Source organism: Nelumbo nucifera, chromosome 5, assembly GCF_055504915.1.
Source record: "Nelumbo nucifera cultivar China Antique chromosome 5, China Antique-T2T, whole genome shotgun sequence".
In the NCBI taxonomy this organism is placed as follows: domain Eukaryota; kingdom Viridiplantae; phylum Streptophyta; class Magnoliopsida; order Proteales; family Nelumbonaceae; genus Nelumbo; species Nelumbo nucifera.
Window position 1 is genome coordinate 59,802,636 of NC_142653.1, and position 70,321 is coordinate 59,872,956.

The window sequence follows — 70,321 nt, forward strand, 5'->3', positions numbered from 1 at the left end:
CAAAAAGCACTAAGGCAAGGGTATTTTTGGCCAACTTTTCAGGAGGATGCGGCCAAACTGGTACGAAAATGTGACAAGTGCCAAAGACACTCCAACATCTTCCATCGACCTGTCACAACACTGTCGGCCCTTAGCAGCCCTTGGCCCTTCGCTAAGTGGGCATGGATCTCCTCGGCCCCTTCCCTCACGCAACAGGAAACAGGAAGTACCTCATCATCTCCATCGATTCCTTCACCAAGTGAGTCGAAGTCGAGCCCTTGGCCACCATCATAGCCCGGGTGATTCAAAGTTCCTTCTGGAAGAACATCATTCACCGCTTCGGCCTTCCCCACATGCTTGTCATGGACAGCGGGAAGCAGTTCAACGACGCGAGGTTTCGAGAATGGTGTGCCTCCCTCGGCATCAAACAACAATACACTTCGGTTGGCTACCCTTAGATGAACAGCCTAGCCGAGGTCACCAACCGAACTATCCTATATGGACCAAAGACTAGACTTGATAGAGCAAAAGGCCTATGGGTTGACGAACTAAGCAGCGTCCTATGGGCATACCAGGCAACAGCTTAGACAGTCACAGGAGATACCCCGTTCAACATAACATATGGCATTGAGGCCATCATTCCATTTGAGATCGACCAGCCAACACTTTGAACCAAGGCGTACAATGAGGCTGAGAACAATGAAGAACTCAAAACGAATTTGGACCTATTGGAAAAAACCCGAAAGCAAGCACAAATAAGGCTTACCAGTAGAGAGTATCCCACTACTACAATTCAAGGGTGAAAGAAAGACACTATCGAGAAGGAGACCTCGTCCTCAAAAAAGTCATGGTGCCCGAGCCCAGCGTAGGCAAACTCGGACCCAATTGGGAAGGTCCCTACAAAATCAAGCAAATTATTAGCCCCGACACCTTTCGGCTTGAACATTTAGATGGAAGACCAGTCCTTCGAACATGGAACTCGAAAAATCTCCGAATGTACTACCAATGATTGTGATGGAGGACGATTTGGCCCGACCTCGTAGCACGAGTACACGTGTGCGTGACCTTGCTCAAACGATGACTCAGCGTGACAGTACAACAGGCGCAACCGCAACTCGGGGGGAAGGTCCCACCGAGTTGCACCCGGCAAATTGACAGAATAGACTACTCGCCGGGACCCGCCTGACCTACACCGCCACCCCAGGGGCCAAGGCACCCCGAGCTACCTCCGAGCTCGGGGCCCCCTGACCTTTTCCAATGCCTGAGCTCCTCCTAGTGGGTCTCGGACCACTCCCAGACAGGAACACATCGATCTGCCTATAGATACCCCGAGGTAAAGACACCTCAGGCCAAACAGCTCGGCTTAGCTTGCCACAGGCAACTCGCCGCTTACGAGATAGCCCGGTACAAAGCAACTCGCGGAAGGGTTGCTCGGCATATCGCAGGAGGATCTCCTGCCCGACCACCGTACCCGACAAATCTGGGAACAACAGCCATATTCCTCGTCAGACAGCGTCGTGTCTGCCACCTTCAGAGGGTGCCTTACACCTGACAGGCACGTACACTGTGGCGATGGACCCGCGCGTGCCACCTCAGCCCTGCCAGTAACGGCTGTGGCAGGCTGACAGTAGCGGTTATACCCGCCCTGTCAGAGGCCAGTGGGCCTGATACAACGGATTTCTGTTATAAGGAGCTAGTATCAAGGAACAGAGGTATCATCTTCTACTCCCGCGCTATCTTCACTCTTAGCTCTCATCTTCTCCTTGCTTCTCTTACAGAATACTAACTTAAGCATCGGAGTGTTCCCGCCAGGCAAGCCCCCGGGGATTCTTCTTCTTCTCTATCTCAGGTACCTTCCAGGAGCCACGTAAGTGTCAGCTAGGAGTGACCGGATCGCGCACCATCATTTGACGCCGTCTGTGGGAAACACTTCTAAAAGCCTTCCTCTAAACCTTCACAGTTCTTTCTTCTCTGAAAACTCAGCACTCATGGCTTCCTCAAGCAACGTTGAACGAAGCATGGAGATGGGTAACTCCAGGGAACAACCCTAGGTCCCCACGGTCTGCATTGGGTAGTTCACCATTCCCCTCTCGGTGGACGGAGTCCCCAACCTGAACATGCCGCAAGCAACGGCGCCTGTGGGTGTTCCCCTGCCTTCCTCGGTCGAAACAACCTTTGTAGAACCAACTGTCGTTCCTCTGACGACCAACCAGAGCCAGCTCGACGATCTGATGCAGTGCATGCGGGCCATGCAAGCCCAAGTGCAGCAGCTCTAGCAACACCAGATTTACCAGCAGCAAGTGCTGCACCACATCTCCCAGTACCACTACCAGTAGCAATCCCCTCAGCTGCCTCAACCTCAACCCCAGCTTTAGCAGCCGCAGCTCCCTCCTTGGCACCCAGCCTCACGGCGAGCTAAGTCTCGTCGTCAGGACGAATGCCCCTCTCGCCAAGGAGAAGCCTCCCAAAACCCTCCTAAGAGCTAGGCCTCCTCTCGCGACAGACAAGAAAGGCCGGCCACCCCGGTCTCACCGCGGGCGGTCAGGTCGGGAGGACCCCAGCTCGCCAGGTCTACATCACCTTGGCAGTCGAAGTTTGAAACCTCACTCCTTGAGAACTGGTTTGAGATCCTGGCTGTAGACTCCAAGTAGGATCCCTCTGTCCGCAGCCATCACCAACGGCCCAAGCTACTTCCTGCACAAACCATTCCTGACAGCATAGAGGTGAGCAGCACAAACGTCGAGCCCGACAAGAAGTAGAGATGCCGCCGCCGAGCTCGCCGATCTGCCACCCGCAACCTGCCCGAGCTCGAAGGCAAAGAAGAGGTAAGCTTGGGCGAGGTCAAGGCTCCCCTCCTTTCAGTTCCCTCCCCCCTGTCTTCCGAACTCCTGGCAGTCCCAATGCCTAAAGACATCAAGCTCCCCCCTCTTGACAAGTATGACGGGTCGTTTGACCCAAATAATCACGTAGATGCCTTCCAGTCGCAGATGCACCTGGCGAGAGCCAGTGAGTCGTGCATGCGCGTGGCCTTCTCCACCACTTTTAGAGGAGTGACCCGTACATGGTACCTAAACCTGGCACCTGGATCGATAAGAAGTTGGATGCAATTCACGCAAGCCTTCACGTCCCACTTCGTCACTAGCAAGCGGTGCCCGCGAACTGAAGAAAGTCTCCTCAACATAGTGCAAAGAGAGGGAGAGTCCATCCGGGGCTATATCAAGCGGTTCAACGATGTGTGCATGCAGATACCGTGCCTGGACCCCGCCATGCGCCTTGTAGCAGCCAAGAAAGGCGTGACGCATAAAGAGTTCAAATGGCACATGGTCGTCAACCAACCGGCGACCATAACCGAATTTCTTAAGGTCACGGACAGGTTTATAGCCACGGAGGAAGAGATCAACCAGAAGGGCGAAGGCGCACGCGAGAAGAGAAAAATGGAAGGAGAGCCTTCTAGCCAAGGGGACAGTCGAAAGAAAAAAGATGCAGCTCGGGGGGCAAAGCCGGGTCAATCGTTCCGAGCTCCTATAGCAGACCGAACTGATTACACCCCACTGAACGCGAAGCGGGCCAAAATCCCGATGGCAATCAAGGACACCCCGTATGTGAAGTGGCCACCCCATTTGAGGGGGAATCCCAATGAAAGAAATAAGAATCTGTACTACAGTTTTCACAGAGATCACGGTCATAGTACCGAAAATTGTAAAAACCTCCACGACGAGATTGAGGAGCTCATCCATCGCGGATATTTAAGGAACTTTGTACAAAATAACAATAATAATAAAAAAACAGGTCGACAAGGGGAGCACGGTAAGGATGCTCCCGAGTCCAGTAGCAGGCCGGCCGAACAGTCACAGAGGCAGCCTCCAAAAGAGAGGTCGGTTCGGGGCACCATCCACATGACAGTGGGAGGCTCGATCGTCGCGGGTTGTACTTTAGCGGCAGCCCGGACGTCGGTTCGTGAAGCTGCTCGGGAAGAACAGAATCCTCCGAAGCGGCCGAAGACAGAAGAGCCAATTTTCTTCATAGAAGATGATGCGCGAGGGGTCCACTACCCTCACGACGACGCGCTTGTGATAAAGCTGAGGATCAATAACTTCGAGGTTAAACGCGTACTCGTTGACTCAGGCAGCTCAACAGATATTCTCTTCAAAGCCGCGTTCGACCAGCTTCAGTTGTAGGGAAGTGACTTGAAGCCTGCAAACACTCCGTTGGTGGGCTTCAACGGGGAAGAAGTCAGGCCCCTTAGGAAAGTGACAGTACCTGTGGAAGTCGGCACATGGCCCTACGTAGTCAGACTCAAACACGACTTCCTGGTAGTCGCGAACCCCTCCACATACAATGCTATAATAGGTCGGCCGATCACCCATGTCCTACGGGCGGTGGTCTCTACTTATCATTTGGCAATGAAGTTCCCTACAGACTTCGATGTGGGAGTAGTGCGGGGTGACCAGCTCGAGTCCCACAAGTGCTATGTCGTCGCCCTAAAGGGAAAGACCAAGGTGGTCGACGACCTCGAACTAGAGCGGCCTACAGAGCAAGGTGAAGAACGAGCTGCACCCACCAAAGAAACAGTCATTGTTCCGACCTCAGCTGCAGGCCCAGCTCAGACGCTTCAGATTGGTGCTTCCGTCCAGGAACCTCTACGATCCGAATTGGTAAGTTTCTTACTTCAAAATTTAGATATTTTTGCATGGTCCGCGGTAGAGATGCCCGGTATAGACCCCGACCTTATAACTCACAAGCTGAATACTAATCCTGTAGTTAGGCCAGTTAGACAGAAGAAATGCAACCTAGCCCCGGAGCGGTGAAAAGCGGTCGACGAGGAGGTCGAGAAGCTCCTCGCAACTGACTTCATAAGAGAAGTCCATTTCCCGAGCTGGATAGCCAACCCCGTTCTGGTAAAGAAGGCTAACGGCAAGTGGCGCATGTGCGTCGACTACACCGACCTAAACCGAGCCTGCCCGAAAGACTGCTTTCCGCTCCCCAGAATTGGCCGTTTGGTGGATGCGACCTCAGGGCACAAGTTGTTGAGTTTCTTAGACGCCTATTCAGGCTATAACCAAATAAAGATGGACCCGGAAGATGAAGGAAAGACTGCCTTCATCACGGAGTTCGGTCTATACTGTTACAAAGTTATGCCCTTCGGGTTGAAAAACGCAAGGGCAACCTTTCAAAGGCTTGTAAACAAGTTGTTTGCGCCACTAATTGGCCGAAAAGTAGAATGCTATGTAGACGACATGGTCGTCAAAACTCAATTTTCACATGAATTAATACAAGACTTGCATTCTGTTTTTGAAATTTTGCGTAAGTTTAATATGAGATTGAACCCAAACAAGTGTGTAATCGGTGTGACCTCGGGTAAATTCGTACATCGTTAACCGGCGCGGCATTGAGGCCAACCTGGACAAGATTAAGGCCATCTTAGACATGAGACCACCCCGGAAGTTGAAGGAGGTTCAGAGGTTGAATGGCCGCATAGCCACCCTGAGCCGCTTCATGTCCAAGTCGGTGGACCGCTGTCTGCCATTCTTTAAGGCTATTAAGAGCAAAGGGTTCGAATGGACCCAAGGCTGCCAGCTCGCGTTTGACGAGCTCAAGAAATATCTCGCTAGTGTGCCGATCTTAACCTGGCCCGAGGAGGGCGATGTTTTAGAACTGTACCTCTCGGCAAGCGACGTAGTGGTCAATTCAGTACTAATAAAGGAAGTAGATCGGGTCCAGCGACCCATCTATTATGTTAGTAAAGTATTGCAGGGAGTAGAGACAAGATATCCGGAGATAGAGGAGCTAGCATACACATTGGTAATTGCAGCTCGGAAGCTCCGCCCGTACTTCCAGGCTCACACTGTTATCGTCCTCACCGACAAACCTCTGAGGCAAGTCTTACTTAAGCCCGAGGTCTCTGGTCGGTTGACGAAGTGAGCCGTTGAGCTCAGCGAGTACGACCTTCAGTACAAGCCGTGAACTGCCATTAAGTCTCAAGCCTTAGCAGATTTCATCGCCGAATGCACATTCAGTTCCGAAATTCCCAGGCCGATTGAGCACGAGGTCCCCAGTTCGGGTGAGCCCGGAGCTCCTAGGCCGGTTCAGTCTGAGCCCCGTGAGGTAGCAGCCAGTGTGGCACCTCTCCTAATTCGGCCAAGCGCGAGCTAGGATGAAGAGCCCTGGATCCTTCACGTAGATGGCTCCTCGAACCAACAGGGCAGCGGAGTCGGAATAGTCCTGTACGGCCCAAGTGGCACGAAACTGGAGTACGCACTACGCTTCGAGTTTGTGGCATCGTTATCTGCAGCGACTAGCCTTAGCCAGAGAAGTAAAGGCCAAGCACATCGTTATCTGCAGCGACTCCCAACTCATGGTCAACCAGGTCACTAGTGAGTACGAAGCTCGCTAGCCAACCATGGTCGCCTACTTAGCCAAAGTCAGAGAGGCCCTGCTCAACTTCTAGTCACACTTCATCGGGCAAATCCCTTGGTCGAAGAACGCTGAGGCCGATGCCCTGTCTAGGTTAGCCAGTACCAGCGACGTCACCATGAGAACCGTGTACATAGAGGACTTGCCTCGGCCTAGCATTCTCGGGGGGGCAGAGGAGGTCGCTCCTGTCGTTCAGGCAGAGCCGAGCTGGATATACCCGCTCACGAGCTTCTTGCTACATGGGACCCTCCCTGCAGATCACAATGCAGCCAGAAGGGTGTAGTGCCAGGCAGCCAAATACGTCATGATAGACGAACGGCTATACCAGAGATCCTACACGCTCCCCTACCTGCATTGCTTGCGACCTACCGAAACCGAGCTCATACTCCACGACACTCATGAGTGGGAGGTAGGGCCCTCGCCCAAAAGGCACTTCGACAGGGGTATTATTGGCCAACAATGAAGGCAGATGCTATTGAGCTCGTTAGAAAATGTGACAAATATCAGAAGCACGCCAATATTTACCACCAACATGTTGCCGACCTCAAGTATCTCACCAGCCTGTGGCCTTTTGCACAATGGGGCATCGATCTACTCGGATCATTCCCGCCAGAAACGGGCGGGTGAAATTTCTTAGTAGTAGCAGTGGATTACTTCACCAAGTGGGTAGAGGCTGAACCCCTTATAACGATCACAACCCGAAACATCCAAAACTTCTTTTGGAAGAACATTGTATGCCGCTTCGGGTTACCTCGGGTACTGATCTCCGACAACGGCAAGCAGTTTGAGGACATCAAATTCCAAGACTGGTGCCAAGACATGGGGATCCGACAAAACTTTACTTCAGTTGCACACCCTCAAGCAAACGGTCAGGCAAAAGTCACAAACAGAGTCATCCTCCGCGGTCTGAAGGCACGGTTAGACCGAGCTAAAGGGTTGTGGGCAAATGAGCTACCCAGTGTCCTATGGGCCTACCGGACCTCGGAGAAGACCGCCACGGGAGAAACCCCCTTCAACCTCACCTACGGCACCGAAGCAGTTATCCCCGCAGAGATTGAAGTACCTACTTTGCGACTGGAAGCATACAATGATCAGACGAATGAAGATGAGTTGCGTACCAACCTCGATCTACTCGACAAAGTAAGGGACCTCGCGTACATCAGGACCGCAGCCTACCAGTAGAGAGTAGCTCGGTACTATAACACTAGGGTCAAGAAGCGGAACCTCCGCGTTGGCGACCTGGTCCTTCGTAAAGTTATGGTACCTGAGCCCGACGCTGGCAAGCTCGGATCCAACTGGGAAGGACCTTATCGAGTGAAACGAGTGCTCGGGGAAGGAACATACGAGCTCGAGACCCTCGAAGGGAAACAAGTACCTCGGGCATGGAATATTGTCAACTTAAGACAATACTATCTATAACAACTGAGTAGGCCACGAGCCACTTCCCGAGCCTAAGGGCTAAAATACCAAGCTAACATGACATTGGCGCAATAAGACCCAGTCGCCTCTACGGCATGGGCAAACTCTAGGAGAACGGATTATAAGTCGCTCCTCCAGCCTAAGGGCTAAAACGCCGAGCTAACGAAAGACCTCGGCACTACACAAGACCTAACCTCCTTAACGGCATAGGCTAAGTACCCTAAATACCCAAGGCATGGGCAGCTCAAGTGTAAACCCTACAGCGCATAGCCCGCCCTGGTGTATCGCAGGTTGAACTCGGTAGGGACAATCGATGTCCACCTAACTTAGATGAAGACAGGTCGGGCACATGCCCTACTATGTCACTCACCTCGGTGTGCCCTATCACATCACCCCTACTAAGTATTAGGAGACAGTTCGGGGTGATGGCAGTTAAGGAACACCCATTTCGGGAATTTAACTCGATAGGTTAACAACTTGGGGTGAGACAATCATCTCAGTAAAAGTAAATTGCATGAATACCTGGCAAAAAATATTTCTTCATTACATAAGCTCCTTTACATAAATTTCATCACCTAAATATGTTCAGTACAAAGGAGAAGGAAGTCGAGCTCGCAGGCCCAGAATACAAGGAGCACCTGACTATTTGGGAGGCTCATCAGCCTTACTCGGGGCTTCTTCAGGGGTCTCCTTGGAAGAATCACTCAGATCAGTAGCGTCAACCTCCTCGTTGCCGCCATCATCTTCAGAGTTTGGGTCATTTGCGGCCTGGCGTGCCATGTCATCCATGATGTTGAAAGAAGTGAAGGCACTTATATCCAGGTTGGGGTAGGCACGCCTTATCCACCACCGACCGAGCTTGAACCCCCTACGGTAGGCCTTTGACATTACATTATCGAACCTCGACGACTTGACGTAGTCGATGATGGACTGAACCTTGGTCTGCTCCAGAGCGTCGTCAAAGATCTCCGTCTTCTCCTTAATATCGGCCTTAAGAGACTCCACCTCGTGCTCCAAGGCCTCCTTGGTTCCCTTGAGGGCCTACATCTCGAGCTACGAAGCCTTCTAGGTCATTTTGAGGCTTTCCACCTCGAGCTTCAGGGCTTCTTGACCAACTCGGAGCCCATTCACCTCGGCCTTCAGCCTGTCTTGTTCACGGGCCAGCTTTTCCCTCTCTAACGCCAAGGCGTCATTCAGGCTCCTCTGAGCAGCGACAACACTCTCCAACTGATGGACCTTGTCCTATGTTGCCTTCAGCTCGGCAAGAGCCACACGAGACGACTCCTCAGCAGCCAAAGCGCGCCTCAGGTGTTTGTTAGATTGGAGAGTTAAGGCGTGCACGGCAGTGTTGGCCCACGGAATACGAACTTACCACCATTATGTGGGTTGCAGCGCGGCCCCCGAGCTGACCTGGGGAGAGTTCGGCCCAACTCACAACCTCTGCATTGATGACGCTCCTCTTGCTTCGGTCGAGGCTGACCTCGGGATCCAAGATGGACTCCTCCTCTCCAGCCCCTGAACTAGACACTGTCGCATCTGCAGCACAATGAGCTGACTCTTCGGTGGCCTCGGTAGCTGCCCCAACAGAACTCGGAGCCTCAGCGGCAGCCCCGGCTGGCTCGTCCACCAACCCCTCCATAGCCTCAGGCTTTTGGGGTGGAAGATCATCCTCCAGGTCTATCACTAGAGGGGCATTGTTGAGCTCGGGCCCAGGGATGGGAGCCCGGGGATGATCGGACTCGGGGGAGGGAGCCCCCGGCGACTCCACACGAGCCTTCTTGGCAGCTTTCTTGGCAGCCCGCTTCTTCCTTTTTTTTCATTTGGTTGAGGAGCCTAGGAGCCGTAATCCTTTCTTCTTCGTCCATGGGACCTGCAACAAAGTTGGCTTCAGTAAACCCGAAGACACCAAGCAGATAAAAGCAAAGCACCTAAAGATAGAAATAGACCTACCCGGGCTCAAACCGGCCAGAACGAACCTCTCTTCGGTGATGTACTCCCGATTATCGAGCTCAGCCTGAGCCCATGAGTGGAAGGTCTCCCACGTCTGCTCATTGAGGGTGATGCTGGTAGCCTGGGTGGCCACCCTCCAGCTAGTGAGGAAGGGCCACCCCGTGCTGGCCCGGACCACAAAATAGTCCCACTTCTAGGCCGGGACCTTGCTCGGGAATTTATGTAGCAGCTTGAAGCCTAGATGAGGAGACAAGTAGTAGACCTGCCCATGCTCAGGGGGAGCGCTAGAGGTGCTCTTCTTTATTAACAATATGGAGCAGAGTATGTCCGCGTCCAAAGAGAACTGCCGTTCGCGATAGAGGGAAATGGTTCCCACCAAATTCCGAATGGAATTGGGGTGAAGCTGATCCAGTGTGATGCTGAAATGCCCCAACACCTCGGGGATAAGGGGGTGAAGAGGGAGACGAAGCCCACCGATGAGCTGTTCCCTGAAAATCACGACCTCATCTGGACCGTGCTCCCAGGGGAAATTGCCGGTGCAAAGGCTGTTGGAGTACTCTGAAGGAAGGTTAAACTGCTGAATGAGGTCTTGGAGCCTCTCCAACGTCAGAGTAGAAGGACCGAACTGGTCCGGCATCCGACCTCGATGGGAGGTGGACGCCAGTTTACCCGAGGTTGCCCGTGCCTCATGAGAAGGCCGGGCAACAATAGGGTGACCATGACCTGAGGTGCCCGCCTCGGGTCCGTCCAAGAAACTGCCCCCACCAGACATAAGGAAGAACGAACTGAGAAGAAAGAAAAGAGAGAAGACTCGGGGACTCACCAAAAAGAAACGAAACCGAGCTGGAAGACCCGAGTTGGAGACCTCAGACGCGAGCTCAAGGTGAAAAACACTTAGCGACGAAGGAAAATGGCCAGGATCCTGCTATTTATAGCCGCGGGGCCCGGTAGCCAACGGTCAAGATTGGATCAATCCAACGGACCTCAAAGAAACCGACTGCGGGACTCTCAAGGTGAATTTGGTTTAGCGCGTTTTTTGGCGTTCGCGCAGCATAAAGCGCATGAGGTCCGTGCGTGAATTGCACGAGACACAGGTTTTTGCCTCCATGCAGACCGAATACCCAACCGGTCCAGCCGCTGAACCGCCTAACATCGCGGCGTGAGAACCAAGCCAAATCCACCCAGCAAACCATGAACTCCTCGCACTGGGGTCCTGTCCCCAGCACGGGGAGTGAGGGGCAATTGATGGAGGACGATTTGGCCCAACCTTGTAGCACGGGTACACGTGTGCGTGACCTTGCTCAAACGATGACTTAGCGTGACAGCACAATAGGCGCAACCGCAACTCGGGGGGAAGGTGCGCAACTCGACGGAATAGACTACTTGTCGGGAGCCGCCTGACCTGTACTGCCACCCCAAGGGCCAAGGCACCCCGATCTACCTCCGAGCTCAGGGCCCCCTGACCTTTCCTAATGCCCGAGCTCCTCCCAGTGGGTCTCGGACCACTCCTAGACAGGAACACACCAATCCGCTTATAGATACCCCGAGATAAAGACACCTCGGGCCAGACAGCTCGGCTTAGCTTGCCACAAGCAGCTTGCCGCTTATGAGATAGCCCGGCATAGAGCAACTCGCGGAAGGGTAGCTCAGCATATCGCAGGAGGATCTCCTGCCCGACCACTGTACCCGACAAATCTGGGAACAACAGCCATATCCCTCGTCAAACAGCATCGTGTCTTCCACCTTCAGAGGGTGCCTTACACCTGACAGGCACGTACACTGTGGTGACGGCCCCGCGCGTGCCACCTTAGCCCCGCCAGTAATGGCTGCGGCAGGCTGACAGTGGCGGTTATACTCGCCCTGTCAAAGGCCAGTGGACCTGATACAACGGATTTCTATTATAAGGAGCTAGTATCAAGGAACGGAGGTATCATCTTCTACTCTCGCGATATCTTCACTCTTAGCTTTCATCTTCTCCTTGCTTCTCCTACAGAATACTAACTTAAGCATCGGAGTGTTTCCGTCGGGCAAGCCCCCGCGGATTCTTCTTCTTCTCCATCTCAGGTACCTTCCAGGAGCCACGTAAGTGCCAGCTAGGAGTGACCGGATCGTGCACCATCAGATTGTAATGCATATTGGCTGAACAATGAATACTAGCGCAAAGTTTATCCTTAGCTCAATTTTTTAGTGTATAAGTTCTTATTCCTAATGTCTAGGACCCCTCGACCGACGTGCGTAGCTTCCTCCAAGGCCTTCACGCTCAGATTGGACTGCAGTCGGGACATATGGTTCGTCGCGAACCAAACGTTTGCCTAGCCTTCGCAATTGAGGCAAGGACAGACAGGAGCCTCAACTGCAAACCACAGCCAGAACATTGGCCTTTAATGAACAAACACAAATAAACCTAAGTACCTCACCAAGAAGTAGCGAGTCAGGTCGGCCGAGGTGTGTATCTGTGGCAATAGTCGGCCACCTCAGCTCCACAACACTTAGCATGACCAAGAAAAGAGGAACGTAACCCTGACCACCTCGGCCTCGCCTAAATCAATACTTAAGGGAATAAAAGCAAGCTAGGAGAGCTACACCTCAGTGGCATGGCTCAACCTCGGCTAACACGTTCTAACTTCCTAAAGCAAGCGACTAAGTAATGAGCCACTTCGGACCACTTTTTGCCTACTTGTGACCTTTCGAAGGGAAAGGGCATAGATCCCTCGATAAAAAATAAATAAAGAAAAAAGAAGCAACAAATAGTGAAACATAAAGGCACAAAGTATGCTTAAAAGTTCCATTTGATATTCAATGTTCGACATTTACAAAAAGTTTCAACCTTAGATGGGGATGCCAAGCCCATTTACAAAAAAGAAAAATAAAAAGGAAGGAACATCGGGAGACCGGCTATGCGTCACCCTTGGTCGGAGGGGCAACAGAGTCCTCGGCGGTGCCTGCGCCAGTAGCATCGGAGGGAACTTTGGTAGAAACCTCGATAGTATACTCGAGAGGAAGGGAGTTGGGAAGCACCTTCAGCTCGTCCACCTGGAAGTCTAGCACCAGGCTAAGCAATGCCTTCTTGGTGTCCTCAATGCCTTCTAAGTAGCCTTCAGACGCATAATCAACCAAGCACTTCTGATATTCTGGAGTCTGCCTCTAGACAAGGACAACGTTTTAATAGTTGGCCACGGATTCCATGGCCCCCGCCTCAACCTTCGTTGCCTGAGCCTCGGCATCTGTTGCCTACCTTTGAGCCTCCAGTGCGACCCCATCAAGCCGAGCACACTCCTCCTTGGACTTCTTCAGTTGTTCCTGGAGTCGAGCTAGCTGAGCTTGCTCAGCCATCAAATCATCCTCTAGCGTCTACCAGAGTTGCTTCTCTTCACCTTGGGCCGAGAGGGTCTCACCTCGACTGCTCTTTGTGGAAGCCACTTGCACTTCAAGTTGCTCGTTTTTCTTCACGAGCTAGTGCACATGATCAAGGAGGAGGCTGACTTGGTCTCCTAGGCCAACGTAGTGTCGGCAGACCTGCAACTGATACACCATCAGCAAAGCAAACGAAAGCCAACAGATAACAAGTCAAAAGTTGAACGGAACTCACCTTGGCCAGGAAGTCCAACCCCTGGTCCCGGATGACGAGGGGATTGGTCTGCATTATCCCGAAGTGATCCCTTGTGGGGATCATCCCTTTGATCAAGGCCCTACCAACCCCCTCAGGATCGATAGAGTCCCCTTCACGAATGTTCCACTTGGGGCGGAACAGGCGTGTGAGGCACTCCCCATCCTCAATTGGCTCCGATGATGAGGGTTGGGGGGGGGATGAAGGCTTGGCGGCAGGCCCCTTGGTAGAAGGCCTCCTTGAAGCAGCAGGAGGATCCCTCCTTTGTTCATCGCCCTCAGCATGACAGTACTTGTGCGCTAGTTTCTTTAACGAAGGTGTAGGCGACACCTCGGGCGGCCTCTTCTTGCCAGCCTCCCTCAGTCGGCTCCCCTCCGACGGCCTCTTTCCTCGATCACCCCCTCCCTCAATGGGGGCCTGTGGCCACGGGGTCACCTCAGTAGGTGTAGACCACCTCTCCATGCGCACGGGTGTCACCTCGTTAGGCCTCTACGGTGTCTGTCCTCCTGATGTCCCCTCAGTGGGACCCTTCTTCCTTGTCAAAGCGCTCTCCAATAGCATCCACTTCACATCCAGTAGAATCTCTACAAGAAAAAACAAGGGATCAGTACCTCGGTGCATAGCGAAAGCTGACGTCTGAAATAGCTGACACATGAACTTCTCCTACCGAGGGGAGCAGAGCTGAGCCCCGTAAAAACCAAAGGGAGCTCAGCCTCCACTAGGGGCTTGGCTTGAAGCATTCTCAACACAAGAAGATGGGTTACCATGATGACTTCATTGTCTCGAAGTGTTGGCTTAGGCTTTTCGGCGTCTAAGTACATCTCCCCTCAGCCTGACTTGAAAGGCCAACCCTCAAGACAGGAGATAAAGAAGAATTTTCTCTTCCAATTATCGACGGCAAGGGATTGTCAATGGGTCGGCCTCTCTGAGGCTGGAAGTAATACATGTTGGCATCGGAGAAGTGCTTCCTCGGCATAAACATGGCTCGGAACATCTTCGACGTTAGGTCCACATCTTGAAGCCGAGCCACCACCAACATGGCGATGGTGGTGCTAAGGGCATTGGGGGCTAAATGGCTAAGGGTAACCCTGTACCATTTTAGTAGCTCGGAGATCAGCAGATGAAGGGGAAACCTAAGGCCGAACTCAAGGAAATGCTAGTAGACATAGATCCCCCCTCCTCCGGCGTCCATGGATGATCACCAATGTTGGGGACCCTTAGTCGGTCAAACCAAGGGATATAATACCTCTTAGCTAGGGATTTAACCTAGTCATAATTTAGGATGCTATCATGCTTTGAGCGTGACAGATGCTCTATGTTCATCCCTTATGCAGCATGCTTGGCCATCATCCTCAGACTGAGCTCAGGCACCGGATCCCCCTCTACCACTAAGGGGGATCCCTCGGCCTTCCTAGGCACCACGGACTTGGCGCTTTCACAGGGAGAGTCCTCACTCCTTTGGCTGTACTCAGCATCCACGGGGGCGACCCTCTCCCTCAGCACCTCGACCACTCGACGCGGGGCTAGGATCTCAGCAACCGATGAGCCACGGCTGGAGCTGGTAGGAGTTGGGGTGTGGTAGGAGCTCGATCCCAAGGATTCTAGGAGTTCATAGCATTTTGGGCTAGAATCAGAGTAAGACATGATAGGGTGTTTACCTATGACGAGGATGAGGATGAGAACGAAGAGTTCTAAAGACAAGAACTAAAGCAAAGGGCTCTTAGGAGCAAAGGCACTCGAAAGCAAATAGTGAGCAAATGCGCAACTAAGGCCCATGTTTAAAGGAAAATGGATGGCCTAGATCACACTTGATCCAATTACTAACCAACAACCGCCTTTGCAACCCCGTCCACTAACCGACACGCGTCACTCGCCTCGAGAAGAAGAAACCGAACAAACTAGTTGGTCTCTTCACCGCAACTCACTAGTCTGCCCTGCCACGCTGACCTAGTGAGTGCACGACTTGGTTCACCCATGTTTCGTCCCCCCTACAATAGTGACACCGCAACCCGTCACGGGTGCAACCCCAACTCACCTATTCGGGGACCCACGACGTGCCCGACCCAAACCTAGTACTAGGATCTACCTCCTCCAGGGCTTGTGGCATCGTAGAACGGAGCTCCCCCCACAAAAATGGCTAAGTACCAGCTCGGGCACCCAAAAGCACCTTCTCCTCAGCACACTCAGCCGAGGTCGAGGCCTCAATGGGCTCACCATCGCACCAGCGTGAAGACAAGGCAGGGGGCAAAACCTTCCCTCGTTCACACGCAATGATAACCTTGAAGCCGAAGTTGAGGCCTCCTAATAGGAGCCTCTACGGCCACCCTCAACGAATAAAGGCAAGCTGACGTCACCGCAAGCCATGACGTGCACAGAAGGCTCATCGACGTCTCCTAGCGCAAACCAACACACTCCCTTTGGCCGAAACTGAGGCCCTCCCAATTCAGACCTCCACCACAGCCTTAGGAGTGGAGGGGCAAATGACGTAGGCGCAGATGGCCCTGTCCACTCGCAGTCGCAGGCTTGCACATGTTGAGCGACGCATGTTGGAGCGGAATTAATCAGTAGACGCACAGAACCCAGCTCGGCGGGTTTTAGGGAGCCAATAGCGCAGGGTCACCTGGTGGCCTCGGATGGCCTCATTCCTCGCATACGGACCTGATCCCCACTATCCGAGCTCACCTAGCACTTGAGATCTTTTGCTCTCCCGTGACATCGTTCGGGGGCTTGCACCTCAGACCTCGTCCATTCCATACCCCGATACTAACTTGACTATCGGAATCTCTGCCTCGGGTCTTCACCTGAGGTTTTGTGGTCCTGAAGTTTGAATTGATAATATACTCAAACGGCTTGCTTTGCCTTTTTTATTTTATTTGGATGGCAAGGAACAATCCAACTTTTAATAACACTCCTGTTTCCATTGAAGGATTCTCTCCTCCATCTCTAAAACTCTGTTGGAATTAACTAAATCTGTTACTCAATATCCTTACAACCAGAATGTGAGTTCTTTACATATAAATGATCCTTTTCTTCCATTGTTCAACCAATTTGAGGTTGTTTTACATTGTGGTGGGGGTATTATTCAGGGGTAGGGAATTTCTTTTGGTGTGCGTATATTTGACTCAAATAAATCCTTTGTCTTGGTTGTAGGAGGGAGGAAGTTTTTGGCTAGAAATCCGATGATAGTTGAACTTTTTGAAATACATCCAGCCAGCTATGGTGGTGGCTAAAAATAAAAGATGGGAAAGGATTCTTATTCTATATGATGCCAAATCTGTTATAGATTTTTGAATAGGGGTTTCCTTTCACTTCCTTGGAAAACATATGCTTGGAGCCTTGGACTGATGGCATTAAAACTCTTTCTACCTCCATCTCTTCTATAAAATTTCATTATGTTTATAAAACTTTTGAATATGGATGCTTGGACTTATGGGTTGGAGCTTTTTTCCAATAGACCTTTCTATTGTCAAATGAAAAAAAGCTCAAAATTTGGGCTTTTGGGCTTCTAAACAGTCAAAAAGCCCGTACAAAAAGATTTGCCAAATGCGACCAAAGTTTTTGTACTGGGACAGCCCTCCCTCTTGTATTGAACATGTTTATTGTTATGGATGTAAATATTCACATTGTTTTTATGAGAATGAAATTTCTCTCGATGTAAAATTCGACTTGTGATAAATTTTATATTGATTTTCATTGGTAATTTACGTTTCATTCAAATGGCTATAAAACTGGACCAAAGTGTAATACTCCTCCAATTCGATATTTACACCGCAAACAAACGCAACCCAAAGGTAATACTCCTCTGGTTCGATATTTACATTGCAAACAAACACAGCCCAAAGGTACGACCCGACCTACAATACAGAGACCGGATCTGCTCCTCACACCGACCTCACACTCACATCCTATCATGGGAACATGTCCTGTACGGAATGATGGTTCAGCCCAGGGTCAGAATTTGTAGGCTCCAAGTACATTTAGGGTAGGTGCCAACTCAGAATTGGTGCCAATTCATAGGCAGGTATGGGTGCATAAAATGTAAGTTTTTAACCTTTTGAATGTTTATAGCTCTCGGTGGAAATAAAAAATCTGCATTGAGCCTGTTTGTACTTCTCCGTAAGTTATTATTGACGGGAGATGTTCCGAATGGACGGTGGATGTGCCTATGAGGCGCCCATGTGTGAGGAGCAGATCCCATTCCCGCGATACATCTCCCAGGAAGCAGTTCGTTTTTTAAGCCGAAAACACATTATGGCTAATTGGCAATGAAACAAACAAAAGAGAGGGGATTAAAAGCAAAAGGAGAAATAAAAAAAGGGAAAACAACTTCCATTGTCTACAAAATTGTAGATTCATAGGGTTGGGTCTCCTTAAAATTGCTTTTCCGTTTTTCTGTTGCCCTCTCAATCAAAGTCAGAGTTGTCTACGCCATTTTTTGAGCTCGTCCTTGCGAGTAGCTTTTGATGAATCAATTTTTTGGGCTAAGTACCTCGTCATTCGGTCTGCTTCCAAGTGGCCGATGACTCAAAGGCCGAAGTGGAGAATTTTGCTGGGTGAGGACCTGGATGCTAAGCTGGGAGTGGACCAGGTGCCGAGCTGACTGGGTAGAGCTGCAGGTTAGGTGCCGAGCTGACTGGTGGCAAGCTGGATTGATTGTTGAGCTTCGTAATTCTTTAGAGACCTGCAAGGAATCAATGTCAGAGGACCTAGGGTGGCTAACCTGGCGAGGTTGCTCCGATGCTAAAGTTAGTACTCTCATAGTAGACTGCGAGCTAAAAATCATGAAGTATGAGATCTAAAATATGCTTACTTGCCCCCCCTATGCCATTGGGGTTGGTGCCTTTATATAGGAATTGTTTGGCTTGGGCTTCACACACCACAGTCAAGATTTCCACGAGGTCATCTAAGTGGTTCGAGATTTCCGGAGGCAACCGCCATGCACGTTGACCACCCTCCGGAACGTGGGCCGACTTTCAAGGATCATGGGAGTATTGGGATATGCATGTCGAATTTGTCGGCGAGCACATCTCGCAGGTCGCCACCTGGACCTCAATCAGGCCGATACGCCATCGAGGGAGGTCGTTCCTCGTCGAGGTCACTTCGGCTAGTGATGAGGTTCCGCATGTCGGTCCTGGACGAGGTGCTTCTAGCCGACCTGAATTGTGGTTGAGGTCGTCAGGTCGGCGCCTATGCCAGGTCGCCAGTTTGGGACACCATCATCTTGACTAAGTTGTTGCCTAAGTGATTCCATGTGTCACCCAATTGTTTTGAGATGCCACCTATCACAATGTCATTGGAGGGCAAAATCCGCCATCATCATCTTTCTCTCACCATTGCGAAATTGAGGGAAGCGTCCCGCTGCATGAAGAGCCATGAACAAAAGAACCGTACGTGTATAAATTCTTAACAGGGTTATGGCATGCATTGTCATTCTTCTGTAGGTAGATGGTATCGAAGAGCTCTGACTGAACATCTCTGTTTTCATGGTGTAAGAGTGGGTGGATGTATATGCAATTTTCAGTTTTCATCGTCTATCTGGTTGAGGAAGAACGAATATCACTCTCAAATCCTTTTAAACCACGACTTTCATCGTTTCTGGACTTCTTGCTGGGGTGTACAAGAGAGGATCTAATCTTCAGGTTTTCTAGTTCAGGTGACGAGTCAGTACCTGGTGGCTCTCTCTCTGCGGAAGAGAGAGTGTATGGCCGAAAAAAGCGCTCTTGACGTGGCGCAATTTAGTTTGGACTCGTTGGGATTTTTGCTGCCCACACCGAAGACTAGGGTTCGAGAAATTTCTTCGTTGTTCTTTTATCGGTTTTCCTTCCACAAAGGTACATATTTTTCCCCATCTGGTTTCCAACAATTTTTTGTCCAAAATTATTATATTAATTTCATTGTTTTCGTTTACTTTAGATTGAATCTTCTGCTGCCGAATCGTAATCCTACAAAATTCGACGAAAATCAGGAGGCAGTGGAGTGAACTGGAATTCAATTTCTAGGGTTTTATTTGTCTGCAGAGATTTTGTTTTCTAGGGTTTTGTTGAGGTTGGATTCATAAAATTTTGCGGTGTTGATGTTATTGTTGTGGTGGTGATGGATGAGGTGAAGCATAAGTCGAGGAGAGAGGATGCGGGAAGGAAGGAGGATACGAAAAGAGGGGATCGGGAAAGGGAGCGGGAAAGAGAAGAGAGGAAGAGTCGGCGGGCGGAGCGTGAGAGGAGTGTTGATGAGAAGTACAAGGAGAGGGATAGAGAGGATAGAGATAGAGACGACAGAGACAGAGAAGAAAGAGAGAGGAAGAGGAAGAGGAAGGAGAGGGAGAAGGTGAAAGACAAAGAAAGGGAGAGAGATAGGGAAGACAGAGAGAGGGATAGGGAGAAAGAGAGAGAGCACAGAGAGAGGGAGAGGGAGAGGGAGAGGGAAAGGGAGAGGGAGAGGGAAAGGGAGAAAGAGAGAGAGCACAGAGAGAGGGAGAGGGAGAGGGAGAGGGAAGAAAGAGAGAGGGAAAGGGATAAAGAGAGAGAGCACAAAGAGAGGGAAAGAGAGGATCGAGAGAGGGATAGGGAGAGGGAGAGGGAGAGGGAGAGGGAGAGAGATAGAGAAAGAGACAGAGCAGACAGAGAGAGAGAAAGGGAGAAAGAGAGAGAACACAAAGAGAGGGAAAGAGAGGATCGAGAGAGGGAGAGGGAGAGAGGTAAAGGGAGGGAGCGAGCAAGACAGAAGAGAGAAAGGGAAGAAAGAGAGCGTGAGAGGGAAGATGGGGAGAGGGAGAGAGAAAGGGAGAAGATCAGGGAGAAGGAGAAACGTCGGGAATTGGATAGGGATGAGGACGGGGAAGCTGATGATTATGACAGGAAGCGGCAGAAGAGAGAGGAGGATTATAATCAGGAAAGAGAATGTGAACAGAGAAAATTGGATGAGGAGATGGACAAACGGAGGAGGAGAGTTCAGGAATGGCAGGAATTGAGGAGGAAGAAGGAAGAATCTGAAAGGGAGAAGCGTGGAGAAGTTACTGGGGATGAAACCAAGTTGGGTAAGAACTGGACACTCGAAGGAGAATCTGATGATGATGAAGCTGTTCCTGCAGAGAAGTTGGATAAGGATATGGACTTGCAGGAGTATGCTAAGCCTGCTGCTGAAGGCAGAGATGATATGGTGGTGGATTCTGGGAATGGAAGTGGAGTGCATACGGCACAAAATGGAGGTGACAGTGTCAGTGGGGAGGAGGAAATTGACCCATTGGATGCTTTCATGAATTCTATGGTATTGCCTGAAGTTGAGAAACTGAACAGTTTTGTGGACACTTCGAAGGTTGAGGATAAAAAATCTGATTCCAAGAAAAAGGACCAGAAAGACAGTACAAGTTATGGGGTTCAACCAAGAAAAGGTATAAATAAATCCATTGGAAGAATAATTCCTGGTGAGGATTCTGATTCAGATTATGGTGACCTTGAAAATGATGAAGCTCCACTAGAAGATGAAGATGATGATGAATTCATGAAAAGGGTGAAGAAGACTAAAGCTGAGAAATTGACGCTAGTTGATCACTCAAAGATCCAGTATCCACCTTTCAGGAAGAATTTCTACATTGAAGTGAAAGAGATTTCAAGGATGACATCTGAGGAGGTAGCTGCTTACAGAAAGCAGCTAGAATTGAAGATACATGGAAAGGATGTGCCCAAACCTGTGAAAACATGGAACCAGACTGGTCTGATGAGTAAAATACTGGATATGATAAAGAAGCTTAACTTTGAAAAGCCTATGACCATCCAAGCTCAGGCATTACCAGTAATTATGAGTGGTAGAGACTGTATTGGAATTGCAAAGACTGGTTCAGGGAAAACGTTGGCTTTTGTTTTACCAATGTTGAGGCATATCAAGGACCAACCACCTGTTGTTCCTGGAGATGGTCCTATTGGGCTTGTAATGGCACCTACAAGGGAGCTTGTCCAGCAAATCCACAGTGATATCAAAAAGTTTGCCAAGGTGGTGGGTGTTAATTGTGTGCCTGTATATGGAGGTTCTGGAGTTGCCCAACAAATAAGTGAATTAAAGCGTGGGTCTGAGATTGTTGTATGCACTCCAGGTAGGATGATAGATATTCTTTGCACCAGTAGTGGAAAGATTACAAATCTCCGTAGAGTTACATATCTGGTTATGGATGAAGCGGATAGAATGTTTGACATGGGTTTTGAACCTCAGATTACTCGCATTGTTCAAAATACTCGGCCAGATCGACAGACAGTACTCTTCTCTGCCACTTTTCCTCGTCAAGTTGAGATGCTGGCACGTAAAGTGTTGAACAAGCCTGTGGAAATACAGGTTGGGGGAAGGAGTGTGGTGAACAAGGACATAACACAGTTGGTTGAGGTGAGACCAGAAAGTGAAAGATTTCTGCGACTCCTAGAACTGCTTGGAGAATGGCACGAGAAGGGAAAGATTTTAGTATTTGTCCACACACAGGATAAATGTGATTCTTTGTTCAAAGACTTGCTAAGACATGGTTATCCTTGCCTCTCTCTTCATGGAGCTAAGGATCAAACAGATCGTGAATCCACCATTTCTGATTTCAAGAGCAATGTCTGCAACCTGTTGATTGCAACAAGTGTTGCAGCAAGGGGTTTAGATGTGAAGGAGCTTGAACTGGTGATTAACTTTGATGTCCCAAACCACTATGAAGATTATGTTCATCGTGTTGGCCGGACTGGTCGAGCAGGCAGGAAGGGCTATGCTATTACATTTATATCAGAGGAGGATGCAAGATATGCTCCAGATCTTGTAAAAGCCTTGGAACTTTCTGAACAATCAGTCCCTGAAGATCTGAAGGCTCTGGCTGATGGGTTCATGGCAAAAGTAAATCAAGGACTTGAACAAGCTCATGGGACTGGTTATGGTGGAAGTGGTTTTAAGTTCAATGAGGAAGAGGATGAAGTGAGAAAAGCTGCAAAGAAAGCACAGGCAAGGGAATATGGTTTTGAGGAAGACAAATCAGATTCAGAGTCTGAAGATGATGGGATACGGAAGGCAGGAGGGGACATCACCCAACAAACTACCCTTGCTCAGGTTGCTGCTTTAGCTGCAGCCTCCAAGGTAAGTATGGCTTCAGTGCCAACCCCTATCACTGCAGCACAATTTCTTCCAAATGGAGGACTACCCGTGCCTCTGCCTGGTGTCCTTGGTTTATCTATACCAGCCACAGCAGCTGTCGTTCCTGGGGCTACACTTCCCATTGTACCCAATGAAGGAGCAGCTCGTGCTGTGGCATTGGCAGCTGCGATGAATTTGCAGCATAACCTTGCAAAGATCCAAGCTGATGTAATGCCTGAACATTATGAAGCAGAGCTTGAGATTAATGATTTCCCCCAGAATGCTCGTTGGAAGGTGACCCATAAGGAAACTTTAGGTCCAATTTCTGAATGGACAGGAGCTGCTATTACAACAAGGGGGCAGTATTATCTACCTGGTAAAATTCCAGGACCTGGTGAGCGCAAGCTCTACCTGTTCATTGAGGGACCTACTGAACAATCAGTGAAAAGAGCAAAAGCAGAATTGAAGCGTGTTTTGGAGGATGTCACAAACCAGACATTGTCAATCCCTGGTTCAGCCCAGCCAGGAAGATACTCAGTTCTTTGAAAACTCGGTTAAGATGTCACTAGTTGGCTGAATGTAACTGCTTTTATGTTCTCTAGCTGTTTAAAAACCATTCTTTGGATCTCTATGTGCAGTCCAGGTTCTATTGTTCTTTGGATGCTTATATTTTGCCCACTAGGATTCACCTTCTCATTGTTTTCCCCATAAAAGCTGTTAGAAAAACTTGTGATATCAAGAAATGGAAGCAAATGGTTTTGTCTTGCAAAGTTTTGTTGTCATTAACTCATTATGAGCTGTCTTACTAGTTAATTTGCACGTGTTGCACTTTTTGATTTTACTTGGGAATCAGCAATAAAATCATATCTGAGATAATAAATGGCATTAGATGTTTGAGTGTAATTTTTATGTTCCAATGATTAAGAATAGATATATTAGGACTTGGGTTTCTAACGTTTAAACTCATACAAAGCCTTCTGAATCTTTGTCTGTACTATGAACCATGGATGCACTGGATCTGTTTGAGGGAAGAGATGGAAGAGGACCTGGTCGAAGAAGAGTGAAGGGTTTTTGGAGGAAATACAGGAAGGTAGTGGAAGTTGAGTCGGATCGTGGCTGCTCTTTTGGAGTTTTTTCCTCTTGGCCAAGATATAGAGGGGTGATGGTCAGAGGAATTTGGTGCCGTCTTTCATTTGCTATTTTCTGGATTATTTGGATGGTTAGAAATCTTCTGGAAGACAAGGACGAAAGCTGGCAATCTGGTGGTGGCCATTTGTAGTTCCTTGTTGCAGATTGGTTTTGTTTATGTTTTTTTCTGAGTTTTCTCATGTCAAGTGAAACGACTCTCTGGAAAAAGAATATGGAAAATTATAATTTGGATAATTGAAGTGACTCCAGATCTCCTGCCCACAAGAATCCTACCCACGTCTACCCATATCATTCTACAACTCAACATTGCGAACATCTCCCTATAAATGGTAACATGTAAATACTGAAGATATTCCCAATGCAAAGCTGGAAAAGGATTCTTATTCTATCTGATGCCAAATCTGTTACAGATTTTTTGAATATGGGTTTCCCTTCTCTTCCGTGGAAAACATATGCTTGGAGCCTTGGACTGATGGCATACCTCCATCTCTTCTATAAAATTCATTATGTTTATAAAATTTTTGAATATGGATCCTTGGACTTATGGGTTGGAGCTTTCTCCCAGACCTTTCTATTGTCAAACGGAAAAAGCTCAAAATTCGGACTTTTGGGCTTCTAAACAGTCAAAAGCCTGCCCAGAAAGATTTGTCAAATGCGACCTAAGTTTTTGTACTGGGACAGCCCTCCCTCTTGTATTGAACATGTTTATTGTTATGGCTGTAAATATTTTGATTTTATGAGAATGAAATTTCTCTCAATGTAAAATTCGACCAGTGAGAAATTTTATATTGATTTTCAATGGTAATTTGCGTTTCATCCAAATGGCTATAAAACTGGAGCAAAGTGTAATTCTCCTCCAATTCAATATTTACATCGCAAACAAACGCAGCCCAAAGGTAATATTCCTCCAATTTGATATTTACACTGCAAACAAATGCAGCCCAAAGGTATGACCCGGCTTATAATACAGAAACCGGATCTGCTCCTCACACTGACCTCGCACCCACATCCTATTATGGGAACATCTCCTGTACGGAATGATGGTTCAGCCTAGGGTCAAAATTTGTAGGATCAAAGTACATTTAGGGTCGATATCAGCTCAGAATTGATGCCAATTCACTGGCATATAAGTTTTTAACCTTTTAAATGTTTATAGCTTTTATTTTCCGTAAGTTATTATTGGCGGAAGATGTTCCGAATGGACGGTAACTTACTATTGACGGGAGATGTTTCGAATGGACGGTGATGTGCCTGTGAAGAGCCAATGTGTGAGGAGCAGATCCCGTTCGCGCGACACAGCTCCAGGAAGTTCGTTTTCTTAAGCCGGAAACACATTATGCTAATTGGCTACGAAACAAACAAAAAAGAGGGGATTAAAAGCGAAAGGAGAAATAAAAAAAAGGAAAACAGCATCCATTATCTACAAAATTGTTGATCTCCTTAAAATTGCTTTTCCATTTTTCTGTTGCCCTCTCAATCAAAGTCAGAGCTGTCTACGCCATTTTTTGAGCTCGTCCTTGCGAGTAGCTTTCTCTCAAGCATTGCCAAATTGAGGGAAGCGTCCCGCTGCATGAAGCCATGAACAAAAGAACCGTAAGTGTATAAATTCTTAACAGGGTTATGGCATGCATTGTCATTCTCCTGTAGGTAGATGGTATCGAAGAGCTCTGACTGAACACCTCTGTTTTCATGGTGTAAGAGTGGGTGGATGTATATGCAATTTTCAGTTTTCATCGTCTATCTGGTTGAGGAAGAACGAATATCACTCTCAAATCCTTTGAAACCACGACTTTCATCGTTTCTGGACTTCTTGCTGGGGTGTACAAGAGAGGATCTAATCTTCAGGTTTTCTAGTTCAGGTGACGAGTCAGTACCTGGTGGCTCTCTCTCTGCGGAAGAGAGAGTGTATCGCCGAAAACAGCGCTCTTGACGTGACGCAATTTAGTTTGGACTCGTTGGGGTTTTTGCCGCCCATAGGTTTCGATAAATTTCTTCGTTGTTCTTTTATCGGTTTTCCTTCCACAAAGGTACGTATTTTTCCCCATCTGGTTTCCAACAATATTTTGTCCAAAATTATTTTATTAATTTCATTGTTTTTGTTTACTTTAGATTGAATCTTCTGCTGCCGAATCGTAATCCTACAAATTTCGACGAAAATCAGGAGGCAGTAGAGTGAACTGGAATTCGATTTCTAGGGTTTTATTTGTCTGCAGAGATTTTGTTTTCTAGGGTTTTGTTGAGGTTGGATTCATAGAATTTTGCGGTGTTGATGTTATTGTTGTGGTGGTGATGGATGAGGTGAAGCATAAGTCGAGGAGAGAGGATGCGGGAAGGAAGGAGGATACGAAAAGAGGGGATCGGGAAAGGGAGCGGGAAAGAGAAGAGAGGAAGAGTCGGCGGGCGGAGCGTGAGAGGAGTGTTGATGAGAAGTACAAGGAGAGGGATAGAGAGGATAGAGATAGAGACAACAGAGGCAGAGAAGAAAGAGAGAGGAAGAGGAAGAGGAAGGAGAGGGAGAAGGTGAAAGACAACGAAAGGGAGAGAGATAGGGAAGACAGAGAGAGGGAAAGGGAGAAAGAGAGAGAGCACAGAGAGAGGGAGAGAGACAGAGAAGACAGAGAGAGGGAAAGGGATAAAGAGAGAGAGCACAAAGAGAGGGAAAGAGAGGATCGAGAGAGGGAGAGAGATAGAGAAAGAGACAGAGCAGACAGAGAGAGAGAACGGGAGAAAGAGAGAGAACACAAAGAGAGGGAAAGAGAGGATCGAGAGAGGGAGAGGGAGAGGGAGAGGGAGAGAGAGAGAGAGAGAGAGAGAGAAAGAGACAGAGTAGACAGAGAGAGGGAGAGGGAGAAAGATAGAGAGCAGAGAGAGAGAGAAAGAGAGGATCAAGAGAGGGAGAGGGAGAGAGGTAAAGGGAGGGAGCGAGCAAGACAGAAGAGAGAAAGGGAAGAAAGAGAGCGTGAGAGGGAAGATGGGGAGAGGGAGAGAGAAAGGGAGAAGGTCAGGGAGAAGGAGAAACGTCATAGGGATGAGGATAGGGAAGCTGATGATTATGACAGGAAGCGGCAGAAGAGAGAGGAGGATTATAATCAGGAAAGAGAACGTGAACAGAGAAAATTGGATGAGGAGATGGACAAACGGAGGAGGAGAGTTCAGGAATGGCAGGAATTGAGGAGGAAGAAGGAAGAATCAGAAAGGGAGAAGCGTGGAGAAGTAACTGGGGATGAAACCAAGTTGGGTAAGAACTGGACACTCGAAGGAGAATCTGATGATGATGAAGCTGTTCCTGCAGAGAAGTTGGATAAGGATATGGACTTGCAGGAGGATGCTAAGCCTGCTGCTGAAGGCAGAGATGATATGGTGGTGGATTCTGGGAATGGAAGTGGAGTGCATGCGGCACAAAATGGAGGTGACAGTGTCAGTGGGGAGGAGGAAATTGACCCATTGGATGCTTTCATGAATTCTATGGTATTGCCTGAAGTTGAGAAACTGAACAGTTTTGTGGACACTTCGAAGGTTGAGGATAAAAAATCTGATTCCAAGAAAAAGGACCAGAAAGATAGTACAAGTAATGGGGTTCAACCAAGAAAAGGTATAAATAAATCCATTGGAAGAATAATTCCTGGTGAGGATTCTGATTCAGATTATGGTGACCTTGAAAATGATGAAGCTCCGCTAGAAGATGAAGATGATGATGAATTCATAAAAAGGGTGAAGAAGACTAAAGCTGAGAAGTTGACGCTAGTTGATCACTCAAAGATCCAGTATCCACCTTTCAGGAAGAATTTCTACATTGAAGTGAAAGAGATTTCAAGGATGACATCTGAGGAGGTAGCTGCTTACAGAAAGCAGCTAGAATTGAAGATACATGGAAAGGATGTGCCCAAGCCTGTGAAAACATGGAACCAGACTGGTCTGATGAGTAAAATACTGGATATGATAAAGAAGCATAACTTTGAAAAGCCTATGACCATCCAAGCTCAGGCATTACCAATAATTATGAGTGGTAGAGACTGCATTGGAATTGCGAAGACTGGTTCAGGGAAAACATTGGCTTTTGTTTTACCAATGTTGAGGCATATCAAGGACCAACCACCTGTTGTTCCTGGAGATGGTCCTATTGGGCTTGTAATGGCACCTACAAGGGAGCTTGTCCAGCAAATCCACAGTGATATCAAAAAGTTTGCCAAGGTGGTGGGTGTTAATTGTGTGCCTGTATATGGAGGTTCTGGAGTTGCCCAACAAATAAGTGAATTAAAGCGTGGGGCTGAGATTGTTGTCTGCACTCCAGGTAGGATGATAGATATTCTTTGCACCAGTAGTGGAAAGATTACAAATCTCCGTAGAGTTACATATCTGGTTATGGATGAAGCGGATAGAATGTTTGACATGGGTTTTGAACCTCAGATTACTCGCATTGTTCAAAATACCCGGCCAGATCGACAGACAGTACTCTTCTCTGCCACTTTTCCTCGTCAAGTTGAGATGCTGGCACGTAAAGTGTTGAACAAGCCTGTGGAAATACAGGTTGGGGGAAGGAGTGTGGTGAACAAGGACATAACACAGTTGGTTGAGGTGAGACCAGAAAGTGAAAGATTTCTGCGACTCCTAGAACTGCTTGGAGAATGGCATGAGAAGGGAAAGATTTTAGTATTTGTCCACACACAGGAAAAATGTGATTCTTTGTTCAAAGACTTGCTAAGACATGGTTATCCTTGCCTCTCTCTTCATGGAGCTAAGGATCAAACAGATCGTGAATCCACCATTTCTGATTTCAAGAGCAATGTCTGCAACCTGTTGATTGCAACAAGTGTTGCAGCAAGGGGTTTAGATGTGAAGGAGCTTGAACTGGTGATTAACTTTGATGTCCCAAACCACTATGAAGATTATGTTCATCGTGTTGGCCGGACTGGTCGAGCAGGCAGGAAGGGCTATGCTATTACATTTATATCAGAGGAGGATGCGAGATATGCTCCAGATCTTGTAAAAGCCTTGGAACTTTCTGAACAATCAGTCCCTGAAGATCTGAAGGCTCTGGCTGATGGGTTCATGGCAAAAGTAAATCAAGGACTTGAACAAGCTCATGGGACTGGTTATGGTGGAAGTGGTTTTAAGTTCAATGAGGAAGAGGATGAAGTGAGAAAAGCTGCAAAGAAAGCACAGGCAAGGGAATATGGTTTTGAGGAAGACAAATCAGATTCAGAGTCTGAAGATGAAGGGATACGGAAGGCAGGAGGGGACATCACCCAACAAACTGCCCTTGCTCAGGTTGCTGCTTTAGCTGCAGCCTCCAAGGTAAGTATGGCTTCAGTGCCAACCCCTATCACTGCAGCACAATTTCTTCCAAATGGAGGACTACCCGTGCCTCTGCCTGGTGTCCTTGGTTTATCTATACCTGCCACAGCAGCTGTCGTTCCTGGGGCTACACTTCCCATTGTACCCATTGAAGGAGCAGCTCGTGCTGTGGCATTGGCAGCTGCGATGAATTTGCAGCATAACCTTGCAAAGATCCAAGCTGATGTAATGCCTGAACATTATGAAGCAGAGCTTGAGATTAATGATTTCCCCCAGAATGCTCGTTGGAAGGTGACCCATAAGGAAACTTTAGGTCCAATTTCTGAATGGACAGGAGCTGCTATTACAACAAGGGGGCAGTATTATCCACCTGGTAAAATTCCAGGACCTGGTGAGCGCAAGCTCTACCTGTTCATTGAGGGACCTACTGAACAATCAGTGAAAAGAGCAAAAGCAGAATTGAAGCGTGTTTTGGAGGATGTCACAAACCAGACATTGTCAATCCCTGGTTCAGTCCAGCCAGGAAGATACTCAGTTCTTTGAAAACTCGGTTAAGATGTCACTAGTTGGCTGAATGTAACTGCTTTTATGTTCTCTAGCTGTTTAAAAACCATTCTTTGGATCTCTATCTGCAGTCCAGATTCTATTGTTCTTTGGATGCTTATATTTTGCCCACTAGGATTCACCTTCTCATTTTTTTCCCCATAAAAGCTGTTAGAAAAACTTGTGATATCAAGAAATGGAAGCAAATGGTTTTGTCTTGCAAAGTTTTGTTGTCATTAACTCATTATGAGCTGTCTTACTAGTTAATTTGCACGTGTTGCTCTTTTTGATTTTACTCTGGGAATCAACAATAAAATCATATCTGAGATAATAAATGGCATTAGATGTTTGAGTGTAATTTGTATGTTCCAATGATTAAGAATAGATATATTAGGACTTGGGTTTCTAACGTTTAAACTCATACAAAGCCTTCTGAATCTTTGTCTGTACTATGAACCATGGATGCACTGGATCTGTTTGAGGGAAGAGATGGAAGAGGACCTGGTCGAAGAAGAGTGAAGGGTTTTTGGAGGAAATAGACAGGAAGGTAGTGGAAGTTGAGTCGGATCGTGGCTGCCCTTTTGGAGTTTTTTCCTCTTGGCCAAGATATGGAGGGGTGATGGTCTGAGGAATTTGGTGCCGTCTTTCATTTGCTATTTTCTGGATTATTTGGATGGTGAGAAATCTTCTGGAAACAAGGATTGAAAGCAGGCAATCTGGTGGTGGCCATTTGTTGTTCTGTTGCAGATTGGTTTTGTTTATCTCTTTTTCTGAGTTTTCTCATGTCAAGTGAAACGACTCTCTGGAAAAAGAATTTGGAAAATTATAATTTGGATAATTGAAGAGACTCCAGATCTCCTGCCCACAAGAATCCTACCCACGCCTACCCATATCATACTACAGCTCAACATTGGGAACATGTCCCTATAAATGGTAACATGTAAATACTGAAGATATCCCCAATGTAAAGCTGTAGTGTTATGTGGGTAGACGTGGGTAAGATTCTTGTGGGCAGGAGAACCATGCTCAATTGAAGATGGGCAGTTTTTGTTCTTGTTGCTGTTGTATGGTGATATCACCCTCCCAGATTGTATCCTTTTTCCTTTTTGTGAAAAAATTCTTTTATTTATCAGAATAAAAGATGCACTGGATCTGTGCAAATAAAAGGTTGTGAAAACTTCAAAAATGAAATGAAACAATTTTTTTTTCTCCTAAGATCTAAAACAAAATTATTAAAGCAATTGAAACACCAAGCAGTTGATTCTATGTAATGGTAGCAAGCAGAGAATCTGTGAACAACAAGAAAATGACATAGCAGCATCCTTTAGCAAGCATGCTTTATTCAAGTTACGTTGTCTATGATTAGCTTGAAATCTTGCATTGATCTGGTCAATGAAATTAAAGTGTTGGCTAACCTCTTTCACAGTCATCAAGTTCACCAAGAAAATGAATGGATCATAATTTAATGCATATCCTCATAGATCCAATGACATCATTTCAAAACAAGTTAATTTGTCTTGAATGGTAATACTAAAATAACAACAAAGCTAATAATCTGTGAACAACAAACACAAATCTCATACATGATGATCAATGCACTGAAGTCCCGTGGATAAAGAAACAGATCATCAGCAAGAACAGAAATCACATTACTGGAGCTACATGTTAACAGACTCTCCCGAGAGCCAATGCAAAAACTTGTTTATGGATCAATAGAGATAGATTGTATAGCTTTAGTAGAACTAAAGAGTAGTCGAGAAGAGAGAGGCTTCAGATGGGAAAGTAGAATTCCAAATTATTTCAAGTTGGAGTGGTAGAATAAACTGAACTAGATTACCCTCATCATTGGTTAAGAATTGTTGAAAAGAAAAAAAAGCGATGTTTTGAGGGGCATCCTCAAGTTTAAGAAGTTAAGCATATAGAGTCAACATATTCTTAGATGGAGAAGTGGAAACTGATATGTCCACATGACCAGAGTCGGTGAGAAGTTTGCCACGTGGCCCATGTTGGAGGGCGAAATGCTAAATTCATTGATGAATTGGCCAAAACACGTGGGCTCCGTAATGGTCGGCTGCTCCGAATGGACCAATCTACCGAGTCAATAACGGTCACGCATTTATAATAAGTTCACTTCCGAGCGGCAGGGAGTTGTTGTGAACATGGTTTTTAAAATCTGACCGGACCGGAAAATTCGGGAATCAGTCAAGTGATGGGTTCTGTTTTGTCCTATAATCGTTATTTCGCAAAAAACTATTGATTTGGTCAGCAATTGCTGATTCGGGTGGTTGAACTTTTCGAACCATTTAATGGTTTTGGCTATTTTTTATTTTTTTTTTAAATTTTTTATTTTTTTGTCAGAATGGGCCGTTCGTTAGATTTGAACGGTCAGACCATTTGACCCAAAGATCAGACTCCTGAACGATTTGTTGTCTGATTCAGTTTTAAAAACCTTGATTGTGGCTGTTGTGGGCGGAGAATGTGGACCAGCCAGGGGAATTATTAAATCTCCACCCAACAGTTCATTCTCTATAAATATAAACTAGCGGAGGGACCCTGCTATGCAGGGGCTGGAATGGAACTATTGTCCCGTTGACCCGGTCTCTGGCCAAAATTTGTTGAATCAGTTAATGACTCATTGATTCGAGTGGTTGAATCGTCGACCCATTGACCCGTTCAATGGTTTTTGTTTGTTTGTTTGTTTTTTTTTTTTTTTTTTTTTTTTTTTTTTTTTTTTTTTTTTTTTTTCAGTGGGAACCATCCAAGCAAGCAGTTCTGTTTTATCCTAATCTCAATCCCCTAGCCAAAAATCGTTGAACCGGTCAACGATTCATTGACCTGGGCAGTTGAACCGTTGACCCGTTCAATGGTTTTTGGTCATTTTTTATTTTTCTTTAATTTTTGTTGTTAGAACAGGCCATTCGTTCGAACTGAACAGTTGAACCGTTGACCCGAAAACTGGTGGCTAGAACAGTTCCGTCTTCAGGTCGTATGAGTTACACACTCGAATGACATAACACATATGGTATTGCTTAATGGACCTTAGACACTCAATTTTTTGCCTTTAATTTTTTTTTGTTAGAACGAGTTGTCCATTTTTTTTTAATTGGGTACTGTCCAGGCAACCAGTTTCGTTTTACCTTAATCCCGGTCCCTGGCCAAAAAATCGTTGAATCAGTCAACAACTCATTGACCCGAGTGGTTGAACTGTTAACCCGTTGACCCATTCAATGGTTTTTGGCCGTTTTTTTATTTTTTAATTTTTGTTGTCAGAACAGGCCATTCGTTCGAACTGGATGGTCGAACCGTCAACTTGAAAATCGATGGCCAAAACGGTTCCATTTTCGGGTTGTATGAGTCACATGCTCGAATGTAATAACACGTATGGTACTACTTAATGGACCTCACACACTCAATTTTATGCCTATAATTTTTGTTGTCAGAATGGGTCGTTCGTTCAAACCGGACAATCGAACCGTTGACCCAAAAATCGGTGGCCATAATGGTTTCGTAATTTTTTGGTGTCAGAACGGGCCATCCGTTCGAACTAAACGGTCGAACCGTCAACTTGAAAACCGATGGCCAAAACGGTTCCATTTTCGGGTTGTATGAGTTGCACGCTCGAATGACATAACACATATGATACTACTTAATGGACCTCACACACTCAATTTTATGCCTATAATTTTTGTTGTCAGAATGGGTTGTTCGTTAAAACCGAACGGTCGAACTGTTGACCCGAAAATCGGTGGCCAGAATGGTTCCGTAATTTTTTGCTTATAATTTTTTGGTGTCAGAACGGGCTGTCCATTTGAACCGAATAGTTGACTCGTCAACCCAAAAACCAATGGCAAGAACGGTTTTGTTTTTTGGTCGTATGAGTCACACACTCGAATGATATAACATGTACGATACTATTTAATGAACCTCCCAAACTCAATTTTTTGCCTATAATTTTTGTTGTCAGAACGATCCGCCCGTTCAAACCGGATGATCGAATCGTTGACTCAAAAACCGGTGGCTAGAATGGTTCTGTGATTTTTTGCTTGTAATTTTTGTTATCAGAACGGGCCATCCGTTTGAATTGGATGATCGAACCATTGGTTGTTAGAATGTTATTAACAACATTTATCAATAATAGTAAGTAATTATACTATTTAATTAAATAATCATTAATGATAGTTTTAATAATATTATTTAGTTACTTTTAATAAAATAGTAAATATTAAATTTATGAATAGGATTTATTAACAATATTCATTAAATTCAATTAACAGTATTTATTAGTAATAGTAATTATAATATTTTATTAAATGATCAATAACAATACTTTTAATAACATTTTTAATATAACAATAATTACTAAATTTGTTAATAACAATATTTATAATTAATTTAAAATAAAATTAAAGTAAATATCTATTTATTAACAATATTTATAATAACAGTAATTATTAATTATAATCACTAATTATATATTTATTAAATTACTGTAATAATTAGCAATTATTGTTTTTATAGCATTAATTACTGTTATTTATAATAGTAATTAATAACTGTTAGAATAATAATAGTAATTTAAATAACAATAATTAATAACAGAAATTACAGTAATTAAAAACAGTAATAATAAGAGTAATTACTGGGGTGCTCTCACGTGGGAATGTCCTCCATTTTCTGCACGGAGAGAGCATCCCAATCCTTTTAATATATACTAGCGAGGGATGCCCGTGGTTAGCACGGGCGAGTAATACCAAGTAAATGGGACAGTGACTATAAGGAAGAATAACAAAAGTTGTGACAGTGGGATACAAATCCTGGTCTTTGCTGGAATGAACCAACATACAAATAAAAGAAATACAAATTTTAAACGTATAACAACAGACCCATCTTACAAAGTCATTAAGCAATTATTTCCCCGAAACACATGTTATTCATCTTGTGAACCAACCAATTCTTTGTGGAACAATGTCTTCAACAATTGAAACTATCCCCAAGGGAACACTTGTCAAATTAGTCCTCCCCAATCCCCATCAGAGGAAAGATGCAGCTTATAACAAAAACCATAATTGAGGAATCTGGTCTGCTACAAGTCCAAACTGCAATGGGTGTTTCAATGCTAACTGTTGCAAAGTGTGTCCGAGATTGCTTTCTCCTGATAATTAAAAATGAGTTCAGCAACAGATTAGGTCAAGGGAAATACATTCATAAGTCATAACATAAGGAAACCTAAAGTAAAATTTTGGGCCAGCACCATTCATTTGAACATTTTGTCAAGACATGTGACACATTATTTGTCTCTAGGATAAGAACCAAAACCAAAAACAGGAAATAAAATCTAGATATGAGAGAAATGCTTCTAAAACCTTTAAAAATTTCATTCATTTGAATAAGCTAATGTAGGGGAATATTTATTATACAAGTCTGAGTAATTATTTGAACATCAAAGCTCTAGCTCTATGGAAGCAGTGAATGTATATGGTGAGAAAAGAAATTAAATGAGTTAATGACTCAACAAACCACACAGAAAATTGAAGTAAGCCTATAATTTTTACCCTCCTATATTGGCCACATGTTTATCTCAGACACATTGGATTCTGACACTTAAACTTTGAGGGAGACTAATACTTATGATGCAGGATGGAAGGAGACAGTACTATAAAGGTGAATTTGGTGGATGAAGTGAAGTTAAGAATCTGAATTATGAAAATAAGAGATTCAAATATGAAATAGTTAAGAGATAAATGAGAAAAATTGCAACTTTAGATGCAAAATGGTAGAAAAGAGATAAATCACACTTTTGACCAGAAGTATCTTGAAAACAATTTATACTATTAATTCTTGTCTAAAAGCCCTACCAAAAAATCTTATATAAAATTTCAATTACAATGAATTTATTTATATGTTGAGTATGGCAAACTCATTGGTAACCCATAAGGATAGCAAAACAAGGACTTAGATCCTTAAAATAACTCTAATAACACTCTACTAATCCTACTACAACTTAAACAGACCAAAAATAATTACAAGGTTGACCCAGAAAATAGAGAAATTCATATCCCATCAGACTGATACATTAGCATATTACTTAACCAATTATGAGGCAACTGTATAAAAATTACAGAAAGCACCCATCAAAAAAACGAAAATGTAGGATTTGAAGCACTGTTTTCTAGTCTGACCTCTGGTTATGCCTGCTTGCCTCTTCCAAAATAGATTTGGAAGGACCGTGTCGAATGTCGTCAAATGGGAGGGAGGCATGATTGTCTCTCTTTGAACCTTACAAATTTTCACATGAGGTTTAATTTTTTTGTTATTTAATTATTAAAAATGATTTTCTATAGCATTACCAATTCTTGGATACTTTCGTTGTAATTGGAAATTAATTTTTCTTGGAAGCTTAATTGATGCATTCTGTTTGATCTTCAAAACATTTCATACATTTATCGATAATAAAAATAGAAAAGGGAATCTAAATTTTGAATGCCAAATGTTGGAGACATAAAGGATAGAAAAGGAAATAAACAAAAAGAGAAGACTGAATAAAAAATGAAGAGCAACCATTTAGTTACACTAGGGCCATTTATAACCATTATTTAGTTTTTTATGAATTGCCAGATTAAAAAAAATACATGGTTTTCAAAATCGGAACGGATTGGACGGTAGACCGGAAAAACCGGGAACCGGTCACCTGATCGGTTCCGTTTTCCCCCAAACCTGCTTTTCCCCTAAAACCGTTAATTTTGGTCAGCAAACCGTTGAACCGGCCAGTTAACCATTCGAATGGTTTTGACTGTTTTTCATTTTTTTATTTATTTTTATTTTTTTGTCAGAATGGGCCGTTCGGGTCAAACTGTTCGAACCGGTAACCGAACCCCTGACCAGTTCGATCACCGATTCGTTTTTAAAAACCACAAAAAGATACAAACAAAACAGTAAATATGATACATGGGGAAAACATATTGCAACTTGCAAGTATCTGCAGAAAATAATATTTTGAGTTCATTCTTACAAATACTTAATCCTTAATATTTAGATTAACTAAAGTCTTCTCTTTTCTTTAACATGCAGTGATTTTATTCCCTCATGAAAAAGCATTTACACTTTCCAATTTATGCATTCCAAATCATATACTATCATTCTGAATTGCTCGTGGACCAACAGTCAAGAGTGTATAGTTGTTGTAGCCTAATGCAACACATCATCATCAGAGCTCCTCTTGGACTCAAAAACACTATAGTTCCCTTCCTTCCAAATAATCCAGCTGATTACTAGGGTCAATGATCTATACCTCGTGTATTTCTTGTATTTAGAGCCTATTTGTTTTCCCTTTTGGTTTGAGATCCTCTTTCTTTTTTTTTTCTTTTACCTTTTTCCTCTTATTCATAAAATTTTTGTTGCAGATCAAATGAAAAGAATCAAGCATGCCACATCTAACAAACCAGAATGAATTATTTAATAAATAAAAAAAAGACCATAATAGAGAAGATCACAACGTTTACACAAAGACCAAGAATAATGGGAACTAACCAACAGTATCAAGGACTCTGAAAACCAAATAGAAAATGCATACCTGAGAAGAGGAAAGAAGAAATCAAATGCAAGGCCTAAGCATTATAAAGGTAGGAACTAAAAGAAGAATAATTAAATATATGCTAGCCTAGGGATTTTACGTCTAAGGGAACTAATTCAAAAAGCAAACACACAAAAGAAGAAAAATAACTGATAGAACAATAATGACAACATCCTTCTCTATGATGGTGGGAATCCAACTAAAAAATCATGAGAAATTACACTATTTTCAATAACAAGAGAACTAAAAATCCAATAAACAACATCATGATGCAAATGAGAGTTCAGAAAACCTTAATAACAAAATTAATATGCAGGAGTATATTATTAAAATTTGCTATTCATTTTTTTTTAAATATTAATTCACCATAAGCCAAGAAGCTGGGACCAACATTGGGTAGTTTCCCTTTTTATTCAACAAAATGAATGTGATTTGAATAAAATTGAGTCAAGATTACAAGACCCAGTGGTGAAACATGTATAGAATTTTGTTGAGTATGTGGAAACTATTGCAGTCTCAATTGAGTATTCCAAAAGTAGCATATCCTAACTCCTGTCAATTGAACCAACAAATGGGCATATACAAAAGATGATTCACTCACCTCTTAATTTGGCTACTTTAGACATTTTGTTAATTTGTGAACCTGAGAAAAGAAGAACAAAAATTATAAATATAAAAAAGTGTTCCATAAGCAAAAAGGATAAAAAAATAACTTTGATAAAGAAAAGATAAAATTGCTTGATCAAATATCAATAAGTGTTCCATAATGTGTGATAAGAATAAGAATTATCATATTTTTATTTCTAAATATTTAGTATTTTATACTTAATTTGTACTTAATTGGACTCATTATTCTTGTATTTCGATTTAGGGCACGAAAGAATGCGTCAGAAAGAAAAACAAGGCAAATCGGGTAATTTTTCACAGTTTCGGCGCCGTGTAGTAATCTTGGAATAATTCCCCCATCTGGACTTCGATTGAGATGATTCAAGATGCATTGGAAAGGTAAGGAGAAACTTTATAACTTTCATGTTTTGAGTTTTGATAGATTCAGACTGCATCACAGTCAAAATCAGGTCTGAAGTCTAAGCAAATTCGTAAAAAGCCCAATTCGCAGAAACCCAGTTCATAGAGAAGCCTTGCAGCAGCCCAATTCGTGAAGAAGCCTAATACGAAAACAAGAATAAGGAAACTGCAAAGAGTCCTATCAGATTTAATTTTCTGATGTAATTCTAGAAAGATAAAGGAGATTGAGATTACCAAATAAGAGATAGGATATGATTAGATCTAAAAGGAATTAGGACTTTCTATTTTTGAGAAAGAACTCCAAAAATGAATTGGAAACAACCCCTCCTCCTAAAGCTATATAAAGGGGGGGGGGGAGGACTAGCACCAAGGCATCAATCAATCAATCAATCTCTGGAGCAATCAAGGAGAAATCCTCCAAGAGAGCTTCGGCCTTCAAGAAGGCAGTCGGCAACACAGGAGGAGAAAGGAGGAACGCGGCGGCAAGGAGAAGAAGTTCATCGATCTCAACCTCAAGGAGCGACATCATGAGTTATTTCTTACACCTTGTTTGTTTAATTTTCTTTATCATGAACTAATCTATTTGTAGCTAGGGTTGTGGAAAGCCTAACCACGACCATGGATTGATTTTTATTTAATTCAGCCAAGCTGTTTTTATTTTCATATTGTCTATGAGTTATTATGCGTAGTGCAATTAGGAGCTTGACCACCTCCTATTGATTTGGTTTATATGAATGAATCGGAAGGGGAATTCATATAAAAGACTAAATAATTCATAGTGTGAATTGAATGGTATATAAAAATACATATACATGATTCATCTGATGACACAGGTTTTTCATAGAACTTAATGCACTTTCTATCTCGAGAACTCTAATCGAGGGATCGAAGGGTTACTTGATAGAAGTAGGTCTGATATATCCTGGGAGGGAATATCAGATAAATTAGGAAAGACTTTAGCTTATGAAAATAATAAATCATCTTGGTTAATTTAATAAATTGATGTTCATTGGGATTGTTAGGTGGACCAATAGTCCTAGCGCTTTCAATTAAATCGTTGCAAGTTCAGTCGTTGATTGCCTTTTTTTTTATTTCTGTTCTTTCTTTTTCTATCTTTAATTTTCAATAGTTCCTATTATTATAATTCGATTGTTCAAATAATTGAGGGAAGCTATAGTTCTAATACTTATTTTGTTAAATCCTCATGGGAACGATATCTTTATACTACTTGATAACTAGTGCACTTGCTAGGGTTATATAATTATAGCTATCAAGTTTTTGGCGCCGTTGCCGGGGATTTAATCCTAAAATAATATTAGAACTTGTTTACCTTGGTTAATTTGGATTTTACTCTTTATTTATTGTGTTCGAATTCTTGCCTTGTTCAGATTAGTTAGTGTATGACACGCACTAAAGGCAAAGAACTAGCAGAATTCGACCCTGAAATAGAGAGAACCCTTCGCAATCTGCAAAGAGCCAACAAAAGCAAAGAAAGAGAGACAATTGAAGAAGGTGAACCAGCAGAAGAAGAGATGGCAGAAGCAAATTGAGCTCTTTTGGACATGCTTGTCCAACAATGGATGAGGCTACTTTTAGCATTTGCAAGCCAACAATCCAAACAAATAATTTCGAGATCAAGTCTGCGATCATTCAAATGATCCAAACGAGTATTCAGTTTAGTGGGTTGTCGAGTGATGATCCTAATGCACATCTTGTTAACTTCCTAGAAATATGCGACACATTCAAAAATAATGAAGTTAGCGATGATGCTATTAGGCTTAGACTCTTTCCATTCTCATTACGTGATAGAGCTAAGGATTGGCTCAACTCACTCCCTGTAGGAAATATCACTACTTAGAATGACCTAGCTAAAAATATTTTGGCTAAGTATTTTCCTCCCTTTAAAAGAACAAAATTGATCAATGATATCACTACTTTTGTTCAACTAGAGAGGGAATCTTTGTATGAGGCATGGGAACGATTTAAAGAGATGCTTAGGAAGTGTCCTCACAATGGAATACCAGTTTGGCGTCAAATACAAACTTTTTATAATGGTATTACTCCATCTAATCGCTCCATTATTGATGCAGCTGTAGGAGGCACGATCATGAGGAAAACTCCAGAGGAAGCCTATGATCTAGTGGAAGAGATGGTATCAAATAGCTACCAATGGAATAATGACCGAGCTGATCGAAGGGGAGTGCATCATCTAGATTCTTTTTCAGCTTTATCTGCTTAGCTTGCTAGTTTGAATAAAAAATTAGACAATCTTAGTGTTGCAACAATAAATATGTCATATTGTAATCCATGTGATCTTTGTGGCCAATTAGGACATATAAATTCTGATTGTCAGGTAGGAAGTCCTTTTGCTTCACATGAAAGTGCTAATTTTGTTTCTCATGGTGGCAGGACAAATTTCAACCCTTATGCGAATACATACAACCTAGGGTGGAGGAGTCATCCGAATTTTTCATGGAATAACAACCAACAATAGCTGCCCCCGCAAAAAAAGAAGGGAAATTTGGAATACCTGATTTCTAAGTTCATTAATACTGCTGAAGCAAAGTTCCAAGATCACGAAAAGAGATTCTTAAATCAAGAGGCATCTATTAAGAACTTAGAAGTCCAAGTGGGGCAGATCGTGAGCATGTTGTCAGAGAGAAGAGTGGGACGATTGCCTAGCAATATAGAAAAGAATCCAAGGGAGCAAATGAATGCCATTGCCTTGAGAAGTGGAAAGACTGTTGGCGAGATTAATGATGATGATCAAAAAGTTGAGGTAGCCGATTCACAAATGGAGATCGAACGGAGTACACCTAAACTCAATTTAGATGCTATTAAGCTTCCTCTCCCCTACCCTAAAAGAGTTTTGAAAGCTAACTTGGATAAACAATTTGAAAAAATTTTAGAGGTGTTTAGGAAAATACATATTAACATCCCTCTTCTTGATGTATTGTCACAGATGCCAAAATATGCCAAATTTTTAAAAGAGGTGATGTCGAATAAAAGGAAATGGGAGAAATGCAAAATTGTGAAATTTAATGAAGAATGTTCAGCATTTCTTCAAAATAAATTGCCGCCAAAGCTCAAGGACCCAGGGAGTTTTTCTATTCCTTGCACCATAGGAGATACTGAGTTTGAGAAAACTTTATGCGATTTAGGTGCCAATATAAATCTAATGCCATATTCTATTTTTGAAAAACTTGGATTGCATGAACTAACACCTACTACTATTACCCTACAATTAGCTGATAGAACCATTAAATATCCTATGGGAATAGTAGAAGATGTTTTATTCAAAGTGAGCAATTTTATTATTCCTGCTGACTTCATTGTGTTGGATATGGAAGAAGATAGGACAATGCCTTTGATTTTAGGGAGACATTTTCTTGCTACTGGTAATGCTTTAATTGATGTGCAAAAAGGTCTACTTATTCTTAAAATCAATGGTGAAGAAGTGGTGTTTAATGTATTTAAAATCATGAAATATCCCAACACAATTGAACATGAAATATATGCAATCGATTGCATTGATGTTTGGGTAGCTGAAATTAACGCATCTAAATTAGATGATCCTTTAGAAAGCTGCATTCTTAATTCTTGTAAAAACATACATGTCCTGGATGAGGAAGTTAAGGAGGTATTGAATTATTTGGAGGCCAGTCAGGAAGGGTGCAAGGCAAGACAAGGAAAATTTTTACCATTGGATTGACCGACCTCTACCAAGCAATTGCGACATTCCATTGAAACACCTCCAACTCACACAAAACTCCTCCCATCTATTGTGTAGGCCCTTATCCCAGATTTAAACCCATCCATGATGGATGAGAGGGGAAAACATCGGAAGTTGCAACTACAAGACCTGGAAGTTTGTTTTTCTTTTTTTTTTCTCTTATTGTTTTTATAGTTAAGTTATTTCCACCTTTTCTTTTTACCTTACATCAGGGACAATGTATACCTTAAGTGTGGGGGAGGGAATTTGATAATTTTTGGGTTAACTCTAGCATGCTTCAATCATCACTTTTTGACATTTCTTTTTGAAATTTTTGCTCCCTAGAAATTTATTTTTGAATGATTTCAAACTATCATGAATTATGTGCTTAGGTTGAATAAACAAGACGGGATGCAAGCATGAATAATTGAATTTTTTTTGGCTACGATAGGTACCTCATTATTTTGAATGATCAATAGGCAAGATTCAATACAAATTTAACCCTTATGTGAGCTTTTGAGCCAATGAGCATTTTGCTCTAATTACTTTTCGCTTAAGTGATTGTCAAACACGGTTTGATTATTCTAGAACTTGCTTTGTTATACATGTTGAGACCACATTAATGAGTTCATGGATTATAATGAAAATGGTAGTGCTCCTGTGAAATTTGGAAAATGATAGTGCAAGTTGTTTTTATTTTCAAAAAAAAAAGTGACTAGTGTGAGATGGAGCATAAAATGTACTTGCACTAAAAGCGAAAGAAAAGGGTGAGATAGAGCATAAAATGCACTCACCCCTAGAACCCCAAACCCCATTTCACCTTTTGATTTTTAATACATTGAACTCATGCTTAGTGGTGGAGATGTGATACATAAGCAAGCTTATGGTAATAACATTCCTTGTTTTGACCTGAGAGTCTAATGATACCTGAGTGCATAGAGCGAAAACAATGAGAGGGTATTTGAATCTTGTTGCATTTTGATTGTTAAAACTATGAGTGCTTATTTTAGTCCTAAAAAGTTCATTTTGTGGAATGCTTGCCTTCCCTTGATTGTTGATTTGACTTGGGTTCAAGAGGAATGGTGATTTGAGATTGTTCTTTGATGAGTTAAAGAGGAGAAAGAAGTGGAAAATGGAAAGATTATTAAGTTTGGATTAAGGTATGCTTGAGGACAAGCATCATGTTAGGAGTTGAGTTTAAAAAACAGTAGGATAGTTTGTTCTTGCTTTATTTTTGCTCGAATTTTGTCTTGCCCGAGGACGGGCAAGGTTTAAGTATGGGGGGATTTGATAAGAATAAGAATTATCATATTTCTATCCCTAAATATTCAGTTTTTTATACTTAATTAGTACTTAATTGGACTCATTATTCTTGTATTTCGATTTAGGGCATGAAAGAATGCATCAGGAAGAAAAACAAGGCAAATCGGGTAATTTTTCATAGTTTTGGCGCCGTGTAGTAATATGGGCATAACTCCCCCATCCAGGCTCCGATTGAGATGATTCAAGATGAATTGGAAAGATAAGGAAAAACTCTACAACTTTCATGTTTTAAATTTTGATAGATTCAGACTACATCACAATCAAAATCGGGCCCGAAGTTTGAGCAAATTCGTAGGAAGCCCAATTCGCAGAAGCCCAGTTCACATAGAAGCCTTGCAGTAGCCCAATTTGTGAAGAAACCCAATACGAATACAAGAATAAGGAAACTGAAAAGAGTCCTATCAGATTTAATTTTCTGATGTGATTCTAGGAAGATAAAGGAGATTGAGATTACCAGATAAGAGATATGATAGGATTAGATCTAAAAGGAATTAGGACTTTCTATTTTTGAGAAAGAACTCCAAAAAGGAGTTGGAAACAACCCCTCCTTCTAAAGCTATATAAAGGGGGGGCGGACTAGCACCAAGACATCAATCAATCAATCAATCTCTGGAGCAATCAAGGAAAAATCCTCCAAGAGAGCTTCAGCCTTCAAGAAGGCAGTCGGCAATGCAGGAGGAGAAAAGGAGGAAGGCGACGGGAAGGAGAAGAAGTTCATCGATCTCAACCTCAAGGGGCGACATCATGAGTTCTTTCTTATACCTTGTTTGTTTAATTTCCTTTATCATGAACTAATCTATTTGTAGCTAGGGCTATGGAAAGCCTAACCATTACCATGGATTGATTTTTATTTAATTCAGCCAAGCTGTTTTTATTTTCATATTGTCTATGAGTTATTATGCGTAATGCAATTAGGAACACCCTTCAGCAGCTCCAAAATCAATCACCAACTTCCAGATCTGAACAGGGATTTGAAAGACCAAACGAAGGAAAGCGAAGAAAACGAAGAAAACACAAATATGAAGCACCAACCTTCAGTCGCTCAACTCCGAAGAAAAATGAAGAAAACACGGATTTGAAACACCAACCTTCAGTCGCCTCAACTCCAACAGCTCAACTTTTGGAACACTGGAAATGAAGGAAATGAGATCTGAAGAAAACGAAGTAGAAACAAGGATATAAAAAATAGAGAAGTAGAAAGAAAATGAAGGAACCCTAAAAGAAAAAAAAAAAGCAGGGATCTGAAAAAACAACGATCTGAAACACCAATTTCAGTTGCTCAACTCTAGAGAGGCAAAAAGAAAAATGAATAGAGAAGGAAAGAGGGGGAAAGGGATCTTCTACAACACCAAACGAAGAGAGAAGGAAAGAGTGAGAGAGAGGTAAACGAAGAGAGCAAGAGAGGGAGAGAGGAATGGGAAGAAAAGAATGACGGAACCCTAAAATTTCGGCAAAAATGAAAAGGGAGAGGCAAAAATGAATAAGGAGAGAGAGGAACCTAAAATTTCTTGGCAAACCCATATGCGTGACAATTTCATACGTGTGTGATAAAAGATTCCATTTACTGAAAAAATAGAATGCCATGAATACACTAAGATAAGATAGGGATTCTCTATGCTCTATTGCTCTCTACTCACCTTGGCACACCTCGTACCTTCAATTACTCCTTTGAATTCCCAGCCTCCCAAGCTCTGCCTCCTATACCTCAATTGACTTGAGCGTTAGAGACTCTGCCCTGGGGAAGAACTCCAAGGCCTCTAACTTGTTCTGTGATTGCAGGTGTACTATTTCTTTGATCTTTTAGTTGCTGAACCGTGTAGCAATGATTGGTGTGTATGTGGGAACAATAGACTAAAGCATCATGGCCTACAACACCAGGAACACTTGCACAAGATCAGCTTCAGTTAGAGCAAGGCCCGTTCGAACAGCCTTTACAACCTTACATCGGGAATATCTTCGTACTCCTATGCTTTATTTCATGGAGAGATATTCCCAATGAAAGGCTATGATGGCTGTTCGGATGGACTACTGAATTCGGTCTCCACCTGCACCTAGAGAGATTCCGACTGATCCTAGCATGCGTCTAGTTCATTGAGGTGTTTGCCACCACCACCTCCCCAATAAGCAATAACTTGAGCAATTCAACTGAATGATGCAAATGGTGCAAGACTTGGCAGCCTAGGTGCAATGTTTGAGGTAGTTGTCTGCCAACCAACCTGCCAATAGCCAATTTAATCATGACCACTCTACCTATTGCTGCCAAATCTGGAGTCGAGAGCAGTTAGGTAGTTTTCGAGGCCAAGAGCCGAGGGTCCTATCTACGAAGAGTGCAAAGACATTAGAGGTTCCATGAGTGTTCCTAGGGGCGAGGACTCCGACGATCAAGTTATTTGATGGCTGAAGGAAAGCCAAGATCACAACAAGAGAATAGAGTAGATAACTCAAATGTGTGTAAGTGTCTACCTTAGACTTTAGTGCCCTTTTATAGTCGGAGTTGCCTGGGAGAGAAGTAATGGGCACTTGGTAACTGTCCTATTAATCTTGGAAATGAATAGGGCTGTTACAAGGATGACAACTGAGCGTTACCCCCTCATAAGTGGTAAGTGCGGCTGAAAACGTAACACCTATAGTAAATGCCTATAGTAATGACTCACAGAAATTACGATAATGCCCTTAACCAAGGTTAAAGTGGCAAAAATACCCTTGAATGGTGCCACGTGTCATCATCTGGTGAAGTGACCGGTTATACCCACATCACTTGCCCTCCACTCTCAAGGTCGAGGCTGATGACAATGCTTAATTATATGTTTAGGGCTCGACCTTGACTGATAAGAGTAGAGAGAAGCTCAAAAATCCTTCAAGTCTCGGCGGTGCTGTTTGGGAGGAATGTGCATCCGATGTCAAGTGGCCGTGACTGGGATGGATATGTGCATCTGCTGTCAAACACCCATGACTAGGACGGGTGCGTGCATTTGCTGTCAGATGGTCGTAACCGGGACGGGCATGTGCATTTGTTGTCAGATGACCTTGACCGAGATGGATGGATGTGCCAATTCAGTGGAGCTTGTGCCGGTGATTATGGAAAAACCAGGACTGGGCTTCATGGAGTCGTTTTGTATTTTGAGGTCGATGCCACATGGTGGCCGTTAGCATGGACGATCGGAGTGGTGTAATGGTGACCGTTGGATGGAGCCGATCTAGGCTGTCCAATTTTCTTTAAAAAGGAGAGGAGAATACAAATACAGAGATATGTCCAATACACGTTGCAAGTGACTGTGAGGGCGGTGTGAATACGGTATTGTGAGGGCTAGCTGAATTTGATCTTGTTTACCACATAACCCGACCCATTGAATTTAAAAGCGTAAATAGCAACCCTTAGGCTATGTTTGGTTTGAGGGAAAAGGTAGGGAAAGGTAAGGAAACCTTTACAACAAGATTTGTAAAGGTTTCCCATCTTTCCCTTCCTTTCCCTACTTTTTCCTTCAAATCAAACATATAGTAAAAAAACAGGTACACCCCTTAATTTTCATTGTGTATTGGATTGAAGCATTTTAGGTTGGCTAGTATTCTTAATCTTGCTGTGTCAATCGGTTAATAAAAAGAAGTTTTATCTCTCTTCCTCCATAGCTCTCACTCCTTCCTCTTTCTTCACTTTCTCGTTTCTATTGGAACAATCAACACTGGAGAAAGAGAAGGCAGGCCAAAGTTGGAAAGGTGTGGGAACGGGTTTGTCCTGAAAAAAGCCGATCTCGGCCAATGCCTTCTTATAAACCTGGGCCTAGCCTTGCATTGGCCTAGACCAAGCTTACGGGCCTTTCAGGCCTAATGAAAACAATTAGTTATTTGAAAAATTTTCAATAAATGAATAATATTATATAATACATGAAGAAAACATTGCACAAGCCCAAATTAGGCTGGACTTGGCTGGTTTATGAGCCTGTTGCACAAAAAAATAAAGGAATAAGGCCACATTTGATTCTAAAAATGGTATAGCTTGACATATCTATCTTTTTATTAGGGCTGTTCACACTAGTGTAAAAACCGATCAAATCGATCCAAATTGATCCAACTCGGACCAATGTGGTTGGTTCTCAAGTAAGTCGGTCGGTTTTGGTTTAAAAATAAGCATAACCCGATTGAACGGTTCAGTTGAGGTTTATAAATATATAAACCGAATCGAACTAAGTACATGTTAATAATACATGTGACCTTAACTCAACCATTCCCATGTTTCAACTCCCATTTCCCGATTTGTAAGAGGTAATTAATTAACGACGGGTGTGAAGGCCTGACCCTTAGGCATAGCCCCTAGGCGTTGTATAAGTGAGAAGTGACTTGACTCCTAGTCTCTAGGCATAATTATTCTCTTTATTAAAAGTCAAAGCTATTAGTTGTTCTCTCTTATATCTCATATTTATTCTTGATGTACTTTTAAAATGATAATAATAATAATAATAATAATAATAATAATAATATATTGTTTTGAGAGAGAGATGTTACTAATTAAATAATAATTAATTATAAAGAAATAGTATTAGGTTTTATAGGGTTGTATAAGCTATACTCTCTACTCATTGTCTAAACTATTAACAAAAGAATAAAATATTTAATTATTTACACTAAAGAAGATGTTTGAAATGTGAACAAATCAATTTCCTTGGGTTGTGGGCCCAAATCAAATCAAGACTAAGGTAAAGAGTTACTAGGTTTGGTATAAATCGATCAAATCCACAAACCGAGACATATTTTAGTCGGTTTCGGTTGATGTAACAGTCAACCCAAGATGCTCAGTTCGATTGGAAAACTTTTATGCAACCGAACCAAACTGACCCATGTACAACCCTACCTTTTATAGATGAAGGCAAGGCCTTCATTACCATTCTTGAGTAATGTAGGACATGAAACAACACCCAGGAGAGGGAAATGGGTGGGTGGGGTTGGGTGTGGGTACCAATCCACCCATATCGACCCACTAACCCACGCCACCCATTTTTATTGGGTGTTAGTGGGTCACAACCCACCTTGACCCTAACCCACCCATATGACTCACTAACCCAATTCAAATATTAAGAAAATATAAATATTATACAAAACAGAACTATAAATATTAATTAAAATTCAAAAAATACAAAAAAAATTATAAACACAAAATTTGACATAAGTTTGCAAAGAAAAAAATAAAATATTGTAGAAAAAACACAAAAGGATAAAAATTGTAGAAAACAAGGAACATGAGAAAATTTTGAAATAAATATTTAAAAAAAAATAGAAATTTCATAAAATACATAATTTGAAAAATTCAAAATAAATATATATTTTAACTAAGAAATTGTAGAAAAACAAAAAAATGATAAAAAACTATGAATTGCATAAAACACATAAAATGATAAAAATTTTCAAAAATTCTATATTTCAACAAAAAATAATAAATTATAGAAAACAATACTGAAAATATAAAAAAGTAAAACATTATATATTTAATCTTAAATCAAAATATATAGAAAATGATAATATATATATACTATAACTAAGCTATGCCATCGTAGATTTGGCCCAATGCAATTGTTTCTAAAGTTACTGACGACAACAACAGGAAGAATAAGAAGAAGAGGGGAGGAGGAGGAAGGGAAGAACAAATTTTAAATTGAGATCTGGTAGTGGCGGCGGCAATGAGAAGAATAATAAAAAAGAGGGGAGGAGGAGGAAGAGGAGAAGGAAATCAGGACCGATGGTATCAATGGATATCGATGGCAACAAGATCAGTGAGTGGTACCAACCGTTGTAGTAATAGCTACCAAAAGTTTCTCAAATTTCTCTTCATCCACAAGGTTCTCTTTAATACTTGAGCCTCAACCTCAAACCCTAAATCTAAATGACGAGAGTTAACTTTGGTCCAATGGGTACCTTCAATCCAACCTCACCCTGATCCTTTTTCCTTGACCCAAATGAGTCACTTGACCCATAATGACCCTTTACTAAGATGGGTGGGTCAAATGGGTTAGGGTTAAAATTACCCCTACACCCAATAGTGAGATTTACCATTTAGTTTTGTCCCAAATCTCGCATTGCTCAAGAATGGCAATGAAGGCCTTGCCTTCATCTATAGAAGATCTTACCATTTAGACGTTTCAGCATAAGTACAAAAGAAACAAATTTAATGGCATAAGTTAATAAGAGACGAGAGAATAGGTGTTATTATCATTATTTATCACTCATTTTGTTTAATATGACAAATGTATAATAAGAGAGAAATGTTCTCAAAATTTTTCTAGAAATTTTTTATAATTTTTGTATTTTATATATTTTAAAATTTTTATTATTTAATTATAACATCATGGGTTGACCCATATGGGTTGGATGTTTAAACTAGTGATCCACCATCCCAATAGAAGAATGGTTTTGTTTCTATTCAATTTCAAATTTTATATTCCATTTTGATCATTAATAAAAATAAACTTTGTTTATTATGATGGATATATGATATTAGAGACATGTCTAAAATTGTACAATTTTTGGTATTTTATTTATTATAAAATATTACTATTCCAATATACATCATGGATTGATTAAACTATTTGACTTAGACAGTTGAACCACTGACCCACCTTCTTGAATTGGGAAACAATTTTGCTTCCTAGCTAGTCGATTTTAATTTTTGTTATTTCCATCATTAATAAATATTCTTCCTTTTCATCATTTTTATTTGTTGTTTAAATATGTAATATTAGAGCATTCTAATTTTTTTATAAATTTTTATCTGTTTTTTAATTTTTCATATTCAACCTTTCATTTTGTATTTTTATTTAATTATTATAGCACGGATTGACTCATCACCGTTTGTGATCTGACTCGTGTATTTTTATCATACTTATTTTTCTTTAATATAACCAATATATAACATTAAGAATGTGCTAAAATTTTACAAATTTTCTTTATTTTTTACATTTTGTATTTTATTTTTTTTAAGTTTTATTGTTTAATTTTGGCATCATGGATTGGCCTATTTGACCCAAAATTGTTGAACTTCTTACACCCACCTAGACAAAAAAAAACAATTTTGTTTCTAGGTTCATTTTAAAATGTAAGTTTCTGTACTATTAAAATTACTATTTGTAAATTTAATTTTTAGAATTTAGTGATAAGAAACAAAAATGCCTTAAATATAGGATTCGATGAGGGAGAATGAGAGTTAATATCTTGAATGTGGAAAGTAAAGAGAGGGAATTAAAATGAACTAAAAATATAATCAAAATATATTTTATGTCCTTACAATAAAGAGGGACTATTTAAAAAATAGGGGTATTTTAGTCAATTTAAAAAATCTAAGACCCAATAGGTATATAGTAGTATAGATATAGATATAGACGGATTGAGTTAGATATGGTAGATCCAGTTTTGATTCATTTATATTTTTACTCTAATTGAATGTTGTTGATCTGCGGAAAAGTCGTATAATGATGGCTCCCGACAGGAGAATTAGATAGGTGGTAAGCTTTTTTCCCCAAAAATATTAGAAAATTCAGATTCAAACCAAGGGTGATTATTTTTAGTTCAGCCTGGAATGGCCCACAAATTTCTTGGCTTGCACCTAGGTTTTGTACCCAGGCCCAGGTACAGAGAATACTGAAGCTGGGTTAGGTCAAAGTTGAGGTCAACCTAAGCCCAGCCCAGGACAAAGGGTAGCTTAGCATTGACTGGTGTTGATCATTTTAAGCCTGGCCCGACCTGAAAATTGTGGGCGGGCCCGGGCCAGCAAATTTCAGGGCTGGGTTTAGTGTTGACAACCTTAATCAGGACGCAAACAAAGGCTCCATTAATCTGACCTAAAGTTGATTCAGCATGGTTGGGCAGGTTTGTCACTTTTAACCCAACATCCTAAGCTCTCCGGATTCAAATTGTACCCTAATTAGGAATGCAAACGGATTGGATCAGATTCAAATTAGGGTATATTCGAAATCGATTTGACACTGTTTACGTCGGATCTGATATGAAATGAAGATCTGACAGGATTTAATTGGATTCGATTTGAATTCAAATACTATCAGTAAATTGGATTTTCGAATCTGATCCAATTCGATTTATTTTCTTTAAAAATTAATAAATTATTAAAAAATAAAATATATTAATATAAATAAAGGAAAAAAGATACAATATTTTTTAATTATTTTCATCATATATATATACATATTTTTTTATAAAAAATAAATAATATAACAAATTTATAAAAAAATATATATGATATATAACAAATACCCGATCCAATGATCCAAACAGGAGTGATCCAAATTCAACAAAATAGAATCAGATCTCGGATCGGATCATGATCCGATCTATTTGCACCCCTAACCCTTTAACACAAAAAATCAAGGGATTCAACTCGTTGTCTTTTAATCAACAGGGACCTCCTCCCTTCACAAAGAGGTCAGTGTCTTAGACGTTAGTAAGTAATAACCGCCATAAAAAAGCAGCCATTAGTTGTCATTGTCCAAATATGGATTGGATTCCAACATTTTAGGTAGATCAGTATTATTGTCGTGTTAATCTCGGTTAATTAAATTGTTAACAAAATTCCAGCATATCATTATGCAAAAATTTAAAACAAAAATGAAAAGAAAAATGTGTGTATGAGGTTGATTGGCTCTGCCTCTCACTCTCGTTTGCATACTAACGCCATCAAGTCATCAACACTCATTAGCCTTGACATAGCCAATTTCATCCCCCAATCATGTTCAAACACATGGCACACCCATTGGTGTCATAGTCATTGCAACTGGTTCAGGGGAGCCGGTTTAGGCCTCCTCCACACCCTAATCTGATCAAACCCCCGATACACCCACTGTAGGGGCGTATCAGAGGGATCCTGAAACGATACGTATAGGCCGATATGAGCCAATACGTGTCGATACTTTGAACCTTGATTGATTGTTTTGATGAACATAAAAGTTAATAAAATCTATTTTATTTCATTAAATAACACAAAAGGTAAGATGACTTAATGGCTTAAAGTAGTGTTAAGAGATTTGGTGCTATCATTAATTGATCTGGGTTCAAACCACACTATTAGCATTAAGGAACATTTTGTAGTAGAAAACATTTGGTCAAGGGGTTTAACAGGTGGGACGGGTCGGGACGGGTTTAACGGGTTTAGGACGAGACGGGTTTGGAATTAGGGATACATAGGCAGGTTTGGGAATGGGTAGGGAAATTTGCACGGGTACCCTACCCGTTGCCATAATGGCAGGCATTACGGCCTTGACCAAGCCTCCCGGTGCATTTATGATATGCGGAACTATTACAGAGAGCTTATCACGTTGCTTTGGGAGAGACATCAACTATAACTATGGATCCTTGACCATAGGTAGCCTTCTTACTCACTACATCACTCCTACTTGCCCTTACTATTCTCTAACATTGGCATCTCGGCTTTCTAAGACCTCGATTAACTTAACCGTCTAAGTCCTTGCCCTTAGGACCACACCTCGTTGTAGAATTTGACAGCATCAATTGGTTCTATTTATGGGAACGAAAATTTAACTATCAATTTGGTAGCATCAGAGGTGTGGATTGAATGATTTGATTCAGATCAAGATATTGGCTTATGACTTCTTAATAAATAAGAAGGCTTAAAATGAAAATTTGCTTGTTTAATGGTTAAATAGAGGAGTTTGGTCGTGAAATTTAACGTATTGGGGTTTTTTGGGTTTCTAAACATAGTGGTGAGGTTTAATTGGTCAAATAAGGATAGAATAATGAAGATACATGGCTGATAAACTCATCAATGAGATTTGCTGAAATAAAATCTTTGTTTGATGGAGGGTTATAAATGAGGGAATTTGTAGATGAAATTCGGTGGGTAATCATTTTTAAATGTCTTGAATTTGATGGAAAAGTTTGATAACTGATTAGAGGCATGGATTGAAAGATTTAGTTTAGATCAAGATTTTGGATTATGATTCGTCAGTTAATGAGAAGACCCAAAGTGAAATCTTGTTTGTTTTGGAGTATATTGGATGAATTTAATAGAATAAGAGAGCGATAATTTGATTAAATGGCCGATGATCTATTTGGTTCTTTCTTACTATTTAAATAGGATACAAGAGATAAGATTTACAAACTTGATTCTTATCTAATCTAGGATAGGATTAGATTGATTCTTATCTATGATAAGACTTATCTTATTAGGATAAGATTTATCTTACAAAGATAAGTAATACAACATTAGAGAGCTTAGGACTCTTGAGTTGGATATGTGCATGGCTCATTCACGTTTGTTGTGCATTATCGCTTACACCCCCCTCAAGCGTAAACGTAGGAGAGATGATGAGCTTGGTGCAAAGTAGTTCAAATTGAGGTTGACCAAGAGGCTTCGTGAGAATGTCTTCTAGTTGGTCATTCGAGAGAATGAATCGTACATTAATGGGCTTGGCTGCTACTTTCTTGCAAATAAAATGAATGCCTAACTCGATGTGCTTAGAATGAGAGTGAAGTATAGGATTAGTAGCAAGGAATTTTGCTCCCATATTGTCACACCATAGCAGAGGAGGCACAGAGAGGGAGAGGTACCTAACTCTTGAAGAAGCATACAAAGCCAAAGAACTTCAACAGCTGTAGAAGCCAAACTTCAATATTCAGATCTAGTGCTAGGCTGAGCCATAGTCGGCTGCTTTTTGGAACTCCAAGAAATTAGATTTGGTCTAAAGGACACACAATAGCCACTTTGAAAGCGACGATCCATGAGACAACTCCCCCAATCAGCATCAGAATAGGCAACAAGAGAGGATGCACGACTTGGTCAAAGAAGTAGACCATAATTAATTGTACCCTTTAGGTATCAGAGTATTCTCTTGGCAGCAACCCAGTGGACAGTAGTGGGAGTTTGCATGAACTAACAAACTTTGTTGACTACAAAGGAGATTTCCATGCAAGTAATAGTCACGTATTGGAGAGCACCCACAATACTACAATAGAGGGTGGGGTCGGTGAGAGGTTCTCCTTTCGAATTCGTGAGCCGAGTGGAAGCAGACATAGGAATGGAGAGATGCTTTGCATCATGAAGCTGAGCGCGATGAAGAAGATCATCAATATACTTGTGTTGAGATAGGTGAAATCTATTCGATGATCTATGAAGTTCAATGCCAAGAAAGTAATGTGTGGGACCCAAATCTCGAAGAGAAAATTGAGAAGCAAGACGCTGACTCAGAGAGCCGATGGCTGTGGAAGAAGATCTGGTGATGATGATATCATTCACATAGACAAGAACCATAATAGTGCCAGAGGTAGAGCGAGAGATAAATAAGGAGACATCGGCTCTGGATTCGAGGAACCCTAAGGATAGAAGAGAATCATGCAGCCTTGTAAACCAGGCACGTGGGGCTTGCTTCAAGCCATATAATGATCGATGGAGATGACAAACATGATTCAGAATCTAGGGTCAACAAACCCAACAGGTTGCTTCATATATATTTCCTCTGAAATATTGCCATGTAAGAAGGCATTGCTCACATCCAACTACCAAACATCCCAATTGAATGAAACTGCAAGAGAAAATTGTGCGAATAGTAGCTTTTTTCACCACAAGACTGAAAGTTTCATCATAATCAAGGCCGGCTTCTTGAGAGTACCCTTTCGCAACAAGACAAGCTATGAAGCATTCAACTAAACCATCATGTTTACGCTTGATTTAAAAAACCCATTTGTTTCTGATAATGTTCTTATTAGGAGGATGTGGAACAAGAGACCAAGTATTATTATGAAGTAAAGCTCGATACTCATTAGTCATAGCAAGGACCCATCAAGGATCCTTGTGAGCCTGAGTATAACATGTTGGTTCTGATTCCAGAAGTGGACTAGCAAGTAGAGCATACCTTGGATTGGGTTTAAAAATTCCATGCCGAGCTCGAGTGATCATGGGATGTAAGGAGGAGGAGGAGGACGATGATATGATTGAGGAAGTTGAATTCGTCCCAAAGTTGGTTGTACATCATACTGAGAGGGAGGCAAAGTTGGGGAAGAAACTTCAACTAGAGGAGCCAATTCATAAGCAACAAGGGGAGAGCCTCAACTGTAAGAAATGGAGAATATGTCGTGGCTGGTGGAGTGATAGTGGAAGTAATAAACAAAAAGCAATCCTCATTAAAAACAACATTGCAAAAGATAAAGATCCTTCCTGTGGGGTGATGTAAGCAAACATACCCCTTGTGAGAATTGGAATACCCAAGAAACACATAGGGAAGAGATCGAGGCTGCAACTTGTGTTTATTATATGGTTGGATATGTGGAAAACATTTACACCCAAAGGCACGGAGCCTGAGGTAGTCAAGTGGGTGGCCAAATAACTTCTTAAACGGAGAGCATGATCCAAGTACCAAAGTAGGGAGTCGATTGATGAGATGGACAGCAGTAAAGAAAGACTCAAACCAATATTTAAGAGGAACTGTAGCATGGGTAATACGTGCAAGACCCATTTCAACAACATGTCGATGTTTGCATTCGGCATGACCATTCTAGGCTTAAGTATTTGGGCATGATATTCACCGATAAATCCCAACATGGTTAAAGTAGCTTTCAATAGTCTTGAATTAGGAACCACCATCACTTTGAAAATATTAAATTTTAACATCAAAGAGTAATTCTACATTGGCTTTAAATTTTAAGAAGACATTGAATGCCTCAGATTTGCAAGTAAGCCAAAATATCCAACAATAACGACTGAAATCATCAATAAAAAGAATGTAATAATAATAACCAGAAGCGGATGTTACAGGAGAGGGTCCCCACAAATCACAATGAATAAATTCTAAAGGAGAGTTACTAATAGCAAGATTCTGAGGGAAGGGGAGTACATGACTTTTAGCTATTGAGCAAGCTGAACAAAAAGATAAATCATCACTAGAGAATATTGATAAGTTATAAGAAGAGATAAGTTGTGGAGTCACTCTAAGAGCGGGGTGACCCAGTCGATGATGCCAAATGTCAGGGCTGGTATAAGTACCCACAAATGTAGTAGGACTAGGAGCCATAGTCAGTAATTTGATGGGAAGATGAAGCTAGTAGAGACCATTCTTATTTGGCCCTTGAAGAAATATCGTCCCGGTGTGTTGATCATTCACAAAGAACTCATGAGGATGAAATTCAAAATAAACATTATTATCGACAAAAAAGCGAGCCACATATAATAGATTGAGGGAAATTTGAGGAACATGAAAAATATCATTTACAACCAAATGATTTGGAAGGTAAAGCAAGTACAGTAGAAGAGCCATAATGAGTAATTGGCAAACCTAAACCACCGCCAATGGAGATGCGATCAAAACCATCATAGTCAGAGTGAATCTGGAGTTTATTCAGATCGTAAGTGAGATGATGTTTTGCACCAAAATAGAAAACCAAATATCTAGGTTCGGCTTATCACGACTTGCTGTAGCAGTATAGGCCAGAGGCTATTGACATTTAGGGTTCTTCAGATTTTCAATGTGTGCAAGAAGTTTCTGATAGTACCTGGCAAGATGATTTCGACCTCCACAAATCTGACAAGGATTATTACTATATTTGGAAGGTTTAGAGGATCCATTACCTGTCTGAGGTAGTTCAAGTTGATTATATTTTGGTTGAGTTTGGAGGCAAGGTTTGCTGAAGGAGAGCTAGCCTATGTAGATGAAGTTACAGAATGAATCAAGCAATTAAAATGAGTTAGAAGCATACCTTGTAAACTGGCAAAGGATATCTCATCATAGTTTGGTCCAAGCCCATCGAGTGTATGATGAATTAATTGTGAATTAGCCAATGGTTCCCCAGTTGCAGCTAGCTTATCATTAAACATTTTGCGCCTTTGGAGAGATAATCAAACATGGAGAGATCATTCTTTCATAATGCTCCAAGTTCATTCCTAAGACCGACGAGACTAGCTATACCTCAAGGGGAGTATAAATTCTCAAGGGTTACCCAAACTTCTCTGCTTGCCTTGCTTCCTATGACCTGGGCTAGCACTACTTCTGTTAGAGAGGCTAATAGCCAGATGAAAATATAACAATCTTGCTTGACCCACTACATATAAGGTTCTGCCATTGAAGTAGAAGATCCCGAGGTGGCTGAATTCACCATAGAATGAGGTGGGCAAGGAGTTGTCCCATCGACATGCCCAAGGAGCTCATGACTCAGAAGAGTGTTCTCAACCGAAATCAATTGAGGAATATGATTTTCCGATGCACCAAAGTTTAGTTGGTTGATAGAGTTGGTCGACGTGGTGGAAGACATGGTGGAGATCTTAAATTGAATGCTTATGGCTCTGATACCATAACATAATAAGAGAGTGATGATTTGATTAAATGGACGATGATCTATTCGGTTCTTTCTTACTATTTAAATAGGATACAAGAGATGAGATTTACAAGCTTGATTCCTATCCAATCTAGGATAGGATTAGATTGATTCCTATCTATGATAAGACTTATCTTATTAGGATAAGAATTATCTTACAAAGATAAGTAATACAACATTAGAGAGCTTAGGACTCTAGAGTTGGATATGTGCATGGCTCATGCACGTTTCTTGTGCATTATTGCTTATAGAATTTGGATTGGTGGGTTATTTTGAGGATTTTGGATTTAACAAGAGGTGCTTGGTTGATTGGGCTATTATTTCTTGTGCGATTTAATCATAGCCATCAAATTGGTATATTTGTCGATTAGATGGTTGAACAAGGAAAATTTGAGTTGACATTTGGTGTACGATTGAGCTGAGAAGTAGGGTGGATGGTTTAGATATGAAAAGGAATTTGTTAAATCTTGGTTGTCTCATTTTATTCATTCAAGGCTGTCGAGGTGGAATCTTATCATTTTTTAGGTTAATCGTTGTAGAATTGAGTTGGGAATTGGAGGGTTGATTGTATCTTAATGTCCTTGAGGCAATGAACATGTTGGATTTGATTTTGTTGATTTAAGGTTTTAACATTGTGCGGATTAGGACCATTAGAGGGGAGATTGCTATGATGAACAATGAATCTTGGAAGTTTGGTTATAAAATTCAACACGTAATTGTGGGGTTTCATGTGAAAGGGGACTTTTGTGTTTTGAAAAGTCTCAGGTTGGTCTGATTTTTTTGTGTGTTTGGGGTCTGAAAAGATTCTATAAATAGGTGATGTGAAGGAATTGGGTAAAAGAATGGGTGCTGACAACTATTCGAGCAAAAATCAAAGAAGTCAAAGAGGACAGGGTTGATGCCTCTTTTAATCACCACAACTCAACCAATAGGATGGAAGCCTTCATAAACAAGATCATTATGGATCATCTTCCACCTGATTTCAAGGCTCCTACCTTGGAGACTTATGATGGAACCCCAAACCTAGAGGATCACATAGAAAGTTTCTATGCGATCATGCTTCTCTACGAATTCTTTGACACTCCGATGTGTCAAGCCTTCCAAGATACATTTCAAGGGTGCAACCAAAAGATGGTTGTCAGGTCTCCCTCCATGGTCCATCACTTCATGGGCCCAATTTGTAGACCACTTCATGTCCCAGTTTACAAGTAGTTGACACTACTAGAAGACCTCAACAATGCTTATGGCCATAAAGTAGAAACCTGAATCACTTTGGAATTACATATAGTGATTCAACACCGAGGCACTCAAAGTTAAGGATCTTGATGTGGTTATAGCTGTAGTGGTTGCCACCAATGGCCTTATGTCATCGGCCTTTAGTTTTTCGCTTGATAAAGTAGAAACCTGAATCACTTTGGAATTACATATAGTGCTTCAACACCGAGGCACTCAAAGTTAAGGATCTTGATGTGGTTGTAGCTGTAGTGGTTGCCACCAATGGCCTTATGTCATCGGCCTTTAATTTTTCACTTGATAAGAAGCCACCTTAGAATGTGGTTAAGTTCCTGATGAAAGATGAGCCAAGCAGGCCCCACCATCGTATGACAACATACACTCCTTTGAACGTTAATCGAAGATACATCCTCATATAGGTCAGGAAGCAAGAATTCATGTGGTGACTTTCCAAGTTGAAGAAAAAAACCCCAATGGGAGAATCAAGACAAGTATTGCAAGTACCACCACAGTGTTGACCATGACATGAACAGACATCACAAAATAAGGAACAAGCTTAAGACCCTCATTAGGAAAGGGTATCTGAAGGACTTCATTTTGAAAGATCAACCATCTAGGTCAGCCTCAAAATTAGCCAACCCCTAGCCAAAAGACTCCTAGCTAAGGTCATTAATGTTATTTCTAAAGACACAACATCATGCAAAGAAATATATTCTGCTAGAAAGGCCTGCACTTGAAAACTCTAGATTGGGTACAAGCCTTAGAAAGAAAAACCAGAGGAGGTTATCACCTTTTCTGAGGTGATTTACAAAGGGCCATCACCCCCATGATGATGCATTAGTGGTCACTCTCCTTTGCTGACATCTTGTTCTACGAGGTCTCTGAGAAGATAAAGTTATCCTCAGATCGACTTAATCCGATTAACATTCCCTTAGTCAATTTCTCTAGGGTAATCACTAATCCAAAAGACAAGATCACTTTACCTCTCACAGTGGGAACAAAGCCCCAACACACCATTCTAATGATCGAGTTCCTTGTTGTTGAGGTCAATTTTCCATATAATGCCAACATTGGTCGGTCGGTGTTGCATGCTTTGAAGGTGGCAGTATCCTCATACCACCAAGTAATGCTATGGAGTAGCATAGAAAGGAAAGACCAAGGAAGTCTTTCTTATCAAAGGGATCGATGTCAAAGATGAACCAACTAGCCAAGGCTAACCTGTAGAAGACCTTGTGGTTATCCCCTTAGTACAAATTGGGTCCCTTCTCTTAGAGGATATGCGCTCCAAATTGGTAAGCTTCCTCAAAGCCAACACTAATGCATTTCCTTGGTATTCCACTTACATGCCCAGAATTGATCTCTCGGTCATGACTCACAGGCTTAAAGTGGATTTAAGCTATAAGCCGGTTTGACAAAAGAAGGAAAACTTTGCATTAGACTGATGGGAAGTGATCAGAGATGAGGTGGACAAACTACTTAAGGCTGAATTCATCAGAGAGGTACACTACCCTAAGTGGTTAAATAATGTAGTTATGGTAAGGAAGGTGAATGGGAAATGGTGAATCTACATTGATTTCACAAACCTCAACAAAACTTGCCTTAAAGACAACTTTTCCTTGACAAGAATTGATTGCCTCGTTGATGCCACCTCAAGGCATGAACTCTTCAGTTTCACGGATGCCTTCTCTGACTACAATCAGATCAGGATGCACCCAGACGATGAGGAGAAAACAAACTTTAATATCGAGTATGGCACTTACTATTACAAGGTGATGTCATTGGGGTTGAAGAATGTTGAAGCCACCTACTAGAGGTTGGTCAATAAGATAAGATCGGATGAAGCTAAGCCCTACTAAGTATGCCTTTGGGGCGAGCTCGAGAAAGTTCTATGACTTTATTTGTGATACAACAAGGCATTGAAGCTAACCCTAAGAAGATCTAAGCCATCCTCGGCGTGGAACCTTTGAGGTAGACTACATTTGCACTTGCGACCTCAGGCTGAAAGGTAAGGCCTTACTTCAAAGCCCAAACTATAGTCATCTTGACCAACCAACTCTTGAGGTAGATACTACAAAAGCCTAAAACCTCAGGTTGGCTAACAAAGTAGGCTATAGAGCATCTTGGAGGGTTTTGCATTTCATACCAGTTGAGGCCTACTACCAAAGCACAAGGACTGCCAAATTTCCTAGTTGAGTGCACTTTCAATAACAACAATGCTTTGGCTTATGAAGGCCTCTGACCCACATGAACTTTGCATGTAGGCAAATCCTCCAACACAAAGGGAAGTGGAACCAGACTCATCCTTATAAGTCCAAACCATACTATACTGGAATATGCACTTTAATTTGGCTTTCCAACCCAAAACAATGAATTTGATTATGAAGCCTTCTTAACTGGTCTATTTCTAGCTAAGGAGTTGGGAGTGGAGTAAAGGCTTTCAATAACTCGTAGTTAGTGGTGAACTAGGTGAACGAAGAGTACGGGGCTAGAGTACCTACCATGTCCATACTTGATTTAAGTCTGAGAACACATTGCGCAGTTCCATCTCTTCACCTTGTAGCAAGTGCTACGTTTAGAGAATTTTCCAGTTAATGCCTTGGTAAAACTATCCATCTTGACAAGGTTAGACCTTGGTATGACAGTACACATTGAAGAGCTGGCTAGGCATAGTATTAAAGACAAGCCAATCTACCCAACTCAATAAGAACCAATTGGGTGGACCCTATCTTAGCATATTTACGCTATAACCACTTGCTAGAGTAAGGAAATAAGGCATGGAAGATTGTGCCAGACTAAAGAAATGAGGCATGAAAGATTATGCACAAGTCTGTTCGGTACAAACTACTGGAAGATAAACTTTATAGGAGATCCTTTACACTGCCATACCTAAGATGCCTATAAACCGACAAAGGGAATTATTTCCTTAGAGAAATACATGAAGGCCTTTGTAGAAATCATTTGGGGGCTAGGACCTTGGCATATAAGGCTCTCAAACAAGGCTAATTTTTGGCCCATCATGAGGGAAGATGTGGTCTAGTTAGTCTAGAAGTGTGCTCGATGCCAAATACACTCCAATATACAATATTAGCCCGACACATCCCTCATCTCCATTAGTAGTATATGGCCCTTAATGGACATCCCCAGGCCTTTTCCTTGCATCAGGCTAGAGGAAGTTCTTGATTGTGGTAGTAAATTACTTAACCAAATGGATGGAAGTTGAGCCATTAGCAATGATAATGACCAAGAACATCCAAAGCTTCTTTTGGGAGATTATCATTTGTCACTTTAGCCTCCCATGTAATCTCATCACAAATAGCGATCGACAATTCAACGATTCCAAGTTTATGGACTTCTACACAAATCTCAGAGTGAAGCAACAGGTCACTTCAGTCAGGTACCCACAAACCAATGGTTATGCCAAAGTGACAAACAATACCACACTTTACATGACTTAAAGATCAGACTTGAGAGAGCCAAAGGCCTATGGGTTGAAGAATTTTCCCAATGTGTTATGGGCCTACAGAACTATACCTTAAACTGTGACTAGAGGTACACCCCTCAACCATGCCTTTGGTACTAAAGTAGTCATCCCAACAGAGATTGGCCAGGTAACTCTTTGAACTAATGTCTAGGACGAGGCCAATAATAGTGAAGAACTCAGAGAGAATCTAGATTTACTGGAAGGCATCTAAGGATAGGCCCAAATCAGAGTAGCAGCAACCTTTAAATAGAGAGTGGCATGGTACTATAACTCCTAAGCATAGTTTTCAAGGCGTCAAGGCAAGGCTAGGCGGCAGGCAAATATACCCTGATTCTAAAGGTTATTGATACATAGGATAGGTCACTTTGCCAAAAACAAATGGCCCTTTACACAATGGAACATTGTTGCATGGGAACCTTCTCCCTTCACATGTATCCTCTTTCCCTCTTCTTTCCTCACCTTGCCCCTCTTCCAATCCTACCCTTCGCAAAAATCTCTATGCTTCTTTTTGGTCTTTGTTGTTGCATAGTTTCCTACCTCATATCAAAGAGGGGCAGCTATTAGCACCCAATTTTTGCTCGGTCTACTATCTAAACCCCCAACTCACCCTTGAACACTGATCAAACCATTCTGACCCTACCGAAACCCAAAGAATCCAATGAACCCAAATCTCAACCCCCAAATCCCTAAAATCCATTGTTGAACCCACCTAATACCCTAAATTCCCAAATTTTCAAAATACACCTTGTACCAAATTCCTAAAATGCCCCTTCATGCCAAATTACCAAAATACACCTCATGCCAAATACCTAAAACTACCCTTAGACCAAACTCCCAAAATATTCTCCATTTGAAATTACCAAAATACCCTCTTCTTCCAAATTACCAAAATACCCCTTCTTCTAATTATCTAAAGCTCACCCAAACCAAATGACCAAAATACCCTTCATTCCCTAAATCCCTAGAATACCCTTTAACCAAAATTACCAAATTACCTAAATACCCCTCTAAACCTATCCCTTCAAACCCTAGGTTACCAAATTACCTTTTAATATCTGATTTACCAAGTTGCCCTTTTATCCCAAACTACCCATTCTCTGAAGCCTTAAATTACAAAATTACCCCTTTTGATCCAAATTTTCAAATCAATCCTATTCGTCTAAATCCCAACCTTCCCAAACCCCCCATTTATTTTAAGAGTTGGCAAAAACCACCCTTCCCTCCTTTTATAAATAGGGGGCTCCATTCCCAAGAGAAGCAATGGGTGGAGAAAGGAAGGGCCTGAATTGAACAAGTGAGGAGGGTCTTAGAGAGTCTTTTGTTCTTTTCAAAGAGAGGGGGCAAAGAGAAGGATTCAACGAAGAAGGAAAGAGAGAGTGAAGAGAGAAATGAAAGAGACCGAGAGGGAGTAGAGGTTTTTAGATAGAATTGTTTTGGTAAGAGGAGGGTGGTCAGCCATGATAGGAAGAAGGGAGAATACAGAGAAGGAGAGAACAATTATGAAAGAGGGGGATTAGGAGAGCTCTCAGGTAGGTGAAAGGAGTTCTACTAGCAGTGAATATAGAGAAAGCGTGAAAAAAGCTCTTTGAAGAGGAAAGAGAGAAAGGTGAACTGAAGCTCGAAATTGAGGAAGACCCTACTTGATTAGTTTTGTCCCCTATAATCTTGTCAAGCTCCAAAAAAGGGTTCCTCTGATTGAACGATTCAACAGGGGAAAGAACCCTCTTCTTCTGCATTCTTTCTTTCCATCGGTGGTTCTATCCTCACTATCTTTTAGTTCAAAGCCAAGTTAAACTCTACTATTCAAAAGGGAGTTTCCAAGAAGGTTCTACCCATTCTATTCTAGTGGTAATCCATCACTCATCCTTCGCCATATTCGTTAGTAATATCTCACTACCACTTGATCCAATCTGCAACATGAGGTAAACTTCTTACCTCATATACATATATTTTCTACCTCTTGATTTATGATAGAGTAAGTTGCAGGTTCGAGTTCTTAGTTCTACTAAAGGTTTATTTTTGTTTCTAGCTATCCGTAATAAGATCCCTTTGCCTTTTCTTTTTTCTTAGAAAGTTCTCATTCTACTTGTCTTTGTTCTTTCATCATTTGTTTTGTTCATATGGATTCAGGAGTATGTATGTTTTTCCTTTGTTTGAAGGGAGTGATAATTACATTTTCTCAATCCCTCTAGTTAGGTGGCCGAGTCGGAAGGTGGGGGTCCTGAAAGAAAAGGGCTGGGGATGAATTTCCCTACCTTTTTTCTCATGTCCCTACATCCAAAAGGGGTTTGGCCTAGAGGAGGAGAGAGATGACTTCATATTCACGCTACAACTTCAAGCCAGTGCATGCAGATTTTCAACTTTCCTAGTTTTGTGTTGTTAAAAAAAAATATGAAAGGGATTTGGCATTCACACGTTGATCAGAGAGAGGGGTTTCTAACCCCTTCCCTCTCTCCCTCTCAACTTACCCAGACTAGCCTTGTCTTGGCCGAATGGTGTGGAGTCACTGTTAATCCCAAATGTTCCATGAAATTTAAATTTGGGAGGCCCATCACTCCCAGTTTTGTATTTTTGATGTGTGGTGACTCCATTTGATTGGCCATAATCTAACCTATTGGGTATTTTCCCGACATTCACACTTAGCTTCAACTTTGGACCTAGCTACAACATTTTCTTATTACTTCTCCATTCCATTTGACTAGGTTTTCCCCTACAAAGGACCAATATCACTAGTGGACTTTTCATCATCAATTAATCTCGTGCAGTTAGCATTTTTATACACCTTAACCTTCAAATATTGCCCATGCATCTGAAACAACAAACCAACCCCTGGAAACTTCTTGATATACTTAAGGATTCTATTAGTTGCCTCCAAGTGAGTGGTCATTGGGGCATGCATGTGCTGGCTATGAACACCTACAACATAAGCAATGTTTGGTCGGCCATGGAAAGATATAAGATCCTTCCCACAAGTCTTTGGAATTGTTTCACATCTTTAATTCTCTCTTCATGGCAATCATCTAATCTGTGATTTGGATCAATGGAAGAGTCACCTAGGTTCACCCCTAGCTTCCTTGAATCTTGTAATAGATCTAGGATGTACTTCCTTTAAGAAATGAAGATCCCCTTTTGTGAGCGGGCAATTTCAATTCTAAGAAAATACTATAAGGGATCTAGATCTTTCACCTTAAATTGAGTGGCTAAGAACACTTTCAACTTTTGAATTTTAGCTTTCCAATCACAGTGATTGTTATGTTATCAACATATACTATTAATGTTGCAATTTTACCTTCCCCTCTTTTAATAAATAATATGTGATCAAGTTGGCGCTGATTATAGCTTATATGTTGCATGACTAAATGAAACTTGCTAAACCAAGCCTTTGGTGATTGTTTTAGGTCATAGAAGGACTTCCTCAACCCACATACATTTTGCTTATTTCCTTGAGTAGAAAACTAGGGGGTTGCACCTTGTACACCTCTTCTTTAAGATCACTGTTCAAGAAGGCATTTTTGATATCCAATTGATGAAGATTCCAATCAAGGTTAGTGACCATAGAAAAGAGCACTCTAATAGAATTCATCTCATCTGCCAGGGCAAATGTCATTGCACAATCCACTCCATACACATGAGTAAACCCTTTTTTCACTAATCAGGCCTTATACCTTTTCACAATGCCATTAGCCCTGTGATTCATCGTAAACACCCACATACATCTTGCCAACTCCTTATCTTTAGGAAGATCCACTAGTTCCCATGTATAATTTTTATGTAAAACATTAATCTCTTCTTTCATTTCATTTGTACATTTAGGAACTAAGAAAGCCTTTGCCACATTCTTAGGGATAGGAATACTATCAATGGAAGAGAGGAAAGCAAAGAAATATGGTGAGATATTCTCATAGGAAACAAAATGGGAAATGGGATGCTTAGTGGTGCAAGTCATAACTCCCTTTCTTTATGCAATAGAGATGTCAAGGTCATTATGATGATGTTGGTAGTATAATTTCAAAATGCTCCATGACTCTTGAACTTGGGAGGCCCTTGAGATGATGAAGGAAAGAACGGGAGGAGGATCAGAAAGAGAAGGAATCTAAACCTAAACCTATTTCTCCTTAACCATACTCTCCCCTGAGGAGAAATAGGTAAAAGAGGTTACTCTCAAAGGACACATCCATATAGATATGATACTTCTTAAAAATAGAACTAAAACATCGATAACCCTTTTGAGAAGAAGGATACCCTAGGAAAAATAGGGAATAGTATGGGAATCAAGTTTTACAATGAATAGGAGACAAGTCTTGAACAAAGCAATGATAACCAAACACACATATAAGAATAGAGAATAAGGGAGCTTTGGGAAATTAGATATGAAACACATAAAATAGGATCCATCCAAAAATGTTTTGGAACCTTTATATGTAATAGTATCCCATTGGAAACTTCAAGGAGATAGTGGTATTTTTCTTTTAAAACACCATTCTATTGGGGTGTTTTGGAACAAATACTATGGTGAAGGGATCTATATGAAGCAAGAAACGTGAGGACACTATGAAAATACTCTTTGGCATTGACGGATTGAAATATTTGGATTTCAATTTAAAATTAGGTGAATATCATGCATCAAAAAACTTCTACAATTTTTGGCATTTCATCTTTGGATTGCATTGGATACACACATGTATATTTGGAGTAGTCATCAATAAGCATAATAGGTGTAATAAAGTACTTGTAACCAGTCTCAGAAGGTAAAGCAATGGGGCCGCAAACATTAGAATAAACAACATGAAAAGGAAATTTAGATTTATTATTTCTTGAAGAAAAATGACTTCTACAATGTTTACTCAACTAAAAAGTTTGGCATGTAAATTCAAAAACTGACACTAATTTAAACAACTTTAAAAGCAAAATTTTCAACAACTAAAAAGATAAGTAACCAAGATGATTATTCCATAAATAAGCCTGACTCTTACTAGACTGGCTCTTTAACTTTCTAACCACAAGACTAGTTTTATTCTCCAACATGTAGAGACCATCCACCATACTACCTCTACCAATCATCTTCCCTGAGGCCAAATCCTATATTACACACACACAAAAAAAAGGTTATTGAACAGTTTGATGAATTGGTAATACTAGGGGTGAGCATTCAATTGCTACTAAAGCAATTGAATCCCCCTCAAAACTATTCATTAGATTTCTCATACTCTCCTCTAATTGTATTATGGCATATACTTTTTGGATTGAAGGGAGATCTTTACTTCCTAGGATTTGCACCCTAATAGACTCATACACAGGGTATAGACCTAAAAGACTTATAAGCCTTAGCATCCTCAACACACTTCTAGTTCACACTCTGAGAATGGCCTAACTCCTTTTAGATTGAGATCAAGTCCGAATAGTGCATTAAATGACTTCTCTTCCCTATTTACAAGTAGAAGACTCTTCTTGCAACTAATAAATCTTTGCATAATGCCTTTATTCAGAATAGATAGACTTGGTGTGTTCCCAAATTTTAAACGTTGTTCCAGACCAAATAAAGTTTCTTCTACTTTAGGCTGCATAAACACTAAAAGCCATGTCGTCACCATGTTGTTTTCCTGGTTCCATTTGTCATACTCAACTCTCTTCGACTCAGGTTGCTTAAAATTTACATTGATAATACTCTATCTTTCCCCTTGTAATGATATAAAGTGTGATCCCCTTCGATCACTCTAGGTAATTAAGCCCATCTAGGGGAATGACAATCATAGGGAAGTTTGATCCCCCCACTCATCCCATTTTGAATTGAGGAGACACTAGAGGTAACTAAGTCCTCAAAAGTGATAGTAACTACTTCAAGTCACACCTAATCAGCCACAAAGACAAGGATGCACTACAATCTAACACAAAAAAATATTAGTTTTCCTAGTCCACACGAAATATAATCCAACACCAAAGAAGGTTAATTTCTCGACTTCACACAAGTACTATGGCTGGAAATGAATACATACCATCAAAAATCTGTGGAACAATCACCAAAGTTTTACTTCACTACTATTACAACAAGTATAGGTCATCCTCGACCTATAAACATACCATAAGGATCACACGATCCACAAGAAATGAGTTGAAATAGGTCCTGAAATCTTCACATCAATCACACAGACCTGTTACAAGGGCTTTTTCTTAGTACGCAACCAAGAGAGAAGGAAAAACTGGTATAAAACCCCCCCTCAAATCAATCCAGTGGTCTCCCTGACTTCTCCAAGAGAAACACAACAAAAAAAAAAGATAAAAAACCTTGATTGATCTTGGTTTCAAGCCTAATAGACCTAATCGGATACCATATTAAACTAAAAAATAGTAAAAAAGTAAGAAAGTTGGAGGTGCAAACATTAATGTTTATATGAGGATGACCAATAATAATAAAAAAATAAGGTAAAATACAAAAGTGCCCCTGCAACACTCAGAAGTACACCAATGACAGTTTTAACAGCCTAAAACTTCAAAGACAGTAGAAGCCTTTCAAGTTTCAGCCTATCCCAAACTTCTAATACTATCTTAATTTTGAACTAACCTACTAAATAAAAAAAAAAGAATGGTTTTCACTTGGTTTAACATTTTTAATCACATTCTATTAGCATGATTTCTCTCTTCACACAAATACAATGATTAAAGATAACCTTTTTGAATTAGAAACGATATAGAAATAAAAGAGAGGCGGAAGGTCTTTAGGCAGGTCATAATAGGGGGTCAAGAAGAATTCTCGTTTTTCTTGGATTTTCTTTTTTTATTCTTTTTCTAAGTGAACCAAATACTTGATTACACACTGCACAATGGGAATGTTAGTTGTCTAGAGGATGAAGTGGTCCTCCTAGCATTGCTCTTTTTATTCTTTTTCTATGATGTTTAGTGATTTAGGCTCAGTTTGGAAAGAGTACAAATACATACAAAATATATACAAGGTTTTTCACTCTACATATTTGTATTTGTATTCCTTCGAAACTGAGCCTTAGCCTTAGTTTGGGAAGAATGCAAATACAAGGTTTTGCACTATACATATTTGTATTTGCACTCTTCCCAAACCTTAATAGTTTTAAACCCATCAAAAAAATATATTTTAGGAGTACTTTGTGTTTGGGTCTTATTTTCTATTTTAGAGTTATCCTTTCATGAATAGAACAACACTTTCTTGCCAATTAGGAATTGTGAGGCCTTGTCATTAACATCAAAATATTCACCTTTTTAAAGCATAGTAAGTACTCTCCCATTTCTTTAGCATAAGGATGCTAAAATTGTAACAACAAATGTGAGCAAAGACTTTGTAAAGTTAGCAAGTGTAGAAGGTTAACTATCAGATGGACAATCTGGTTTTTCTTTGACAGTCATCCATATAGCTAAAAGGAATTGAACATTTATCCATAGAATCATTTTGGTTTCCATCTTGATAAATTTTTTTAACATAAAATAGGAAAAATATTGACCTAGTGAAGCTATAGTTACACATACAAGCACCTTTTGTTGGTTATGGTGGAATTTCCTTGTTAGCTAGATTGTTACTTGGCCCTTTGCAAGTTTCCATTTAATGTGGGTATGTGTTCAGTCCTGAGTTGAAAGCTAATGTACTAAAGGTGTCCTTCCCCACCATTTTATGCAGATGAGCTTGGCAATAATGAGGTATTTAGGGAAGACTTGTGATTCAATGTATCACATCCTTTAAATGATTGTCACTTAACCATCAAATTTTATTATGAAATTTCATGGTCTTCTAAGTGTAAGTATGGTACACTATAGAGATGGTCCAAGTTCTAGAGGTAGAGATTAGGATGTTGAGAAGAACGATGGCATCAGGGACGAGAGTGGATTGAGAAGGTAAAAATGGAGCTTTTAGAAATAATGGATAGAATGATGCTTAGGGTCAGGATGTTCAACTGCTCAGACTAATAGAACAATTGGGATTGAAGGAATGACTCAAATGAATGGAATGGATGAAATCGTCTCCTTTCACACCATGAACCCTACTATTTATGGATGCAGGGAGAGCTTACTTCGTGCATGGGTAAGAATTCTAAAATATTCCCCAAGTGATTAAGATTTCCAAAATATTATTTAGGTGGTTAAGAACTCTAGTCCTTAGGTTGCTCCAATGAGGACACGTGTCGGGATACAATGCATTCTCATGCTCGTAGGCACCTAGCTACTTCGTGTCATCTCTAGAGAGACAGTATCTGTCAT

General features: G+C 41.7%; 2 protein-coding genes and 1 non-coding gene across 3 annotated transcripts; 2 read left to right on the forward strand and 1 right to left on the reverse strand.

Moving 5' to 3' along the window:
- Positions 1-18,738: 18,738 nt before the first annotated feature.
- LOC148791657 (DEAD-box ATP-dependent RNA helicase 45-like) lies at positions 18,739-23,226 on the forward strand. Its single transcript, XM_088888354.1, has 2 exons — positions 18,739-19,200; positions 19,283-23,226. The coding sequence occupies exon 2, from the start codon at positions 19,463-19,465 to the stop codon at positions 23,000-23,002; it is 3,540 nt and encodes a 1,179-aa protein (XP_088744480.1). The 5' UTR covers positions 18,739-19,200; positions 19,283-19,462; the 3' UTR covers positions 23,003-23,226.
- A 1,739-nt stretch (positions 23,227-24,965) lies between these two features.
- LOC148791658 (DEAD-box ATP-dependent RNA helicase 45-like) lies at positions 24,966-29,667 on the forward strand. Its single transcript, XM_088888353.1, has 2 exons — positions 24,966-25,632; positions 25,715-29,667. Exon 2 carries the CDS (start codon positions 25,895-25,897, stop codon positions 29,441-29,443), a length of 3,549 nt encoding a protein of 1,182 aa, XP_088744479.1. The 5' UTR covers positions 24,966-25,632; positions 25,715-25,894; the 3' UTR covers positions 29,444-29,667.
- Positions 29,668-39,951: 10,284 nt separating this feature from the next.
- Positions 39,952-40,058, reverse strand: LOC148791659 (small nucleolar RNA R71). Its single transcript, XR_016076855.1, has one exon. It is a non-coding gene; the product is annotated as a small nucleolar RNA R71 (small nucleolar RNA).
- Positions 40,059-70,321: the final 30,263 nt, after the last annotated feature.

Bases quoted from the DNA above. Each gene is read 5' to 3' on its own strand.
- LOC148791657 (XM_088888354.1), top strand. From the start codon at position 19,463: ATGGATGAGGTGAAGCATAAGTCGAGGAGAGAGGATGCGGGAAGGAAG.
- LOC148791658 (XM_088888353.1), top strand. From the start codon at position 25,895: ATGGATGAGGTGAAGCATAAGTCGAGGAGAGAGGATGCGGGAAGGAAG.